Raw genomic sequence first — 72,089 nt, 5'->3', positions numbered from 1 at the left:
ATCAGAAACTATCTACACTCTATGGGTACTGATTTTAACATATTCTATAAATAATCTGTAATGATTTCTTTTTATTGGCACATATGTGAGAGATACACAGATTCACAAATTAAGAGACCAAGGCATAACTGTAAATGGAGAATTTTCCTTCTGATTTGACCATGTATTTGACCAATATTTTGGTTTTATGTAATATACACATCTAAAATTTAAATATATCCTATAATTTCAAAACATAATATAAAATCTATAGCAATTCATTTTTCATATAGTGCACTAATAATCACTTTGCTTATCAGCTTTTATACAGAGATGTTTTTTATTTTTAAAAATAGTTTTTTAAATCTAGCTTAAGTATTGTATATTGTTTTCATATATATCTTTATCTTATTAAGGAAGAAATAAAAGAAAAGCATTAATAAATGAATTTTCTTTTATAATTTAAGTTTCATGTATTACATCAGAAAGAATTTTGAGAGTGGCACTAAATAAAATAATATGATACTTGTCGAGGCTTTTAGAAAGAAATACATTTTAAAAAGCAATAGCAACATTTTTACTAATAATTTCACTTTCTTGTTATGAATAGTGCTTTAATGTGAATGTACACGATAAAGAGTATTTTCATTAATATTTGAAAAAATAACATAGTGCCTGAAAATTAAACATGAACATTTTTATTGGAAAATATCTTGTCCATGAAATTTCATGTCGATATTATATCATTGTATGAAAGTCTACCCTCTGTTTTTTTAAATTTAAATAATTTGATTTTTTTTTTTTTACTTTTTTAAAGCAGTATGCAATCACTTACTGCAAGACTACATTTCCTACTGAATAGATTTAAATATATGTTATAGCATTTTGGAAAACAAAATAATGAAATGAATGAGAAGAAATTGATTCTCAGTATTCACTAAAAACAATAATGCCCTCATCGAAATTTGTGTAGGAAGAGAGAATTACACATACCTATCTTTATAGATTGACTTCGCTTTTGCCAGTGTTGTTTCCAAAGTAGCACTAACTTTGCAATTATATTTTTCTTTTCATTTTTATTCTGTGCATTATTACAAATATTACATATATACATAATTATTGCCACTGTAGAAGAGAGCAATAGCCATCTGTTTATGATTATTTTGGATGATAGAGTTGCTCCTGAGACCCACCCCCCTTGAGAAATATATATATATATATATTTATGCAAAATCTCCTTTTACCACGGGGGAGAATTATCTCATACTATATTATATTCATTACTATACACTTTGCAGAACTGGAATTATTATATTAATGTAACCATGATGTCAGTTTCTATATTTTCCTAATTACATCAAATCCATTGGATATAACTGAAGTTTGTGTCTACAACAACCATGAGTAGAAGGAAGAACTACAGGACAGGTATATTCCACACTTTATAGAACATGAAAAGAGAGAGTAGTGATAGAAGAATTCTAGGGGGAGGGAATTCTGATTCAGTACTTGCAAAGAGAGGCTTAATGAACCTGCAACCAAGGACTATACTTTACAGAATCTACTACATTGTCATGTAGACAAGTCTTGAAGGATCAATTACTTCCAGAATAGTATTTGACTGTTTCAGGGAATATAGTCCCTTCAAAGTTCATATAGTACAAAAATATCTTTAAATCTATAATTCGAGAATGAGAGAATAACCATAATGGTTTTAGAAACATCAGACTAGGGTCTTGCCACAACTCTGTAATCATAAAATTGTAGTTTTTGTAATTTAAAATTTCTACAATTTAAAAACAAACCTAATTTAAAGCAACATCTTTATTATTTTCAAGTTTCCAGAACAAAAGTTTCCAGCCTCTTTCAGCCAGAGGGAATACTGGTGAGTTAGGTAAGGGAGTCAGAAGAAATGATATTTTATTCATCTGTTTTAACAAGGTTGCAAGACCTGCCTTTAGACTAACCCAGAAAAATGTTCTGAGCTCTGAATAAAAGCATGAGAATAGCAGCTGAGATCACAGTGTTTAATATAACGATGCTAGTAAAAAAAAATTAACTTTTTCTTTTTGAAGATCAACCTGAATTAGACTAATACTGATGAGACCAGAGGCTTGGAAGAAAGCCAAGGTAGCAGTTGGGGAGTGATTTTAACATTAGTGATCACTTAAGCTTTAACACAGTGTAATGTAATTCACATAAACAAAAGCTCTTTAGGGTCTGCAATAATTTTTTAGAGGATAAGAGAGTCCTAAGATCAACAAGACGGAAAACCACTGGCCTAAGTTCTTAAATTTTATAAATATTCAGCAGTCTCTGGAGCCCAAGCCTAAAGAAAAAAAATTACATAGAAAAACAGAGATCATGCCAATCATGAGGTTATCATTCCTCCACAGTCATATCATGTTAGATCTTAAATAAAAATTTGAGCTTATTCTTCTATAAACAAATCATTTTAAGTTTGAAGAAACCGAGACTCAGACTATAAACTACCTAGAATTTCACAATGGAAAAATAACCCGTAATTCTTAACCCAAAGGCAATACTCTTTCAGTTATTCTATATTTTCAGTTATTCTATATTGCTTTATTAGAAAGTATATACACACACATACATATATGTATGTGTGTGTGTGTGTATATATATGTATGTATATATATGTATGTGTGTGTATGTTGTGTGTGTGTGTGTATAGGCTTTAAATGGGCATTAGTACATTGTTTTAATCAACATAAGATTTCCTAAAGCAATAATTTACTTGTTCCGTTTGGGGGGGCATTTTATTAACATCATGGGCATATAATATGGGGCATTTCACCATTTAGTTCTTTCATATAGGTTCTGCTTTTTTCATTTAAAAAAAAAGTTAGAAAAGGCAAGATTGAACATATGGCTTACACCAGTTTCATTAAGTTTCCACTAGTTGTGCCTCTGCTAATATGAAAATATATGGACAGTTATAATGTCAGCTACCCAAACTGCTGTAAGAGTAAAATGCATAATCTAACTAATTTCAGTAAGGCTTGAAACACACCTGTTATTCTATTCAGGAATGTTCTCAAATGTCAAAACCCTTGGCAATGATTATCATGTTACTTGAAGGTGGACTTGACTGTGTGTTCGTTACTTCTGACCTCTTTTTGTTCTCTGAACTCTATTTTTCTAAAAAAGCAAAACCAAACAAAACAAGAAAAACTTATTGTCATGGAAGACCCCAATAAAATACTGCAAAGAATTAAATAATCATTTTTTTTTAAATTTGGATATGAAGGAAAGAGTAGCAATCTCTTCCCTCCTCTGTGTTTTTAAGTATTTTTGTCCGACTCGAGAGAGTCTCTATGTTTCAAAATCATTTAATAAAACTTTTATCCAGCTGAATTTCATTATATATCTAGGAAATAAGACATTTTCAATTTGATAAAAGGCGGTATGCAACAAGCCTCTTATTAGGATCTTCATATTGAAATCAAAATATACTATTTTCCCTCTTCTACTTCACCATAAACTTATTTTGCATGATAGATGGTTCCTTCTGTGTTATGGTGTGTGTTTTTAGGGAATGGATAATATGAAAAATTAAGCAGAATTTTTTATGTAGGTTATTTTGAAGTGTTAAAATTATTACTTCACATTGGTCACACAATAGATGTATGAAGACTTCCATTTCTTCTCTCACCATTTTTTAATCAAATTTTTCCCTTAACATAATGTATTGTTTCTATCATAAACATCTTCTATAGAATGGTTCATTTTTAAACATTTTTGCTAAGAAAGTAAATGATTATGTTGGTTCCAATACTATTTTATTATTTAAAAAAAAGTTTAAGTTAAATGAAACTTGTGTAATACTATTTTCGACAGAATTTTTACAAAATTCCAAAAAACTTTTACACTCAAATGAAAGAATTAAGTCTTAATGAGACCGACTTAACAACTGATGGACTTAACAACCAGCTATGAATTCAGCCTTGAACTTGCTATGGAAGTGAAGTAGCAATCACAGAAAAGAGGGCTACTTTTATTAAAGCTAAATATAATATTTACATTATCTCTAGCTTTTACAGGTTTATAAGAAATAAGATATTTAGGTAGAATTTGGGGAATAATTAACAAATTCAAATATTATATTCCTAATTCTCATGTTTGCAGAAATTAAAAAATACTGTCTTACTTGCTATGCCCAAATATTTTTATTAAGGCTCCTTCAGTTAACTCATGTTATGTGTTAGAAAGCCTAATTATTGTGAGATTTGACAAAAAGCAATTAATACACTTCTCCTATGTGGTCTGAGCAATATTAAATGGGTTTCCAGTTAATTATTAATCAGGAAACACAGAAATCATTGTAGGTCTGGTGTTTCAGAGCTTCCACGACACCAATACGGAAAATCAGCACTAACTTCATATGAGTTAGATAGGTAAATGGAGAAGACCAGGGATAAAATATAATTTTTAAAATTTTAAGCCAATCCTTTCAGGGGTGCCCGATTCAAATCAGTTGTGAGATGATGTGTTTAGAGGTGTATTACTAATTCATGTATCTTTAAGCATCTAATGTTTGATCATTTGACTTTAACTATATATAAGATTCTGTTAGCAAAAACATATCCTCCTTACTAGATTTCAGCCTCATAAATACTTTGGGAATGAAGAAAAGCAAGAGACAAAAGGGGCAAATCCCCACTTAGGTTCTCCTAAATTAGATCAGTTCAATAATAAAATAAAAATATTGAAATAGCTATGACATTCTCTACTTTATTTTAAAACATCTTAAAAGTTACATTAAGAAAAAATTAATTAGAAATTTAATTAAAAATTAGGAACAATTTATGACCAAAACCTTTGATCATTGTATTCTATACATATATATATATTTAATTCTCACTCAAAAAAAACTAAAGAAATTCCCTTATATTTATTATGTAAAGTGGTTTTAAATCAGGAAAACCTAAGAAGTTAACTTACTGTGAACTAATCCTGTGACAAGGCATTAACTCTCTATAAATCTATGAAAGATTTGTAATTATTAAATTTTATTGTGCTAACAATGACATGAGTTTTCGAATATGAATAACAAAACATACCATCAAAAGCACACTTATGCATGCTTCTCACTTTGACACAAGTTAGTATTAACTCAGTTTTATCATTAAGCTTGATCACATTTAGGATGCAGTTGGTTTTCAAACCAAATATCAAAAAGAAATGTTTAACTCTGTCACACTAAGTTTAATTCAGGATAAATGGATAATGGGTATTGAGTGGTATATTGTTTCTCCTAATGAAAATATCAATTTTAGAGTAAACTCACTGGCAGTGTGTTAAATGCAATACCCTATAAACAGAATTTTTATATTTTAGTTACATAGATGTTAAAACATAACTCAACTGAGTGTACTTTATTGGGGTGCCTTATGTATAATGTTTCAATTTTTACAGTAATCTGTGAGGTAATTATTTCTGTCTTAAAAAAGAAGGAATTGTGTGATTTGTCCAAGTTGTACTGTGAGTGAGTTGTTGGGGTGGTGATGAAAGGACCACATTTCCTGGTTTCAAAGCTAGTGGTTATTTCAAAATATTATAATATCTTGCATAGTGATAACACTAAGGCAAACCAGCATCCTGAAGCACCTTCTATGATGTCATATAGTGGTTTAGGTTACTATTTATTAGTTATTTTTATAGTATTAAGAAAATTCAGGTAGCAAGTATTGATATTAAAGTTTTATGTAGTTATACTTCATAGAATGGTTCACAAAAATCCAATATTCATAGATTACCTTTAACACTTCATAAATTATTACAATAGCATTGGCAGGGAATCCCAGCATGCCAAAGGCTTTACGTGATATGTATATCCTTTTTCTGAGCCAGGTTTAGAAATTATACCAACACATGAAAACTTGATGTTTATATATTTCTGAAACCACAAGAATTAAAAAAGATAGGGGGACATCATAAGGAAGATGAAGGAATTTTGTAATTGTGCTCTTCTGGACACAAGAATGCCTTGTTGACTCATCAAAGTTCACTACAAATCTCCTTTAGAGGGCACATCATTGAGTGTAAGCCTGTGGCTGTGTGACTATGAACATTCTTTGCTGTCATTTGTGGGTGAAAAAGCCTGAAGTATATCTTTGGTGTTGACCTAATGAATTTTTAAATGAATATGGATTTATTTACACCCAATATATTTCCAAAACCTATTTGAGGTGGATTATGGTAACTTTCAAAAGTTAATTAAACTGAAAGAGGATATAAAATCCATAAAACAGAAGAAGCATACATACCAACTATGAGAACCATATATAATTATTGTATAGCTCTCAATTTCCTGGTTTTCAAGAAAAGGAGGAAAATTTATGGGAATGTTAGTATCCAAAAGAGGAATCAATGGTAAAATATACCCCTATTCAACACTGTTCTTCATCTCTACTCCTTAGTCTTGCAGCAGCCTTATAAATGAGATTCGACTCAACAGATAGTAATTATGCACATGCTATTTGTCTGAATCTGTGCAAGTGCTAAGCATACAGGAGGCTTCAAAGCATGCAAAAAGCCTATTTCACCAAGAAATTCACAAACAGTTCATCTCATAAACCTGATTGTGTTCTTTCCCTACATTAAGTCTATTATGAACTCCTCTCGATCCAAGAGTGAAATCAAACTCCTTAGTTTAGCATCCTAAGTCCTTTACAACCTATTCCAATAGTGCCTTTTCGTCTAAACTCCTGCCAATCTTACTTATTAAAATACATGGAATTTCTCCCTCTTACCCACAACATACCTTTTTCAGACTACTTTTCACATCTGTACTTTTGCAAAAAAGTAAAATTTCTGTTTCTAACACCTTTTTCTTGTTCTTCTAACTATAAATTTGTATTCATAATTAAGTATCGTGTCAAATGTCACCTCTTCCTATGTAGACCTCATCCTACTTGTCCCAGGAAGCTAGTCTACACTCTGTCTAGTGCTCTCACAGTCTTCATAGTCTTAGCTTTCCTGTCTGACTTCCTGAGTTAACAGTGAGCTTTCTAAGAGTATTACTGAATATCTAACATCCAGCAGATACTCTGGTCCCCCAAAATGCAGTCAATGTTTCTTCAATAAATAAATGAACAAAAATATACAGCAATTTTTGAAGAAAACTTTTTCTCATGCTAAATTCTAGCAAAAAAAAAATGTTATTTGGGTCCTTACATTGGGGCCATTCAGCATCATAACAGAAGTGTCATCAATGGTTTTTCCTAAAATTTAAGAGTATTTTTCAAATACTCTAACTTTATAAAAGCCCTCTAAAATTTGAGAGAATAATTATTAAAGCAAGGAAGATGATCAAACTGAGAACTTAGATAATTTCAAGAATGTAGCATTTCAGATATCTAAGTTCTAATATGAATAGAACTTAGCTTATGTGCAGGAGGGGATTGATATGAACACCCTCGACTTTCCTAAATGTTATTAAGCTTTTGATAATTTAGAATCAAAGTCATTCTCTAGGTTGAGGGATGTTACGTCCTTAGTGTCCCACATTGCTGTTTTAGGACTAATGGTTATAGCCAAACAAATGGCTTGGACACTGCATTACAAGAGTTACAAAGCCGAATCTGTAGCCTTGGCCCCAAATATTTGACTGCAGAGGTGCAGGGGGGAGGTGGTTACCTGGAAACCCATTGAACCCTTTCTGAGAAACTCTTATTAATGTTCACTGAAACACTTAGGGTCAATGGAAATAGTTCTATAAAAGCTTAAAAACAAGATTTTTCTCAAGAAGCATCGTCAGATTTACCCAAGAATAAATAATCCTTGATTCAGGCCCCATAGAGTTTTATAACATAAAATTTTGAAAGGATGATTTGACCTGGATTTTTTTTTTTATTCAAACCAGTTTCCTCAGCCTAAGAAAATACATCCCAAGGACTGTCTGTCTTTGAACTGCTTAGTGTGCCTGCCAGGAGAATTTAACTGCCAAATGTTTCCACGGGCACCTGAAAAAATTGGCTCACTTTGTGCAATTATTTCATATTGACTACCGAATTAAGGAAAATGTCTAAAAAAGGAAAAATTCCAGTTTCACAGAACATATGTTTTTATTTTGACAGAGTAGAATATCTTTACTGAATTTTTAAGCTTATAATAATAAAATAGCAATCTAAAAGAGATATTTATGTTCTGACATATTATGGAGAGAAGAAAGTTAAGTTCATCTAAAAATAACAGATCATGAAAAAATCCTTATACTGCAGATAATGGGTTAAAACAGCTCAGATTTGTGCCATGAGAAATTATGTTTTGGTCTGCTCTAAGAATATTTCTGCCTGCCTTTATTCTTGCAATAATTTTAAATTCCTTTTGTGCAGAAATATCACAGGTCTATTTTAAGTTTATTTAGTTTTAACTAAATTGGATTTTTTTTTTTTTCATTTCAAAGAGTGTTGATAGATCAGTTAATGTTACAGTTTTCCCGCTAGAGTCCTTCACAGGATGAAAGAAAACTGTCAATAACAGGGAAATATTCGCCTGAAATTGATTTACTCCAAATATGAGACATTCACTAGCATTTTCTTTTTAGAAAAATATATCTATAAATAGAAAAAGAGTATTTTAAAATGACCAGATTGTTAATACAGAAGGAATTAAAGGTTAATCTTTAAAAAGGCCAGGCTGTGTCTGGTTCTGCCACTTGTTTTAAAACTTTAGTTCTACTGCTTATATTCGTATACCCACTCCTATCACATGAGCCATTAACATGAATATAAAATAATCATAGCAATAATAAATTTAGTACTTGTATAATACTGTTTTAAGCATTTAACACATATTAACTCATGTGATATTTATGACAACCCTATAAGATTGGTGCTATATTATCACCACTTTGCAAATGAGGAAATTGAGGTATAAAGATTAAGTAATTTGCCCAAGTTGCAGAGTTAATGCATTCAGGAGCCACTTAAGCACTTTAATATTCTGTCACCAGGATTTCCATAGTCACACATGGTAGAGGTACAGCATGGCAGATAAGGTCTCTGTTAGATGTTTGCCTTCTTATCTTTTTACACCAAGGATGCTTACTTGCATATTTATGATAATGTTGTCACTTCACACATATACCTTGAAAACCCAGGCCTTTGCATATACTCTTACTGTCTTCTCAGTAATGATCAATGATGTTTATTTAGAATTAATTCCTTAAAATGTATCTATTTCTTCCTTTTCAAAGTTTGGGTATATAAGAGTAGCACCTGGAAACCAAAGCCTGAGTCAAGGCCTATTCCTTCTTTCCTTAAATGGCATATTTAGTTCACTGTAATCTACCTTTCTCTAATCAATAGTTTCATTTTTTTCCCAGGAGGAAGTTTTTAAAACTCTTTTTAATTTCTTTTCATTACCTATGCATAATCACATCTCATAAAGAACATGAGATTGTAATACAAAAACCATGGACTTTTTGGGTTTTAGTTATAATCTTCCCTAATATTTTTGTTGCTGCTCTTTAAATTTTTCAGGTTTAATAACTTATTTCATTATTTAACAGTCCAAGACTCCACAAGGTAAATGGGATAAACACTTGTACCCATTTCACTAATATCGAATATTGTTTAGAAACAAAGAAATAAACACGCTATTATGCTATTTACTTTTTCCTTAGAAAATAATATATTCAATCATAAACTATACCTGGGTTTTTCTAAAATTTCAAGAATTAAATTAATAAAATATTAAAATCTAGAAGAATTAAATTAAGACTTTAAGATGGGGGAGAAAAAATTAAGTTTTGTTTTTAAGATTTTTTCCAAAATAATGATAAATAAGGTCTACTTAAGCAACCAAAATAAAAATAAATTCTGCCAAATATCAACCTGTTATTTTAGTAAACTTAATAAGCAAATAGGAGCTCTGCACAGTTAACATAATCAATATTACACAATCAATAATGAAAACAGCCAAAAACACTGACTAAACCTTGCCATGGCCAATTTAGTCTCATCATCTTGACATATCACATTGGTTTTCTAAAACAGTTTTCTTCCTGATGGATGCCCTGAGAACATAAAATAATCCATTTAAGGCTCTGCAGTAACAATTCACCTCACTCTGCCTTTGACTTAAAATTGTTTATGCATCTTCCATTAACTCACTCCTAGGAGCTCACTTCCTGCAACAACAGACTAATCAATATAATAAACTTAACATCACAGCTCCTTTTTGATATGCATGGTGAAGATATTTTAATACCATTGGTATTTGACACACTACAATTTTGCCGTATTTATGCAATCTCTTTTTAGAGAAATGCATATTATTTAAATATGTGAATTAGGGCTTTTGATTAGCAAGAAAAAATAAAATCATTCTAAAATAAATTCTAAACATATCTTTAAAGCTGTAAAAATTAACAAGTACATGAATGCTAGCTAAATGCAGCTTCAGATTTATATTATGGAGATTTTGTTGTACCTAGAGTAAATGTAAATTTGTTGCTGCTAGGTACTGATCAAAGAGCAAATAGGTAAGTACTATAAAGTAAAAAATTGTGGTCCTTCAAAATTAATCTTTTTTTAAATGCCTTATTAAATAAAAGAGACAGAGTATTTACTTTAATTATTTTGCATAAATTAAAGCACTTGAGATATTTAATTTAAAAATTATTGAGCTACTAGAATCATATGATATGAATGAAATATATATCATTTAAGTTACAAATAAAGTGGGCATTGAAATATATGTAACTTTGGACTGATTTTTATTACTGGCAACTTTAATAGTTACCATTTGTAATTTTGGAAGAACTAGTATGGTAGTCGTTGTGTGCTTCCCAGATTCTCCTTTAGGAATAAGAAGTCAGACTCCTGCAACTGCTGTAACTCCTGCAGGAAGACCTGCAAAAAGCCCTCAGCTGTCAGTTCCCTATGGACTACAGAGCTGCCTCAGACAAGGTCAAGCTTCAGTCCAGAGGCAACCCTCATTCACTGAATGATTCGGTTTGTCGACACTTCTTTCTTTTCAATGTTTTTTGTAAAGTTTATCCATGGATGTACTGACCTAGTCCTCTTGCCCAACTGGATACAATTTTAAGAGTTATTCCAGCTTCAACATTCCCCAAATTTTACATTCCCCATATTTTTGGAGGGGATTTCCATCGAGACCACTTCATGTTTTAGTTCTTTTCCTTTCTTTAGTCTCGCTTCCCTTCCACAGGTGTTCGTCCCACTATTATTCCCTAACAAACTTCCTGCACAGTAATGTCCATCTCAGAGTCTGCTTTCCAGTCAACCCAACCTATGAGAGGTAGATATTAAAGCCATTTAACAAATCATAAAATGAAGTTCTTTTCCAATTCCGTATCCACATAATATCTGTTGGTTCATAATAGTCTGTCTTAAAATATTAATAACATTGTTGGTTATATGATATATGAAATAATATAACAATAGTCCAAATAATAAGATTAACATATTCAATATAGCAATATGGTAAAAATAGTAGATAATATTTCTTTCTTTCTATATCTTTATCTCTACCCCTCTTCCATGTTCAAGCTCTGCTTATGTCATACATGACTTACACTATTCTACAACAATTCTAACAAGGCATCAATTTATTTTTCATCTGTAGATTGCAATTAATAGAATTCTGATACCTATAAATGGATAGGTAACCTATTGTACTCCTATTGACTGCTCATTGACTTTAAGGGCGGTGGATTTATTTTGATGTATATGCGTACATGTGTATACGTGTGTTTGTGTTTGTATGTGGATGTGTGTGTTCTGCATCTTATAACATTTCTTGGCAAATATTAAAAATAGAAATCTTAATGGTCTGTAACTTTATGAGTCAGTTGCTAAAGTACATGTAGATTGCATACATCCATAACTTGAAAGACATTTAAATAAAACTATAAAATATGTTGTAAAATAAAATTTTATAAAAAGGCTATTTAATGACAGTAACTATATGGCTGACATGTATATCCATATACTTTAATGTAAACCTTCTTCCTAAGAAAGCTGCTCTGACTCAGGGCCACTGCATAAACCAAATGATACTCTGAATTAAAAGCTAGCAATTTTCCTTTGTTGTTGTTGACCCATCAGAATTAAGAAAGATAGAGCCTGATTAATCAATGATGGAAGGTACTTGAACTAAACAATGATAGAAGGTACTTGAACTAAACAGCATTCTGGGTTGAAACTAGGGTTGGCTTCTATCTGAATAAGAGAGGCAGAAAGAAACCAAGGAGCAGAGGATGGCAGAAGAAAAGCCAGAAGAGTCACAGTCCAGTGTCTCTTCCTGTTAAGACTCTGAGACCACCCTTATTTTCCTCCTACCTTATGCCTGACTTATTCATCTTTTCCTGGGTTTCAATGGATCTATACTAAATTCTCTTTCACTTAATTTAACTTGCGTAGATTTCTCAACGACCAACCATGATCTGAAAAAGGCAAATATTATAAAATAAGATTTACTGATAATGATGGTAGGCCAAATATGAATGATAATTTAGAGTAATAGGCCAAAAAATATGTGTAATTCAGATTTCTTAATGTGACATACAGTTCCATTCCATGTTCATCCAAACTGTGCAAATTATACAGTTTTAAAGGTTTTGACAACTTTCCATATTCTATCCTCATCTGTGTCCTCCAAAGATTCAACTTTGAATCTGATTTTATATTCTGACTAATGTATCTTCTCACACCAAACTTCAAAGGAAACTGTTGGCTATGGTTATTTCACTTCATCTTCATTTATTTAAAACATTTTTTAAAAAATCAAAAATAGTAACATTTTATGTCAATTTATTCTAATATATATTTATATAAAAATTAAGAAAACTCATACTCTGTAAGTGCAACAAAATGTTCTGGGGGAAAAAAAGAAGAAAAAATAGGGCAAAATTTAGAAAAATAAGTTTATTTTATCATTTTACTGAATTTATTTTCATCATAACAATTTATTTCACTCCAGTGTGAACTTTTTCCTTTCATCTAACTTTTGAGTTTGCTTTATCGAAAAGCAGGGTATTACCTGTTGACTTACTGTCATTAAACCACATCAAAAGTTACCCTGCACAAAACCTCTGCTGCAGTAGAACAAAAAGAGTGTGTTTCCTGATAGTATCACAATTCCTGGAAGATCTATTCAAAGAGCTCTACATTTTAGATGAGTTAAACAGATATTCAAACTGTAAGAAATAGCACATTTTCTATATGCTCAGTGCTAGGATTAATTCATTTTATTAATGCAGCACTATGTATTGTTACATAGCAAAAGCAGTATTCTAAAGATTAGAGATGTGGGCATTTCAATTAGAGGCTAGAAAACTATAAAACTCTCTGAGGCCAGGGATTTTTAGGTACTATCAGGAGCTTATGCAAGAGTCATACATTTAAGTACAAAGACAAAAACCACAAAGATGACAAGAGCTGGAAACGTGAACAAATTATTTTACTTTGACTCAAAAAAAAAAAAAAATCAGTAAAGTTGTATAAAAGACTCACTCCTGAATTGGTGCAGTATAGTCAATTGCACAATTGCACAGGCATAGCATGGCAACCGAGAATACAAGTTTGTGTGAAAAACAAAATCAAAATCAGGCCCAGACAGTTATTGGCTCAATCACCATATTCTTTAAAAAGATGAAAGCAGATTAGGGGTTTTATAGTTAACCATGTACATTTTCTGTTCAGTCAAATTAGTATACACTAAGCCACGAGGTACGAATTATATGGCACAACTCAGAGAGGCAGTGAGTCTCTACTTAGCAGGTTTGTTGAGGAGAGTTTTGGGAAAAGAAGTTAGATGTATGTATAATCATCAGACTATAAATGACCTTACCTTCCATGTTATTTCACTGTGTGTTAAAGTTTATTGGATGTCTTTGTAAGTTTGTTAAATGTAATAGTGAAGCATGGCCAGTTTTCTAATATAGGGCATTCATTAAACTAGGAAGCATTTAGAGGCATAAGAGATCAGTTGTGAACTTGCTGTAGCAGGATGAGTGAAAGATGGAGTGTCTGAATGATGCAATGATAATACTTAAGGAAAAGTGGAGGATGTAAGAGCTAAAAGAGGTACAATAGATATGACATAGTTATATTAAACTATTTGTGATGATGAAAGCTGTACCTATCAAGAGATAAAAGCAGAAGCTACCTGTGTTAAAAATTGTCCCTAGAACTGGCATCTTTGTGGCCTTGTCCAAGTTTTCTTTTTTTGTCTAGGAGTTCAGTTTTCTCATCTGTAATGTTTTATAATAAAAATTTAGTAACTATCTTATAGAATGTTATGAAAATAAATCAAGTCAAAATATATGAATCACATAGAATAATACCTAAATTAATAAACATTAGAAATAGCTATTTCTATGAAAGATAGTGAATAATATTCTGCTTGGAAGACAAAGAAGGTAGAAAAACTGCCACAAATCAAGAGAGGGAGGCAGGAGGGAGAGAGAGAGAGAGAACGAAAGTGTCTAAAAAAAAAAAATGAACATGTAAGTGATTCACCTCCAACTATACCCAGACTCTAAATAAACTCATTTCCCAGTGTCCTTGTCTGCATGCATGTCATTACCATCCTTGTTTAAGCAGTATCAGAACTTTACAGTTGCTTTGACCCACCTCTCTTCTTCCTTTCTTCTGTCAAGACAGTTACTAAGATTTGTTATTTTTGGAAACAAACAAAGCACTCTCATCAGTTGCTCTTACATTGTCACCTACAAATCTCAGTCCATTCTGTCATTAGAACTTGTCTAGGATAAAGGTAATAATTCTAAGCCAGTTTGCCTGTCATTCCTACTCATTATGAGATTTGACAGATAGGTTCTTTTATTATGTCACCCCTCTGCTTAAACTTTCCAGGATTATTTCTCCTATAAAACTTACATTCCTATACTTCTATTTTGCTTATGAATCCTTTTCTATACCCTTCCTCTTACCCTATTCTTTCCTGTGGGTTTCTCTTTGTCTCACAATCACTCTGTGCTCATTCTGCTTGCCTGAAATATATTTATTAATTCCTCAACCATGTAAAATACCCAAATTACATTTATTCTTCCAGAGTCAGGCCATCAACTCAATTTAGAAAAGTGAAGAACAGATATGTATTTTGAATAAAGAATGCTCCTGTTTATTAAATTGGCTCAAACAAGGATTACGGTTAGAATTCCTTTGACTAGGTAAGGCCTTCTCAGCATCTGCAAAGCAATCGCAGGCCCCTATGACAAACTTTTGCAGTTCATTGTCTACCATGTATGAGTCAAATATCTTCTTATAATATCTCCCTCTAAATAAACAGTAAGACTTGAAGCTAGAGATTCTCATTGTGTCTATTGCTAATACTAATACAGCATCCAACAAATACTACTAATGCTTTAATATATATTTAATTAAACCAGGATTTGAGGCACCCCTCAGAATTTAGTGGAAGTGACAATGAATTATAAAGTTATAATTATCAGACATAATAAAATCACCCACTTTCAAAATTCATTATTTCTAACATGTTATAAATCCTTTAGAATGTGTAATAAACAGATTTCAAAATTTTATTGACAACTTTAAATTTATTCAATAGAAAATCTAATCCAAGACGAAAAACATAGACTTGTTGCTATTGGGAAATGACTAAAAATTTGAAACTAATAACTATGTGGCATAATTTTAAAAGGAAAGATTAGCTGCCACAAATATCTAAAAATGTGTTTGACTTTATAAAAGTATCTAATTATTACCCTGAATATTATAATTCCTCTGAAAATGACAACAAGGGAACAATAGACATCCAAAATGTTTTTGTATGATTTCTTAAAGAACAATGGCAAAAGAAAATATATAATAAATGGTAGAATAGGATGGAGAAACAAACAAGACTGAACTCTACCAAGATCTATTCAGAATTAACATCAGCTTTGTAATAGTGTGAGTTCACTACAATAAAAAAACATAAATGTCTTCTTTATACAGACATTCTTCATGTCATCAGTAGAATGAGGTAAAGGAAATTCAGAGCCTTTGTGCCTTAAGAATTAACTTTTGCAGTGTTCACTTCAGCAGCACATATACAAGAATTGGAATGATGCAGAGATTAGCATGGCCCCTGCACAAGGATGACACTCAAAAATTAACTTTTGCAATATAACCAACAAGCACCAACAGTATCCACTTGAGGAAAGAAATGAATAAAAGGCAAGAGAAACATGGTAGCTTTTTAAAATTTTCATAGCTAATACTAAAATTTTTAATTCAAAAGTTTTAATTTTTAATTTAAAAAAGATCATTGTTACCATTTTTTCCACATTATGAAATAAAAATTTCTTACTAAATGTTCAGTATTTATAAATATCCCATGGTATCAGTTTAAAAAAGCAAATGAGTAATCAGAAATTCAGGTTTTATATAAATAATATGTTTTTTCCTCTGCGGATATCTTATCCTCAGAGGACATATTTAATTTACCTTTGCGTTTCCCACTGTCTCAATTAAAATGTATGTTCACCAAATATACAAATGAATTCAGACAAAACAATGAAAGTAAATATTACCTCTTCTAGAAGAAAAAAATATTGATAAGAAAAGTAACTTTTTAAAATTTAATTTTATTATTAGTTTCAAGTATGTAGTACATTGATTGGTTAGATGTTTGTATAGTTTATGAAACGATCCACTTGATTACTCTATCTTCCCTCTGGCTCTGCTCACAGCCATGACATTACTGCTAACTGCATCCCCTGTGCTGTGCTCCCCATCCCCGTGACCATCTATCAACTATTAATTTGTACTTCTTTAACCTTTCACCTCTTTATAATAAGGTACTTTTTATATTTTTTATGTTTATATATTTTCAAAACAATGTTTGAAGGAAAAATAAAAATTTAATATCATCTAAGACTCAGAAAACATATTATTAAAACTTCCAGTGGAAATTAAATTATATGTATTGAAATGGCAAATATATTTAGAAGTGTTTACTATTAAAACTAGAAAATAATTAATGATTCATGGCATATAAAATTAAAGGAAAAATGTAAATAACAAAAATATATTCAAGGAAAAAAATGTTTAATGCCTGACTCTTATTTATACTTTGCCTGTGCTCATTTTAACTAGTGCAACTTAACTTGACACATTGTACTGTTTCTCTCCCCCAAAATTAGTCATCATACAGTTCTACACAGCAAAGAAAGGAGTATTAAATCTAGCAAGCATAGCAGGCATCTAATTTGCCTAATTTCCCATTAATGTTTTTTTCTAATTGTAAAATTATTTGAGTTTTTTCTGACCTGAAATACCCTTTAGCTTCCATTTCAATCTATCTGGATCATTCGTATTCTTTAAGGTTTCATTCAAGACCAAACTTTCTTGCTATTGAAGCATAGGTAGTTCTAAGCTATTGTAATCTTCCAAGCCCAAATTGAGATCCTCACTTAGGATGTGACTTTAGAATATGTGACTGCAAAGCCCATGTAGAAGAAGCTAGCATAGAGCTGGAATCTAAGAAAGTTGATGAAATGTTGTTTGATCTGGGACTCCTGGCTCCATGGGAATTACATTGTCACCTACACTCCTTATCACAGATGCCCATGTCTAGCCCACACCAGAGTGAAAAGAATTCCTGGGAAATCTGCTGTTCATTTTCTCAACACCAAAATGATATAAATATTTGCTCAGTCTGTTGAGAGAACTAAGCTGGCTATTTCTGCTATCTTACATGTGACAGTGATTTATGAGCGTGCCACATAAATCACATCAGGATCAACCAGTTTTAAAGTAGTAACAAGATAATCAACACTAGTGTCTTAGAAATTGACATATTTACCTATGTTATCAAGAGTTTCTGCCTACATTAACCATATTTGATGTTTATAACTCTTCTGTAAGGAAATGTTCATTTTGTAAGTTGGAAATAGCCCCAGAGAAGACAAAGAACATAACATTTAATAAAATGGAACCAGGGGATTCAAGGCCACATGTCCCAATTTTAAGAGTAGTAATTTTTCCAATCCAGTTATATTAACAGGAACTAGAGGTATGAACAAACTAAAGGATACATCCAGGCCCAAGCCACAGTCAGGGACAGGTTTGTACATCCATTCTGTCACTCATTCATTCACTCATTCAACTAACAACTAATTATTTGGATTCCATTTAGTGCTAAGTGTAAGTTAAAAGAGTGAGTAAAAGAAACGTGTAGTAGAATGTCAGAAACAATGAGCCGAGAGAGAAACAAGAAATTACACAACTCTGTGGTACACAGTACTACAGGGAAGAAGAATACAGTCTTTGAAGCAGTACATTTTGTCTGGGAAAGACAAACAAAAAATGTAAAATCTCTTTTATGCAGAGTAAGTTTCCTTTGTCAGAGAAGACATCTCAGACCAGATAGTAAAAGTCTGAGAATATATCTAAGGTATTTGAACTTTAGTCTATAGAAAATAATGAACTAACTCATGAGGCTTTTAAGGCTTTTAATCAGGTGAATGTGATGACAAGATTGCATTAAAAAAAAAAATGTTAACTTTAGCTCCTCTGTGGAGAATCGTTTGAGGAAACACAAGCCAGGAAATCAGTATCAAGATACCAAGTGAGAGGCAATTTCCTATTTCCACAAGGAGCGGGATGATGAGGATAGAATTCACAGAAATATACTCAATTCAGAAAGTGAATTTTATACATAGAATGCAGAAAGTTATCTTTGTTACATGTGAGTGCTTCTAGAACTACATGAGTAAGAAAAGTACTCTACGCCGCTATATTCTAGTGAAGATCCTCTTGGCCATGTGTCTCCCAGAATAAGCTGAAGCAGTACTTTCCTTCAGTAGCAGCTGTCTCCTCTGGCAACTATGGACTTCTCTGGTGTCCTGTTTCTTATTATAGATCCCTAGTGCTGTGGAGAAGATGGTTCTGGTAAGAAGAAAAAACACTCCTTTCTTCCAATTTTTCTTGGACAGTATTAATCAGAGAGAGATATAAAAGTTATGTGTAGGGAGAAGGGGAAATTTCACAGTTATGTCTGATGTGATACAACATTGACTCTGGTCAGACTGTTGAGATCTAATTCAGTGAGGATAAAATGCAATGGGATAAAGGAACTGGCCTCATAAATAATGTGGGATCATTGAAAGGGACTTATCGATATGGAAAAACTACAAAAGGAGAGATTCTCAAAAGTGATGACATAGACAAAGTACTTAATAAAATATCCTTTTAATGAAATATTATTCACTTAGCCAAATATTCTACATTTATGTCATAAAGTAGCTTTTTCTTTTTAATTTTGACCCTTTTTTCCTTACAAGTTAAGAATTAGGCTTTTGCTTGTTATTTATAACCTCACCTCCCTCTTTTAGCTGTGAGCTAATTTTCCCTTTTTATGGGCTAATGGAAAGTCCCTGTAAACTATTTCTTACATTTAATTATTTTGATTTTCAGCTCTTCTGTTTAGTTTGCATATTCCTTCTTGTTTAGAGTCATACCTGCTTTATTTTGCCACTTTATTAGCTATTTATTATTAAAGTGATAAAGGCTTCTGAATCAGATACAGAATTTTTTTAAAAAGGAGAAAAAAATGCCTCTCCTCCTTTTTGTGTTTAAATGCTCCTAGTAATCCTCTAAGCATAGATGAATTAGTGTGACAAAATATTTTCTTAATAGTAATTACAGCACAAGAATGCTCTAGGTGCTTTACTCCAGTCTATTAATATTTTCTAAATCTGCTTTCACTGCCTCTTTAATTTGCTTGCATTATGATATTACCAGACAAGAAAATAATTGTCTCTATTTTATCAAAATAGTCTCAGCTCCTAGAACTGTGCTGAAAGAGAAGAAAATACTCACTGAAAAATTTAACTGGACCCAAATCGGGTCTTCCATCTTGCTCTATCTTTGCTATACACCCACTGTACTGACTTATTTGCCTTTCTCTTCGTCACTTCTTTATGTCTATCATCACTCTAATCACCTGGTGAGTTCCCATTCCACCTGTAAGCCTCTATCTCTGCTATAGGTCTTTCAAGTAACTCACTGGGTACAGAGTTAAGGGCTCTTCTGCTCAGACTTGGCATGTTCTTCAGATAGTATTTAAGAAATTTAAGAGTCATTCCTCGTCTTTGTCAATATTAAATTCTTAGATCTATAAAGAGGTTGGCATAGAATTTATCAGCCCAACAGGACACTGTTGTTCAAGATAGATGCTGAACTGAAAGACGCACGAGGACAGGCATGAACGGGGGCTTCAGTTAACCCCATCTGTAAGCAAAGGGCCATATTTTTATCTTTGTATTTTAGGTGCCTAGCAAAGTTTCAGACATACAATAGGCTCTTTAAAAAGGCGATGAAAAGAAGTTTTGAACAGCAGCCATATATATGGGTATTTAACAACTCTTAGCAGAAAAACATGAGGATTTAGAGAACGCACAGATGGATTTTAGGCATTGGTCCTACTACTTATGGTATTTATGAAGTTTCAGCAATTCATCTTTTGCATCCTACATTTTCTCATCTCTGATATAAGGAAATCACACCCTGTATGTAACTAATATAATTGATAGACTATTTGAGTTTTATGTTCAGTAAATGATATAATATAAAAATGTTAGTATTCTACAAATATCAATGTTAGCATTTTACTGGGTGTTGCTTTTCTTCTGGATTCTTACCTATAGAATAAAGATGTTAGATATTCTGGGCCCGAAGTGCTGTGCTTTTAACTTCTTAGCATTCAATGGGTTAATACATGTACATTACATAGAATAGAAATTATGTGTTATATAAGTGCATGTTTAATGACTAAGTATTAATATTTAATTTTAGGTTTATTTTTACAAGAAATCTGCAGAAAGGTCACATTTCTATTATAGCTTATTAGAGTTTAAGAGTATAAGCTCTGATTATAAATTATGTCCTTGAAACGCTATATATGTCATCTCGAACAACATATTTAAACTCTCTTATGTCTCTTTTTATCTGTAAAGAGAGGATGATGGAGTAGTTTATGAATATTAAATTCTCCATTAAATGTGAATTTTGTCAAAAAAGTATTTAGAATAGTACTGGCATGTAGAGGTCTCAATAAATGTTTGCTATTAACTATTATTTGAACAAAAGTTTAAATAAAAAGTAAAATTACTCCATGGGATCATTCATAATATTTCTGAAAATTAAAAAAATATCTAATGGAGTTAAAATTTGTTTTATATTCAAGGAAATAATAATTGTAACAGATCTAATTTTTATCAAGTAAATATATTTTTTAGATAGCTGTGTTTTATTTTGTTACTTTTCATTTTATGAAAACAAAATTGTATGCGCAAGCATAATCTTTTCTCTGAAATTAAATACCTAAATTGCATTATGAGTTTGAGGATATAATTGTTTCTAAACAATGACACAGATCCACAGAAAGTATCTTCACATCAGATACTACTCTGATTGGCATTATTATGCATTTCACCTCCTCGTTTCAAACATCAGTTAAAATTTTGGTCATTTCAATCTAATATATAGTTCTGTAGGTGGGATAACAATTAGGTTTCTAAAGACTTTATAGAAATTTTTTAGATCAAATAATTTCGATTGGTTTTTGTATTTGTTTTGTTGAAACAGTTTAAAAGTGTTCTTTTTAAAAATAGTTCCACCTTGTATTATGCATAATTAAAACAAAAAGCGTAGGTTTGTATAAATAAAAAATGATGTTCTTTTTAAAAGTCTTTCAAAATATTTGCATTCTTCAAAGCACTGTCCAGTTGACTGTGGTTCTAAAATTAATGCTAATCTTAATTCCTGAGGAGTATCAGTGCTTTTACAGTATTTATAAATCTCTCATCTGTTTAGTGACTTCATTTCTAGTAACATATTTAATGGCATTGTGCTAAATTTTAAAAAGGTCTTGTATTAATATTCCTTATAATCTCATGACTTGAAGCATTCACATCTTGATTTGAATGCTAGAAAGACACATATACCACATAGCAAGTTTTTGTCAGCAGATAAAAGCATAAATATTTGGAGTTAGAATTATAGAAATTTACTTTGTTATGTATGAGAAAAATCTCTTCAATACATATTGTAAAATATTGATTTGTGAGGTAAAATTAAGCAGTTAGATATTACCTTCTATTCGTAAATCACCATGACATTTTTCACAGGTATTTAGTCTGAAAGAAAATATTTATTTGGCATATATTTTACTTGGGGAAAAATTTTTAAAGCACATAGTAGGTGCTCAATATATATTAATTTTCGACTATTCCTCCTCAGTTTCAATGTATTATATTTATAGAGAGAGTAATGGGTATTTGGTCCTGTCCAAAACATCCATGGATATATTTGATTCATACCAAAAGTTTCTGGAAATTTGGTCCCATTCAAACCATCCACACTTAAAAAATGTTCCTGGATTCAAAAACAAATACTTTTTTTTTTGAGGGGCGATTAATACATTAAAAAAAAATACTATCATGTTGTATTGGTCCAATAATTGTGTCATGGCTGTATTGTCAATAATAACCCTTCCTGCCTCGGTAGCCTAGCTGGTAAGGACGCATGGGGTTAGGTAGATGTGTTGGTGTGGATGAAATGTCTCCATAGATGTTTTGAGCAAGACCAAATATCAAGGACCTTTTGGCCTGGACCAAATGTCTCTGGGACATTCCAAACAAGACCAAATGTCCTGTAAGGGTTATTTATGGCATCAGTCTCCTTCTTCCCGACCTCCAGCTCTTCCTCCTCCTTTTTCTTTCTAACAAATAACTCCTCAGATATATGAAAGAATCAAATGTAATTTCCATATGCACTCAATCTCAATGCCTTCACTGTTTTGCCTCATCCACCATTGACAGTTAAGTACACTAGTTAAAAGAAATATATTTATACTGCCCTGTATCTTCCACCATCAAAAGTCTTCAAATCCTTTTCCTGATGCCTCATACTTGAATTCTTTTCTCTGCATTATTTTTTAGTTTGTTATGTATGACCATTTCATTTCTGTACCATCAATCCCTTTGTTTTTTTGAGTTACTGAGTACTTCAGCTCACTTATCTTAGTCAGGCTTACTAAATTGCAATTTAGCCTCGACCTCACTCAGATTCTTGCTTTTGTAGGAAGGAAGGATTATTATTGTTTACTTCTTAATTCATAATTTCAGTCCATGCTAAATAGGACAGATTTTTAATATGATAAACATTCTAATAATTAACCGAATTCTCTGAGAACTAAATTAGTTTTGACATTAATAGCTTTGCTGGAAGACTGCCTTTCTTGACTATGCCTAAGTGTGCTAGAGTCACTGTATGTTATTCATTACTGAGGCTTATTCATGAAGCTTGTGTACTCCAAAGGTTAATTATGAATCCATAAAGAAAACTACCTTTCTAAGAAGATATACAATATGTAACCAGTGGTATATAAATATATTGAAGGTTAGTAGCAAAATCCTAAAAATTCTAATAAGGAAATAAATGGCTCATATTATACCTTATTAATAATTTTTAAAAATACCAGAATGTCATTTGATTAAGTGCAAGTTACTAGTCTATTAATCCAAGATGATAAAAGAAACATTGCATTAACAAACACCTAAACAAAAAACAAGTTAATGAATTTTATATCTGATAATTTTTGTTAGAATTTTATATGAGATTTATATATTTTCAACATTTTGACTCTTTTTCTATTTTGGATGAATTATAAATAGGTTTATTTACATCTTAGAAAAACGAAAAATATTTATCTGTATAATGCACACATACAAATACATATATGTATAGAAAAAAGCCCACTTATCTGATCACCAGATACAAGGGTATATAAATTTGAATTTGAAAACCTTTAATCTGTTTAGAAAAAAAAAAAATCCATTTAGGAAAAAGCATTATAAAGTTCAGATTTTATATTTCCATGTTCCATAGACAATAATATATCATAAGTGTCAGTAAAAGGTGTGAACCTACTTTTTTACATTGCATATTCTCTAATCTCTATGTAAAACTCTTCATAAGCAAATAATATGTGAAAACTGAAAATTAAGGAACAGAAATATAGGTTCTTCATGATTCTTTTGTTTTCATACAAAATGGCTATTTTGCTATCATTATCCCTTTTCAATTAAAGCATTCAAAGCATTAGCAAAACATAATGAAAAATGTGTTCTACTAGGCTAAGAAACAAGTTAAAGCATCAGATCATATAGAAATGAATCTATTAATAGCAAGTAATTCCTAAGGGTTTACTTTGTGTTGGGCACCATGCAAATCGCTTTATGAGTATTAGCTCATTACTTCTCTTAACAACACTTGGGTTTTATCTTTCAATTACAAACAGGCAAAGAGAAGATAAAATTCGAAGCATGTTACCAAAACCTGCATATAGATATCATGGGCATAATGGCAAAAGGTTGTAGCTTTCTCAGAGTATCTATACATTTCCTCTACTAAGTTTACTTTCCCCCTCAAAGAATGTGCAAGCAGATGGCTTGGTTTCTATTTAAAGATTATTTTTGATTAAAAAAAATAATTATAATGAGATTAAAGGATTTTTATATAATCGTGCATAATGAAATAAGGAATATATTAAGTGATTGCAGTTCAATTCTAACAAATAGACATGGGCATTCTGTGACTTAATAAAGTCATAGCAAGTGCAAATATTATAAAAAGAGATCACTACTTTGGACAATATAATAGTTATTTCGAGAATCAATTCATGTGCACTCTATTTTACTTTTATTAGTAACATTATCATTATGCCTTGTACTAATGTAATTTATATATGGCAGTTTTCTCAAACTTGGAACTGAGATTATTTCTTCGTTAATTTTCTATTTACCAATTGCATAGAGCTTAGTGGATACATACTTGTTGAATATAATGATAGTCTGTTACAAAAAAGTAACTTGGGTGTCCCGTGGTGCTAACCACAATACAACTGTGCCTGTCAAAACTGACCTCTTTTTGACTTTAGAGTCATACCGGTTATATTCCCCTATTGACCCAGAGGACCCTAATAATAGGAGGGCTGTGAATTTAGCCTTTGTCAGTCAGTCAGCCCCAGATATTAGAAAGAAACTGCAGAGGATGCAAGGGTTTTAAGGAAAGAAACTATCTGAGCTAGTCTAGATAGCCCAACAAGTATTCAACAATAGAGATGAGGTAGATACAGCACAGACTAAGAGGATGACCAAGGTCCTGCTTGCAACCATGCAAGAAGCCCAGCCAAAGGGACCGCCAGGAAAAGGCAGGGGCCGAGAACAGGGACCCAGGGCAAACGATAGTCCCAGGAGAGTCAGGTTAGAAAAGGACCAGTGCACATATTGCAAGAAAAAGGGACATTGGAAGACTGAGTGCCCTGAAAAAGGACAAGCCCCCTTCTAGTCCTTTTCGAGGATGCAGAATGAGGAGGTCAGGGCTCTTACATTATGAGCCCCCCGGGAGCCCAGAGTAACCTTACAAGTCGGGGGCAAATCTGTAAACTTCTTAGTGGACACCAGCACACTCCAGGTAAAAGGAGAGAACTCACCTGTCAGCATAGAGTTGTGTGATATCTGCCTGGATTGTGAAGCCCAAGTTTGGCCAAGCTGAGCAATGACACTTGCTATTTGCTTGACTTCATATCCCAAGTTTGGGACTTGGCCGAATCATGACATTTAAAAATTCCTCTGAAGAACATATTAGTATTTAGAATTATTAGATCAAATCATTTGGGGAGAAAAAAAAATTATGTTATCTAAAAATCTCTCATTCTGTATTTTCTTTTTCAGAAGTAGAAACAACTACATAATTTTATAACTTTAAAACCAAATTTAATCAACTATGACCAAATTGATTTCATATTTTCTTTGTCATCATAAACAATTACTTTTTGTACAAATAATTTAGTTGAACATACAGATATCATGAGCAGTTAAATATTGAAAATCCCTTATGGCCATATGGTGATTTGAGCTATTTCACTCAATTAGTAACTAGATGTATATGGATAACAATAGATTTCTATTCTGCACAATTTATTCTAAGAAAACTGAGCCACAACTAAATCTCATGAGTGTCTTTATGTATCTCTTGGTTTTGACTTCCAGCATTTACACATGGTAGGTACTCAAGAATATTTACTCATGCTAATTAAAAAGTGTTATCATAGAGCTGAAACTTTACAATCTGGTGCAGACATATATTACATAGTTTTTAATAATAATGTATTTAACATATACATTCATTTTCTGGAGAGTGCAAGTAAGAATTACAAATTTTATATTTTTTTAATTTGATGTTCCAAAATATATGCTTATGATTCAACTGCTGTTATACTATGGAAATCATCCAATTATAATAGAAATAGTTGTAGTTTTCTCCAGCATAATATTTCCCAAAGATTTATGTACTTTACTCTTTTATGATTGATTTTTCTTTTATTCTCTATTTTGTTTTTTCTATTTCTACATAATTTCAGGTTAAAGATGAGCAGTTTATAGTAACATAGATTCTGAAAGTAATGAACTTATGTAAAGCGTTGTCTCTAATAAAATTCTGTCTCAAATTTTTTTTCCAAAAATTTTGTGTCTGATTAATATGAAAAGGATTTGTGACTACTTTTCCTCTCTGGATTAACTGTTAGTGAATCTCTGTAGACCAGTTCATATACAAATACAAAATAATATTTTTTAATGATTCAGAGTCAAAAAACCCTCATATTTGTATTACTTTATATTTGTATGATGTAAGGGTGAGAAAGAAAGCTTGAACCAAATGTTCTGAAATTCCTAACTAGAATGATTACCCCAGCTATGCAATTTGTTATCGTGACCTGTATTCTGTAGCCTATTAACTAGAAAAAAAGATAAATTAGGTTAAATTGCAGCCAAATAGTTGTAGACTCGATGTAAGAGAAGATTTCACCTCCTGAGAATGTGGTCAATTCCTTGCTTAGGTATCTCTCTTACAAGCTGCCCCACATTCACTGAGTCTGGATGATTTATGTGAAGGCAGCAAAGGATTGAATTAGACAACCCTTTAGGGTTCCTTGGAGACCCATGATTCTATATTATTCTAAGTTGACCTTTGGTTCATTCCAAAATTGATCACTTGGGGCACACAGATAGTTTTACTTAGAAATGTATCCATGGCCAGCTTCTGGTTGGAGTTCATTTTTTTTAACCTACAGACCATATGCCTGCTGCTCTGGTAGTGTGTATGCAATTAATCAAGTGTAATAATTGTGCCCAGATGCCTCTGTCCATTTACCAGTAGATATGTTTAATTAATAATTTTTGACAGGTATATAAGATATAAATATTTTAACTAAAAAAAATCTACTTAAAAATAACATTATTCAAAATCTCTTGAAATTTTTTAGAAATTAATGCATCAAGGCTATTGAGCTTTGTTACCTGACAAAAATGGTGTCAGGCAAGGTGTGAGACAACTCAAAGTACTATAACATATTTTGTTTTTCTGATAGTGGATACCTTTTAAAACTAAAATATGATATGACCTTTCACAAAGCCACAAAAATAACTTTATAATTCCTTTATCTCAAGTAAGCTAAAGTGTAACTTTCCATATCACAATGCAGTCTACCTATAAGGAATTAAGTACTTCATCTTTTTATTTCTAAAATTTCAAAACACTGTAAACACAGAATTTTGAGAACCTCTGTGACTATGTTTAACCATGTTTGATTCCAAAAAAGTTTATAATAAAAGACAATTCTTTAAAACCAGCATATAATTTCTTTTTGTCTACTTTCCCTCAAGGTCTTCCTGAATTTGCTATTATATTTAAAGATTAAGTCTGTAAAAATACTAGTCGCAATGCATAAATATAAGTATGTGTTACTGATGAATAAACAAATAATAGGCATTGGCAATAGTCTGCTTCAATAATATTTACACCAAATAAATTAATGTATATTTGCATTTGGATTCACTGTAAAAAGTTCAGTCTATCTGAATATCTGAAGTCATTCATTTTGAAGAAATTTACTAACTTCTCCTTGATTTAATATATAATGTATTATTACAGCAATTTGGGGGACTCAGAACTAATCTTTCATAATCAATGAAAGGGTTATAGAAAGCTAAGAAATAGTCCCTGGTTTTCTTTGGTAGCTGTTGAGGTTGGAAAGAAGAGTGAGCCAAATAAGGCTTTTTTTACACCACCTCGGTTTGGATCAATGAATAGTTATGCAATGTCCTCTAGTTGTCTAGTTACTAAATAGTAAAATAAATAATCAGTCTAATGCCATAGAGACTGATGTCAGTGACTCTTGCTGTGGAAATGCTTCTTATGAAATTTTCTTCAACATGGGCGATTTTTTCATCTGGAGAATTACCCTCAAAATAGTCATGAAGGAATCTGTTGTTTTTTCTGCTGTCGTGTCCCCTAGTGGCTGAGTGAAAACCAAGTCTTCCATCACGTGCTACTCAAGACATCCTTACTATACCATTTACCTCTGTTCTCACCCTCTTCTTCCTTACAGACCCTCTCAGGTGAGTGGGTAGCAATTTAAACTGCTTCTTAAGTAGGTCACTTATCTCTAACAGTAGAGGCAGCATTTTTTATTTTTTCTGTAACCTCACATGTCAGAAGGTGCTAGCAAGCTAGCTCTCTGAGGTTTCATAAGGGCATGAATCTCAAACATGAGGGCTCTACCCTAATGACATAATCATCTCCCAAAGACCTTCACAACGTTAGGTTTCAACCGATGAATTCTGAGGGGACACAACCTATAGCACCCAACATGCTGTGAATCCCATATAGTCATGGCTCAAGGTCTAAAGACATCTGCCCAAGTCACAAGAGTAAAAAGTCTATCTAAGAACACCTCATGGCTCATCTGAGCCTCTAGCAACCACTAAGGACCAAATAATTTTTTCACATGTTAAAATTCAATGCCTAGGAGCCCTCGGATGCTAGGTGAGGGGCAGGGAGACCGTCACCCACACCAGGGCAGGGATAGGTTCCTGTCTGGGTCTCAGAGGCGTCTGTCCTCACTGCATCCATAGATTGTGATGGCAAGTCCTCTCACATTTATTTGGCTTCAGTAAATGTTGCATTCTTTGTACCTTCACCTTCCCTTACTCCTACCCAAATGAGTGAGGAGGAGTCTACCCATGTTCCTGCGGCCCAGGCCCCAGTGTTCAGGACAATAAGATGCTTGAGTATGGGGGGAGTAAGAGGAGGGGAAGTTCTTATTTCTCACTGCCAACATGACGGTGCGGGAGAGGGTTATAACCAAAGGGCAAGCATGTGTACAGCGAGTCTAACCAGCTTGGAGTTATGACTAAGCCAGAAGGATTCAGGAATCTAGGGTTCATCTGCATCTCCAGGAACAGAAGTATTAGAAATATTGAAATAAATTTCTAGGCCCAAGACTGAGCAACCCCTGCCTGGTGGTTCCATCAGAAACCAAACTTTTTTTGTTTCTGTAAATGCTCCTCTTAGCTGGAGCGGTCCCCAAAGGCCAAGAACTCTGGGCTCTGTATTTATTTCCCGATTCCTTGCTCTTGCTATATACTGTCAGATAAGTAACCCTAGCCAGTCATGTCCTATTTCTAAGTTGCTGCTTCTAAAGTCCTGTAAAAGTCACGCTTGGCCAGAATCCCTCGTGATAAATGCTCCTCTGCTCATAAGACTAGTACTCCCCCAGCGCATGGATTACTTTCCTTTCAATAAAGGGACATTGAATTCATTAAAATTAATAAATTAATGCCCAAAGCTATAGGCACTGATGACTCCAAGAGTCTCTATAAAATTATAATCCCTTCCTATGTCGGGAACAATGCAATAAACGTTAGGGTTTGAGAAAAACATTCAATAAACAGCACCTCCTTTCCCATGTCAGTTTGAAATAAAATAAGAAATATGCATGATAAAAATATCACCTTTATGACTAGAAAGTGAGCTAATACGAGACTGTACCTTGAATCTGATGGCAATTGTTACCAAATAATCCAGAGAATTATGCAGATTTACTCGTCTGGTTACTGGCCATGTCGGACCAGGACGAGGTCGCCTACACAGGAGCAGAGCTCATCCCTTCAGAACTGTGGAAGAGCAGAGGAGAAATTTATCCCTGGGGGGGCACCAAAGAGAAAGGGGAAGGAGAGAGAAGGACTCTGCCTGCCTTGTTTCTCATTCCAAGCTCACAAATTACATCAGTCGTCTTGCCCTTCCCTGTGAGAAGTGAAAGAGAAGCTGGAGAGATGGAAGGTGTTAATTCTAAGGTTATTCCTTCCATATGAAAGAAACCACCAAAGTTGGGAAGTGACATTCTACAGCACCCCAACATTTTCAGTTTTTTAAATGTTTTTGACCTATTGTTCTTAGCCTCATTCTGGATTAACCCGTAAAGTGTAAATGTTTTCCCTCTCGAGAGAAAATCAAGCCAGTTCTCTCATGATATAGAGCTTTACACATACTTTTTGGTAAATAAAGTTTTATTGGATCATAGCCATGCCAATTCATTTACATATTCTCGATTCTTTTTCATATAATAATGATACAGTTTAATAACTGCAACAGAGATCTTGTGGCTCACAAAGCCTCAAATATTTGCTATTTGGCCCTTTATAAAAAAAAAAAAAACTTGGCAACCCCTATGCTAGACAATAGGAAATATGTCTTGTTCATGTGAAGTAAGTTCCAGTGGTACAAATAGTAAGTCTTTTGCATGTTTTTTCTTTAATGAATTGGGTTTTATTTTATTTATTTTTAATTTAAGTATTGTTGGTATACAATATTATTTTAGTTATATTAGTTACATTTGTTTTAGGTGTATAATGTAGCGATTTGACATTTTTATACCTTAAGATGGGATCACCCCAGTAATTTTAGTAATCATCTGTCACCCTGCAAACATCGCAGTATTAGTGACTATAGTCTCCACTTATTTTACCCATCCCCCACCTCCCACCCCTTTGGCAACCATCCCTTTGGTCTCTGTTTCTATGTTTCTTTTTGTTGTTTTGTTTGTTTTAGAGTCCGCATATAAATGAAACCTTATGGTATTTGTCTTTCTCTGACTTATTTCACTTAGCATAATACCCTCTAGGTCCACCCATGTTGTCACAAATGTTAAGATTTCATTCTCTTTATGGCTGAGTAATATTCCATTGTATAGATGTACCACATCTTCTTTAGCCACTCATTTATCAGTGGACACCTAGGCTGCTTCCATATCTTGGCTGTTGTAAATAATGCTGCAATGAAGATAAGGGTGCATATATCTTTTCAAAATAATGTTTTTGTTTTCTTCAGATAACAAAATAGTATTGCTAGGTCATACCATAGATCAATTTATAGATTTTATATCTATATTTAGATTTGTAGTCCCACAAAGAGTACACAAGGATTCTCTTTTCTCCACATCTTTGCTAACACATGTTATCTGTTGACTTTTTGATAATACCCATTCTGACAGGCTTGAGATGATAGTTCATTGTGGTTTTTTGATTTGCATTTTTTGGATGACTGTGATATTGCGCATCTTTTCATGTCTGTTGGCCATATGTTTGCCTTCTTTGGAGAAATGTCATTATGTCCTCTGCCCATTTTTTAATCAGATTTTATTGTTGTTGTTGTTATTCAGTCGTACGAGTTTCTTAAGTATTTTAGATATCAAGCCCTTATCAGATATGTCATTTGCAAATGTATGCTCCAATTCAGTAGGGTAGTATTTTTTGTTGTTAATGATTTTCTTCACTGTTCATTAGCTTTTTAGTGTAAGGAAGTCTCATTTATTTTTTGCTTCTTTTTCCTTTGCTCTAGGGGAACATATCCAAAAAAAATATTACTCAGACTGATGTGAAGTAGTTTACTACCTTTATTTTCTTCTAGGAGTTTTGTGGTTTCAGGCCTTACATTTAAGTCTTTAATCCATTTTGAGTTTATTTTTGTATATGGTATAAGAAATGCTCCAGTTCTTTTTTTTTTTTTTCTTTTGTATGTACCTGTCCAGGTTTCTCAACTGGAAAACTTTTTGTTGAAGAGACTGTCATTTCTCCATTGTATAATATCACCACCACATTGTAAATCTTGATAAATATGTAGACAGAATTGTTCTGTAACCCTGTTTGTTTAAAGAGGGAGGTGGTTTGATGTTGCCATCACTATAAGTCTAATTTCCTACTTGGAAGATGTCAAAGCACATTATAGACAAATTAGGGAGAAATTCATTGAGCAGATAACGTATGAGAGGAAAATATAGTTAGGAATCTGCAGGTACAAAGGTTCTTAGCTTCGTTTATAACAATCATTTTCCATCAAATGTCAGCTCCCGCTAGATGCAATTTGTAAAAAAACAATTCATAAATCTTTGTGCCAAATGTAACATGTCTTTTTGTCTTATTAATAAAACATTAATAGCAATATCAATAACCATAATCATAGTTGTACATAATACTTATAAAGTATTTATTACATGTCATGTATAATTATAAGCACTTTACTGTATTAGTTCAAAAACACAAGAGATAGCTACTATTGTCTCTTTTAAACAGAGAGGTAAGCTGAGGCACAAAGAAGTCATTTATTCGCCCAGAGTCATACAGGTAAAAATGGCAGTGCCATAACTGAAAAATGATAAACGATCATCTGAAAAATTAAATCGTTGGCTAACTTAGATATATATAGGCAAAGCATTTTGAAGCGAATCATATATTGTGAGCAATACTAATTAACAAAGATGTATTGATAATGGATAGTTGGGTCTCCAATAACCACTTTCCATTGGCAACCTAAGCCAAAATATTTACTCTCTCTTCCTTCTATGTGACTGGTTCAGGAATGGGCAAGCTAAGCCACCTTAGACTGATGAGGTAAGAGAAGTACCTTGCTAGTCTTTTGTTTTTTCATCTTACCTCCCCTGTCCTTTCTATATAGAAACATATGCATTAATTTATTTTTAAAATGCAGTTTGAGTTGGATTTGGGGGGAGGAGAGGAGAGATACTAACTGGTGATATTATCTTAGCTTATAAAAAAATGAAATTAGACTATAAATTCCTGAGTATAGAGACCAGATGTTAAGCTCTTTGACTAACTTATATTTAGTACTTTGCATGATGTAAATGTCCCATAATAGCTTAGAGAGTTGAACTGAATCACTTAAGATATAATGGTCATGAGTAGATCCAGGTTCTTACTTTGTCTTTGTATCTAACACTGTAAAATTCTTTGAGCAAATTAATTTAGGTCTCTCTATCTGTTTCCTCACTTGAAGAAGAGTGTTTTAAAGATATTCTCTTTTAGGTTTAACATTCTTTGAAATGTGATTAAGCTGAATTTATAATTCCATACTGATCTCTAAAACAGATGTCTTTTTATTTAAATTTTGAATCAGTACATTTATTTATAGTTATCTTTGCTCATCATAAAAATAATATGTAAAATTAATACTGACACTTGAGTTTTGGGTTATTTGACTTCTGATTGAAGAGAAAGTTGTTTTCAAAGGGTTATTTCAATAATTAAAAACATAGCATTAAATATATTCAGAACCAAAAAATACCATATTTAAGGAAAATCATTCACCCGAAGTATTAGACTTTCTCAAGAGTTATCATTATGTAAACAATAAAGAAGAATAGACATGAAGATTATTAGTGGAAATGCAATATAGTCTAATTTTAATTTGAATCAAAACTTGAAAAAAAACAATCTAGTGGAAAATCTGCTAGTAATAATCAATGTAACTACAATACGACTTAGATAAATAAATGTCTTTTGCTTAATCTGTTGACCAGCAAATTAAAATGTATGTTGTGGCTTATAGTTGAGGATTTATGCAGCAGCAGTAGAATAAGTGCCAACTGAATTAACAAGTTGATTGTGTAAGCAACAAACCTCGTTTTAGCTAAACTGGATTTGACAAATTGCATGACATTCTGCCGGGTAAATTTGAGATTTATAATATTTGCTGCTATCAACAATAATGAAACAGCAGAGAACTTCAATATCTGACATTTTAATCTATATTTTACTTTTATACTTGTTAATCAATGCTTAATTCTGGAATATATTTTTCGTTTTGTTATTCTTTTAGCTACCAAGTTTGAGGTAGTCTTATCAACATTTATTGAACAAAAACACTGCATAAAGAATAAATTTTACTGTGTTCTTCCCATTTTTAAGGATTAGAATTATTGTAGAAAAAGTATTTTTTTTAAGTCCAAAAGAAAGCCCACAATTAAATTGTCTACAAGTTGAAATAAAATTTGCCAGAGCATCCTTTAAGTCAGAAAAGCTATCCATCAGCATGCTAGATGTATAATGACAGATTTATTTAATGACAGATTCAAAGATAAAGAATTGATATTTACTATTGCACTGGGTGGTACAGTTATGAGTGGTAGAAAGCCATAGGAAAGTTCGCAGATTTCAAGTACAAAGCAACAGACATTTTTTTAATACTCAAATGAGTACGTTATGAGTTATTAATGGTACTTAGTAGGCATCCAAGAAGGTGAATGAAATAATATTATTATTTAGAGTTAGCACAATTACTGCTAATTTGGAAAAGCTTGCCCATTTTTATGCAAATGCATTCGTAAGGCATGACAATGGATTCATGAGACTGATTTCTACACCAATCTGAATGTTCACTTAGAATGCTGCATTTTAAATTCCCATTTTGGCGGCAATACACGTCCTGTATTTTAACTGCTGCTGATCAAAATATTTTCATGATCTCAGTAGTCAATTCATTTTCTTGGTGCAATGCAAGAAAATGCAAAAAATAAAGCTTTGTTTTATTATACTACTGAGATTTGGGTAGTGCTTATTACTGAGCCATAATTTAGTCTATCCTAATACATTCAATATCTAAGGCAGGATAGATATTTCAAACAGTGTCAATACAACTGTTTTAAATGTTAGAAACTAATTTAATTAATCTGACTTAAAACTAATTAAAATTCTCTCTAAAAATGGGTTGGTACTGTAGACTGAGGCAAGGTTAAACTTCAAGAACACAGCAAGCAGCTTCAAATTTGAAGAAAGCCAGAATTTGAAGAGAGCCATGCATTTGGATATTCAGGGAATGATGCTTGGCCTAGTGTGACAGGACAGTGAATTGTCCAATGCACCTAGCATTCACAAGAAGAAATTGGTGGGAGTTGGTAATAATGGACAATAATGTAAAATAAATAGTAAAATAAGAAAGTGATGATTTTTTGAAAGGTATTGAATGTAATATTAAGTAGTTTGGATCTTATCGTGGGCAATATCATGAAATAGAACAGTGACATAATCACAACTGTTTCAGGAAAGTAATTCTGCAGCAGTGAGAAGAATGCTAGAAGCGGTTTGGGTCTTGAGGCCAGGTTAGGAGATTATTGCAGTAGTCCAGACATGAGAGCCATAATATTATTAGAAACATAAAGAACTACGAGACTAATGTCTTAATCATTAATTTAAAGCACTTTATACTATACCAAATTACCTAAAGACTCATTTTTCACTGTATTGATTTATTATTTTGATTATTTGATAGTATAAGAAAAATATTAAACATTATTTTGGTAAGCGATATATCACATGATAAACTTCTGGGAATATCTTATCTAGTATAATTGCATTACTCTATAATACTACCTTCAACTAGTTTATATATAAAAAATGTAAACAACATACTCTTCAGTTATAAAACCTTGAAAAATGGAATAGTTTTATGAAATTACATTATTAACTTTGTGTCTTACAAATTCATAAGAAAATTAATTTTTAAATTAAGATAAAATCAATTACTCTCATTGCAATGGGTGTGTGGATATCAAGTAAAATTTGAGTTATGTTCCTGTGCTTATGTAGCATATTCTCAAACAGATTAGATAGTACATATGTACTGGCATAAAAACTAAGGATGTAAGTGCAGCATTAAATACTTGGGATATGAGAAAATAAGGAAACATCGCTTTTAATTGGAAAACCAAGAACCAAGCTACAGAAGAGGTGTAATAAGTAGAGCCCTTGAAGGTGGGAAAGTACCATTTATTTTGGAAAACCATTAGGAGCTGGTATGAGAGGCTCCATGAGCCATTGATAGGGGACTCTCTCAAAAAAGGGTAGGGCATGACAGCCAGGAGAGAGAGCCTTCCTTTTTGTTATATTGGAGAATTTTATTCCTTTATTCCACTGAATGGATTGTTACTCCTTTTATAATACTGAATCCTCACTACCTGGTAGATTTAATATATGCATTTCATAGAACTATACCTTCCCTAAACCACTCCAAGTCAGTGACAAATTGAATGGTCTCATTTGCTTAGTCCTGTGTAAGCTATTTGGTCTAAATATTAATTTTTAGCATACAATATGCTTCTTAATGGCAAATCAGAAAACCTATATGAGTTGGAAAATGTGTGTATTCCCATATGACCCACTTAAATACCATTGAGGCAAAGAAATTATTTTAACCTGATATTGTCTCATATCTCTTTGACAATAATAATGACTGTAGAGCCAAATGACTAGCATAATTGGCTCTTTTGAGATGACAAGAGCAGTGGGGAACCAAAGAAACTCAAAATGAACAATTTCTTCAATTAATAGAGGCTTTTTAAAAAAGAAAAAATAGATTCCCTAAACTTTTCGCTCTCTGTGAGTTAACTACATCACATTGGATACACCCAAATATCTGGGGAGGTTTTGTACTATTCCATCACTCTGACAGGGCTCTCCAAATCTAGAAGCAGAGAGACAGTCATCTTACTATAAACAATAACATTAATTTATCAGATCTCCTGTTATTTTTTTACATATTAATGTAGCAAACCTTTATAGAGCATCTGGAATGTAATACATTAAGGCATCTTGCAATTGAATATTAAAAAAAAGAGACGTGCAAGTTAAGGCAGCAGGATAACATGCACAGAACACAATGAGGAGTCATTAACTTTGTGTTCAAGGGAGCTGATTGAAGGCTTCCTGGGCTGACTGTCATAGTGAGTTTCATTTAAGAAAATTCAGAACAGTAATGTAAATACAAGAGTCTTACAAAATAAGTGAATGTTGCTATAACTATTCTCATTTTAGAGAAGGATTAAGGCTTGATGGTTTAGGTGACTTGTTTGATATGACATGACTAGAAAAAGAGTGGGCCTAGGATCCAGTCAAGATGATAATATATGCCTGGTTTTGACTCCATGTTTAGTATGAGCCTAGAGACTATGCTAAATACTCAGTATTTTTTTCTCATTTAATATTCACAGCAACTTATAAAGTAAACCCTATTTGTGAATGTATTAAGGAGCAGAAAAACAATGAATTGGAGGAGTATAATATATTAAGTTTGTATAATAATTACAAGAAAAGTTGACAAATTAAAGGGAGACATTGAGAAAGAGTTGTACTAATTGTGAATGTAAGAATGTCTTTGGTAATTCAAACCCAATAATACACTACTGATTCAATCATAGTGTAAAAGAAAAAAGATATTTGTAAATCCATGTTTTCTTACCTGTTTTTCCTGTTAGTGATTGCCTCGTGGCAGACCAGAGGAGAAACAACTCAGTCTGAAAGCAGCTGTGGCCATCCATTGTCCTGAATACTTCCCCTGCATTTTACTATGATCAAAGAGAGCCGAGTCTAAAAGAGTTAGGAGTACAATTGGGACAACACAAATGCTATGTTATTTTGTAGTTGAGGAAAATCAAAGTTTCAGTAAATTACCTAAAGTCTCACAGTTATTAAATTGAGCCTAGATTTTCTGACTACGAAACTCATATTGTTAGTCAGGCATACCTCAGAGATACTGTGGATTGTGGTCCAGACCACACCAATAAAGCAAGTATCACAATTAAATGAGCCATAATCTTTTCGCTGGTAGAGGGTCTTACCTCAATTTGTAAGTAACACAATATCTGTAAAGTACAATAAAGCAAAGTGCAATAAAACAAGGTATGCATGTACTTACTTCTCCTCTTGAAGACTTATTATGCTACATCGCACAAAGATTTTCTGCTTCCAAAGCAGGTTTTCAAAAGTCTATACATGAAAATGTACCACATCAAATTGATTCTGATGAAACTGATAATTAACTATGACCATCAATATTAATAGCAGAAAGTGAAAATAGTTATGATCTGTGGTCCCTGTCTGTCATCATAGAGTGTGCAAATATATAATTAACTTGATAAGCTTCTAGAATGCCAATATGACTTATGAATCATTTTAAAGTGTTCTCTTGTATTCATTCTATGATTCTAAGCAATAATCTTCATGAGCAAAGAAAAACAACTGGAGGTTGAATGACTGAGATTAGGAAATACTTGTGCTGTTTCCTAGTTACCTTTTTTTCCTAAAACAGGAAAGCAACCTTCCGTGATATCACACGAGTATATTTTTATTATACTTTAACAATAGGAAAACATTAGCATTTATGCCAGCCTTCATTAAACAAATTATGAATTTATATGTAGAAATCACCAAAACATCAGCAATTAGTCTGTGAATAAGCATAAATAAGTTTATAACACTGCAGTGGGAGAGAATACTACATTGACAGAATTTTAGAAGTACTCAAAAGTGAAAGTTAGAAGGAGGATAATTACAGAGCTACAGGGAAGGAGTGAGTTTAAAATGATTAAAGAAAAGATCTTTTAAGTTGGGAAGCTGAAAGTGGACAAAAATGAGAATATAATAGTTTAGAACTAATGGCACAGTTAAGCTAAGGTTTTGAAGCAACTTCTGATAAATAAACTGTTGCTTGGTAAATGAGCTATTTTGACCAGATGGTCAGATAGTTGGTTTTAATAAATTGATCTGTAGGGATATCTCGAAGCAAAAAGTGAAGTTATTAATTGGTTTATAGTCTTATCTTTAAAGCACAATGTTTTTTCTGATATCAACAGCTAAGTCATGTTAGCAAAGGTGGGCTCTATAGTCCTCTCTAAATGATTGATGTTGACACAGATGGCTCCATGCAATGCAGGACCCATTCTGGCTAGTGATCACCAGTCTCAAAGTGGGAGTCCCAGAGATCCTTTTATTCCACTAGGGCCCATTTTTGCATTGGTTACATAATCAGTAGCTTACCATAATTCATACATCTATCAAAAGGAATGCAAATAATTTTAATGTGAAAAATAAACACATGGTCATATTTACTGTTTATTTTTGTTAAAATGTAATCGATATAATTATATTAGTGACTTCCTAATATTTACTTGTAAGTTACATTAAGATTTCTATGTTGTCTTGGTAATTATGAATTCTAAAAAGGTCATATTAGCAAATTTTGTATTCATTAGTGTTTTAGTGTGTCATTTGAGAAACAATTACTAATAACAGACTGACTTATGTATACAAATTACTATTATTTCTATTTATTTATATTAAAGTATCTACCAATAATAGTGTTTTATGTGCTCTGGCATTGGGTAAATATTTCACATTCAAATATGCTATAAAATAAATATGCCACTAAATTTGATAACACTTGAACTTTTTAAACTTCAACCTTTAATTCCCGAAACTACATAAAGTTATGATAAGGTAAATATACCTAGAATTTTATTAAATTACAGTTGTATCCTTCTCTTATTTTAGAAACTTGTAATTTTCTTCTAAATCTTCTTGTGCCTAACAGCTATCACCTTAATAAAATTTAAGCTCAATAGTAACTACCACCATGGTTTTCTCTCATCAAAGAAAAATCAAGGCTTAAAATTAATTATTTCTTATGGCCAAATTGTGAGCTACATATTACTTTTACTGAAGTTAATTCACAAAAATATACTCTTTCATCTTGTGTAGGATATCAAAGTGTTTTTAGTTGAATTCCTTAACAAAGAAAAGTGCTGGATCAAGCTTTACAACTAAGGGATAGTATGTGTGTGATTTCAGGATGTCATTATGACACATTAAAGTTAAATAAAACCAATGATGACAAAATTGCTGCATTGAAATTACAGTGATTTTTAAGCTATTTCTTCCTTTAACTCCTTTGTACTATGTCTCATTTAAACTTACCAAAGTACTATTTATTTAAAATAGATATCAGTGTATAGATTAATATTAGAGAAGTATTTTATCTCTATTTTTGATGTGTCTATATTTAAATGTCTCCTAATTCAGCTAACACACATTTTTGTCTTCATTTTTGGAGATGAAATATCTACATGGTTTATCAAATTCTCCATTAAATTGACCAGTAAGCATATTTTAATTTATATTTGGCATTTCTTAGAAATAAACAAAATTGAGTTTGATGTATTCTGATGATTGCTAAACATACTATACTCCTTTCAAATCAAGATGAAGGAAACATTTGCTTTTATAAGCATCCTATATTTATTGATCCAAATATGAATCTGTGTGTTTTTCTGATCGTTTTCCTTCTCATCATTATACATTCCCCATTTTGACTTCTGAAATAAATTAATCTGTAATGGTCTGAGTCAAAATAATACCAGGAGCCAACTCTCATAGGCTCCTCGCTTCTTTCAAACAGACTTATAATAATGTCAGTGACAGCAGCAGGACCATTTTTACTTGGCCTCTGTTAGCAGAATTACCAGAAGTGAAGGCTTGTGGGCACTTAGAATTTTGTCTGAAGCTATATATGACTGGTATTTCTTTCAGTCTTTCCATTTTCTTCTACAGTGAATTCTAGTATTCTAATCTAATCTAACTCCAAAATATATTATATAGGGCACACAGTCTGAGAAAACAAAGGAAACCATTAAAGATTTCATCAAGAAAGAGAAACAATTCCCTTTCCAAATGATAAAAGTTAGTCTTTGAAAAGAAATATCAAAATAGTAACTATGTGAAACAATTCTTAATTCATAGTGGGCACTCAATCTGTCACAGCTGAACAATTGAATAGAAGAACAAATGCAGTTAATTTACCAAAATGAGTTAAAATTCTCCTTTTCTAGCAAAACTGGGGAAGAATTCTCCAATTCTTCTGCTTCTAAATATTACTTCTTTTAGAGATTAGAGTTAGAAGAACAGCTATTAATTTTATTTGTTAATTTCTTAAGGCAGAAAGGGAAGAGATCTTACTGAAGGTAGAGAGGCAGAATCCTTGCTAATGGGAAAGCTGTATTGCAGTAGAGATAAAAAGGACTTCATGTCCCCTTCTAAGATTCCCTGTATTCTCAGGAGCTTGAAAAAGTGCTAAGAGAATGGACGTGGAACATATTATATGTGAATATGTTTAAGAAAAGGAGCAATTCATCAATTATGCACAGGAAGCTAATGAGTTTTAAAACTGCTAATGAAAATTCTTAGTCAATAAGAAAACTTCAACATATGAAGTTTTTTTTTTGTTAATTTTGTTTTTTAAACTTCTTTATCAATAATTACCTATTTTTAGGAAAACTTAAAAAAAAATTGAAAGGAAACTATGGCAGTGGAAAGGCCTGGATGAGAAGATATGCTAGGGAGAAATAACTAAGAAAAGTGAAGAGCTGAGTGATTTCATATAAGAGGTCAAAAGTGTGTGTGAAAATTTGGATGGTACAAACCAAAGGAACGAGGAGAATGTTTCCATTTACCCCAAACTGGCACTCGTGTACTCCAAGGCCAGAGCTCTGCTTCCCAAAATAGACACTGAGATATCCGGGACTTACATCAGTACAATATCTGACAGATAAAGGAGTCCTCATTTAAATGTATCATTTAAAATTGAGACATTTCCTTAGAGTAAAATTGTATAGAGAAATCCAGGGTTACTAAGGTGACTAACTGGAAGCTGGCATAGCCACCATCTCCTATCCGATTATTAAGTTTTATTTTTTTTTATTACATAGCAAATAAATACAACAAAGACTTATACCCTACATAAGTAAAGAATTACATTTTTAATTCTATCTTATTTTTTAAACATATCGACAGAACTAATCCTACCAGCCACACGATTTAAAAAGTAGAATATTATCAGCAACTTTTAAACATCCACATCCCATGGCTTTCTTTTTAGTTATTATTCTTTAGTTTTTCTTTACAATTCTATACCACTAAACAATATTACAACTGAATAGAATAGAATAGATAATATAATAAATCGTAATAATATTTATTATATTACATTTGTTACATTTTGGGCCTTGACTGACCTCATGTCATAATCACTGAGTCAAGAATTGAATTCCCTGATCTACTCTCAGGACACTTTATTTTATATAAATTAGAAGACAAAGAAAAAGAGAAAAAGAAAAGAAAAAGAAAAAACTAAGAATAGGTCTTGCTATGAAAGGAGTGGCACTCAGTGCCAGGCCTTGAACAAAGTGTTCTATACACAGATGTGGGTGCCCTGTGCATCCCAGAGGGTGTAAGGAGTTTCCAACCTTTATAAATAACATTATTAATTATAATATATGTTATATATTATAAAAATATAGTATATGTAATGTAATGTATAATAATAACTAACCCTAAACATTGTTTTGTTTCATCGGAAGTTTCGAAATTTATATAAATTTAAAAATACTATATGCATTCTTTGCTATTTCCTCTTTTTGATGAACATTTTGCTTATTAGAATATTCTGTGCTGCTGCACATTGCAAATATCCCTGTACATGTTAACTAAGAGCTTTAGAGTATCGGCAGGAATGTGGACTTAAAGCACCATAGAGAGTAAAACATTCAGCTTTTCTTGATTATTTCACAACATTTTCCAAAATGACTTCTACGATGAATCCCAATCAAATTCTGTAACAGTTCTGGTTATTTTATAGCTTTGGGAACACACAGTATTTTCAGACTGTAAAATTTTTGGCATTTATGTAGCTGAAAAAAATATTGAAATAATTTGTATCACTGAATTCTAATGAAGATTAACATTTTTTCCTACGTAACCGATAATTTGTATTTTCTCTTTTGAGCAGGGTCTTTCTAAGACTTCTATGCCTTTCTTGACTGGATTATAGGAAGATTCTAATAAGCTTTCCCTTATTAAATTAATTGAGTCAACTACAGTGCTTTTAAACTTATTGTGATTTCATATATATTGAGAAATATTACACCATATTTATTATGATGTACTATTACATCTTATTTATATCCTGCATTTAATTTTTTTCTTTTTGTCTTTTTTTATTGCCAATTTTCTGATTTCTGGAGTTGTCTTTTTATTGAGTTTTTCCTCTAAAATTATGTTACCCATTATTTTTCTTTTAATGTTAATCTTTAAAATTGTCATGCATACTCACATTGTAAATTTTTATCAATATTTAGCTTATACTCTTAAATACAAGGATCTTTGAACACTGTCTCTCATACTTGCTCTTATATTTATCTAATATTGTTTTCCATTTTAAATTCCATCTTTTTTACGCCACAAATCACTCATTGTGTGTTTAGTCTTATCTACAAATTTTGCACTCCTTTGTTCAGGTTACTTAATGTATTTTGCAAAATTCTTAACCATTAATTCTTCAGCATTATTTTTGCCTATCTTTTTACTTCTCTCATTTCAAACTCTAACTGGATAACATGTATTCAATTTTCTCTTTCTTTCCAGCATTTTCTTATTAGGTTGTTTTTATACTTTCTATCTAGTATTCTCTGTGTTGCATTCTGAATAATTTATTCAAATCTACCTATCAGTACATTAATGATCTTTTTCACTGCATCTTCCACTGATTTTTTTTTCACTTCAAACATTTTATTTTTATTTCTACAAGTATTCTTTGATTTTTTTTTCAAATCTTCTTGGTCTTATAGTCTCTCATTTTTTACATTTTTAATTCTATCTTATTTTTTAAACATATCGAACAAACTTTTATATTTTTCATCAGATTATTTCACTGAAGTCTGAAGTCTATGTGTGTTCCTCATCTTTTTGTTGATAGTTTTGTTGGCAGGTTTTTTTGTTGTTTCGTTTTTTTATGGTGTTTTGTTTCTTTTGGATTTTTTGATAATTATTTAAAAGTACCTTGCTTTGGAGTTTTATTTATAGGATAAATTCTATGAACTCTGATCTTAAAATGTATTCTCCTAGGTAGGCTTTGTGATTTTTTTCTGCCTGCTAAATGCTTGAGTACTACAAACTGCACCACTTCAAAGTAAATTCTGTTTGAAATTTCTTCCTGAATACACACACACACACACACACACACACACACACACACACACACACACATTTATGTTAAATTAATTCACTATTTATAGTGAATTCAGTCTACAAACATACATGATGGCTGGATTTTGGCTATAAACCCTCAGAATATGTCTTCTCTTTTTCTTTAGCACTATAGGCAAACGGTCACTTCTTTGCCAATTTCTGTATGGCAGGTTTATTTGTATCTCCCTCTTGGAGTTCAGTTATGTGAGGATTTTTGATCCCTGTTCTTGAATGGGACCGAAATTTTACTTTTGTATCTTGTTCTCCATTTAACTCTCAGAACAAGAGTTTTATATCTCTAGAGTTCCACAGAGAAAGTAAGATTTTAGGAAAATATCTGTCTTCTTTGCACTTATGTTCATATGGTTCCGACTTCTGTATCAAGGTTGGCTTTTTAAGATATTTTCAGCTCAACAGTGTTTTAAAGTGTTTATTAAAATATTTTAGCCAACATATTTCTTTTCTCAGTAGCATATCTAGCCCTGTTTAGCATATCTAGCCTTGTATTATCCCATAATATTTCAAGAAAATAGAATGATTATTCAATTATGACACTTTCTTATTAGAATTAGAAACTATCCAGTAACTCTGAAAAATCTTTATCTGATTTTGTGCTATACCATAGTGACACCACTTTTATAATGAACCAACATAGTTTTGATTTGTACTTTTATACTTTATGTATTTAAACCAAATTATGTATTTAATTACATAATTCCTACCTTTCTATATAACTATCAAAAATTTAAAACCTTAAATTACCAGGTATATCCAAGGTCTCCAACTGGCTTCATAATATTATATGAAGCCTTTGATTAAAATATGGTATTTCAAGACAGTAGATTCTAGAATGTAAGGATCAATTTGTAGGCAGCAATAGTTTAAAGAATATTTGTAGATGTAGATAGAAAGTAGTAAAATGTGTAATGATTAGAATGTTTCTCTGTAAGGAGGGCAGATTTGATAGGCCTAGAATCTATTGACAAACTCGTAATTTCTACAAACCAAAGATCAGAACTGTAATATAGTCCTGATAGTGTGAGGCAGAGTCCACACATATTTTGGATATACCTTTAAGACTAAATTGAAAATTAACTATACTTAGAAGAAATTCTGTAGGAATGTAAAGAAGACTTCTCTAGCTTTTTTAACTGAAAGATGTAGATAACAAAAATTAGTGCTCTAGTTAAAGATGGTGAATTAATCATATAAATTTACCTGCACTTCCTCCTGAAATCTCACAAATCATGAACAAAATCTTTCATTAAGGTTGAAATCTGCTAGGACAAAGATAATGGTAGAGGAGAAAACAGACATAAAACTTTGGAAGCTGAAAAACAGTTGGACGAGTGGAAACAGTCTAAACAGACCTGAGAATTTGGGCACTAAAATTGGTAGTGTGAAAATAGAGAAGCATGGTGATTTAAAGCACAAAATCTACAAAAGCCTCATGAAATAGCAATACTAGATAACTGGAAGTGTGAGTAAAAGTGGAGTAAAAATTCCACGGGTTAAATATTTTAGAATTGATACATTTTTCAGCAAGCCATCTATGTGCTGACATATCCAGCAGTCCTTGAATGAAATCAGACTAATTTTTAACCTTAATATGTCAGGATATCCTACATGGCCCACTGGGCCCACTGAGATATACAAGGACATCCAGATGGCAAGAAATTTCAAGTATTTACAAGACATTTTCTCAATTCATGTATTTTAATCTCACTTTTATTGTAATTTATTCTTTAAACTTTATATCACTAAATTAATACATCTGTATTTTTAACAACTTTGGGATTAAAAGAATGTATTTTAAGTTGCAGTATAAAATTCATCTTCAAAATTGTGAGTAGTTTATTAATACTAGAAAAAATAGAAAAATTAAGCAATTATTACAGTTTTAAAACATTTTAATAATTAATACACTTCAAGGCTTATTATAAGCAAATAGTTACTTTTTAAATGTTTGATTGTTCATCTATTCATTTACACATATAATGTAGATAAATGATATAAAATATCAGTATTTTTCCAGAATGAAAATTTAATTGTTTTGCCTAATAAAGCTAAAAAAACTTAGCTCTTTTATTCAATAATAGTATGAGTTCCAAATCATTTCTTCAAAATCAAAATAGAGTCAACTTTCAAAGTATATACTCTGAAAAATCTAAAATATGCCAAAGATGTCATATTGTGCCCCAAATCTGAACAATGAGATAACAAATCCCCATTTAAGTTCTCTGAGTCTAAATTCAATATTCCTTCTATTAGAATTATTGTTCTTAATCAAGTTATCTTTCAGTAACATATGTTTTTTCCCCCATTGGATTTTCCATAGTTCCTGAAATATAAAGAAAATAAATCATAACCTTTACAAAATGTGTTTAAGGAAATAAACTCAATTTCACGTGCTTGTTCCTCACGTTTCATTAATGCCATCCCTGAGAATGTTGCTATATATCAGTCTCCACTGCTCTTCTTTCCTAATCCTGACTTCCCTGGCCACTCACCTCCATGCCGGAGATGTCACTTTTTTGGCTTGTAAACCTCTACCCTGCAATCCCACAGTGGAAAATATATCATCTTTCTTTTTTCTATACTCCATTCTACAAGAACTAGTAGTGGCTTTAAAGTACCGCACAATAAACATAAGTGAGGAAAGTTGACATACATATGTGGTTTATGACTTGACTTTTTTTTAATGATGAACTTTCATATCAATAAGAGGGCGTACTAAAATAATAGTGGCCAGTTGGCCTTCCTAGAGTTTCCTAAAAGTAGCTATTCTCAAAATAAATCTCCTCACTGGTTATACCTGAGGGAAAATATTCATGTACAAGAACCACTCCCATTAGTGAATAAATTAAAGACTGTGTGTATATGTATATTTGTATATAATTATATGTACATGTATATGTGGGATGTGTGTGTATGTGTGTTTAGTTAACCTAAATCATCTGGAGGCAATAAACAAGCAAAGAAAAAAGAAGTGTTGATTATGGATTAAAAGAATTGCAATCCAGAAGGCACAGTTCTGGTAGAAGCCCAGTGTCCTGCTGGGAAACAGAAGCCAGGGGGTTTTTAAGGAGGAAAGGGAGCATTTGCATAAGTCATTCACAAACAATCTTAATTGGTGTTGATAGCAGAAGGCAAATTTTGGCTAAACATAATTGACTGCTAAAACTATCTCTAAGTAAAAGTCTGTTTTTGTGAGGAGTAGCAGATGTTTTTGAAGCATTCTGGAGGACTTACGGTTTTGTCTAGTTCAGGAGTTCTGTTCAGTGAGGAATTGCATAAAACTCATATCCATAATGGCCTCCTGGCTTCATTGTAAAGCCTCTTGACAGAAGTGACTCCATTTTATTTTACATTTCACAATATAAAATCATATTATCTATAAATTTTAACTTGCATATACTCCCTTTTATCTATGTATCTGTGTCTGACAATTTTGGGAAGCATGAGTCTGCTTTTCTCTTGTACTCTTCTCTCTGGCCAGCTGCTGGTTAATAGCAAAAAATCAACCTTGAAGCTCTAACAATTTTGAAAGATCAGATGAAGAGTTGAAAATTGCATTTAATTAAAAACCGATTGCTAAGAATAAGGTGAGATATGGATAATCACTCTTAATACCTCTCTCTTCTTATCTATCATTAAAATCTGAACATTGAAAAGAATTAAAACTGATAATTGCCAATACAGCTTGAGGTGACAATTAGACTATAGGCGTCATTGAAGTAATATGGTATATTATAAAATAAAGTATCTGAAAAAGGAATATTGGATGAGTAAATATAAAGTATTTATGGTTATATTTAATGACATAAGCATAGAAAAAATATTTTACTTTTGAAATGCTGCCCCCCAAAAGCAGCTGTGTAGCTAGAAAATTAGAAAAAAAGTTTCAAGTTTTATTAATTATAAGTCATTGATACAAATCATTTCATTATGTTGCATAGAAGATGGTACTGACAGCATTTGTATTTTATTTTACTTGAAATTAGCAAATATGTACACAATAGCAATTAGTCTTTAGAACTTGTTAAATTGCTACTTTATTCTCAAATATAGGCAACCACTATAGTCTAAATCGGATTTCTGATGAATATACAATATAACATGACTACTTAATTTTTATCAATGCTCTCTATGTCTCCTAAATTTTATTTTAATGATATGCATTGACAGATAAAGTTACTCATTCAATATAAATATAAATGTTTGCATGTTTAATTATAACTAATCTTATAAGTAGTAAATGTAATTTGTGGACTCATAAGAAAAAATAAATGCAAGGACTTCTCAGCATTGAAATAATCCTAAATTTGCATATGAGAGTCTGTCAGGAGACATCTAGAGCTCTGGAGCAAAGGAAAACTCCTGAACAATTCATTTTGTTTGCCCTGTAAACTAGTTGGTCAAGGGGATGAGAAGTTTAAGAAGGTGACAAAGTTTTCCCCTGTGCGGCCACATTCTCATACCTTTGTGGAAATGTATTTTCCTCATCAAATTATGTCTTTATGTAGTGGGTAGATTTCCAGCCAACCTATAAAAGGCTGTGTAGTGTATAACATTCCTTCAACATTAAACAGCATTAAGAGAAGGAAAAATCACATGTCATCTCAAATATTAAAAATAATTAATTTCAGAGTATCTTTACTAATTAAATATTTATTGCAAACTAGCTGAGAGCTCAATAATCATTTAAAAATTATTTTAAGAAGTAATACTCAGAAACTGGTTATAAGCACTTTGGAACTCATTGGAAAGTTGGGCACTATTTGTACATTAGGTGACATTTGTTACACTACTCTCTTACATTACAGAGAACGTAAAACTTAAAACTAACACTAAATCTCCTTGTAGGTCACTATTTTGTCTACTATAATGACTATAATATATTCTTGTTCCTAATCAGAAAATTAAATGAAACATTTTGTAGTTTTTTTCTTATGTTATACAATTCACAATTTTATACTTCGATACAGAATTTGGATGGTACATAAAGTACCATACTTCCAGAAATTAGGCATAGAAATTCATGTTGCCCAATCTACTGAAGCCAAATAAAACTTTCATATGAAAATCGAAAGGGCACAATGAAAAATGAAAATTCAAAGGCCATCCTAATCAGCATAGACACAAATATCCTAAACATGAATTCTTGCAAATAAAATTCATGTATGTACAAATATCAGAAGCGAATGGAATTTATTTCTGAAGTAAAATAAAGATTTAATATTAAAATATCAAAGTTATTCACAATATAAATATAAGCGAAATCATAAAATTCAACATCAAGTTCTGCTAAAAATTTTATAAAATTAGAGAATAGAAGGAACTTTTTTTAATCTTTTCTTTTTTCTATAACCCTTGGCATCTTTTCTCTGTGTCTCTAACAGCTTTCCATCATCCTTTCCAGCTGGCATTTCATTGTTGTTGCTGTTGTTGTCATTATTATTGTTAGATTGGGCTATATTTGGCATATAACACATTAGTTTCAGGTGTACAACATAATGACTCATTGTTTGTGTAAAATGCCAAATGATCACAACAAAAAATCTAGTCACCACCTGTCATTATACATACTTAATTTTTTTTTGTAATGAGGACATTTAAGATTTACTGTCTTAGCAACTTGCAAATATACAATACAGTAATACTAGCTATAGTCACCATATTGTACATTATATCCCCAGGACTTATTTTCTAGCTGGAAATTTGTACTCTTGGACCCCCTTCACCCATTTCATCCACTCTCTACCCTCTCCCCTCTGGTAACCACCACTATGTTTCTGTACCTATGAGCTTCCTTAATGAGTTAAAAAGTACCATTTATAAATGAAGAGCAAAACATTATACTCAAAGGTGAAAGCTTAAAAGCCTTCCCTGCAAAATCAAATATATATATATATATATATCTTGTTATCATTTTTTCAGTTCAATGTTTTTTCTGATGATCCAAAACAATGTAAGAAGCCAATAAGAGAGTTTAAGAATTAGAAACATAATAAAAATCTCATTACTCACAGATGATATAGAATTATTAAAAATAGAGTTCAAAAATGTTGCTCAATATACAACTGTCAATTGTATTTCAATATACCTACATAAGGAATTAAAAATATAATGTTACCAAAAGAAAACTATTTAAGGTAACAATTTCCTAAGGTGTCTAGATGTTAACCTAAGAAAATATGCATAGAACCTTTATGAACAAAAGTTATAAAACTATATTAAAAATATTTTAGAAGCCCTAGTCAAATAGAAACATATACCATGTCCGTATATAAAAAATGAAAGTATCACAAAGATACCAATTACTTTCTATTTTTTTATATAGAATAAATAGAATTCAAATCAATTTTAATAAGTGTGAATATAATTTAATAAGATATTTGTACATGCTACTGATTCCAGGATTTATTTCAAAAAGGCACGAGGCAATAACAAGCAACACAATCCTAAGGAAGGAGAGTATGCAGTACTTGCCCTATCCAATATCAAGACTTATAAAGCTATTCTATTTAAGTTATTTGATTGGCTCAGGTTGACGGTCTATCCAATGGAATAGGATAATGATCTTGGAAACAGACCCCGTGTACTGGAAGGATAATGCATGACAGAACTGGTAATGCAGATGTGTATAGGAACAATGACTACCCTGTACCTATCCTGTAAGTTATCCTACAATAATTGGTACTCCACATTAAAAGGCAAAAGGACAAAGGATTGGAAAGACTCTATTCAGAGTATATGCTAATAAATTCTGTCATAGGCAAATGGCAACAACAAATGTTTTTAAGCAGGAGAATGGCATGATTTGATTTGTATTTTAAAAGCATTACTATCTATTCTGTTGGGTGGCTACTAAAGGAATTTTCCCTCATAGTCTATTTTCATTTGCTGGTGTAAGGAAAATATTGTGATCATAGGTGTTGTGCTTCCTTTCAGAAAGATTAATTGTTTTCAGGGGAAAAAAAATTCAAGTGTTTGATTAGTTCTCTCTCAGCTTTCCTTGAAGTCTATTTTCTTAAAATCTGCCTCTATATCTCAAAATTATTTTACATTTCCTTTGGCTACACCAACGAGACTCTACCAATCATAAAATGCATACTCTGGCTTTTCATTTCAGTATTGTTCATTTTATAAACTTTTTTGTGCATTGTACAATTAATACTTGCTCTATGAATTGTCATTAACTTACAGTTGGTGGACTAATCGATCTGGGAAAATCTATTAAACAAACAAATATTGCATAATTCATTTTGAAATATGCTTACTTCCTACAAAAACACTTTCAAATATCATAACTCTTTAAGTTGCTAGGAAAAAAATCAACATTTTAAGGAACATAAGTAAAATATTTAATAAAACCTAGCACATAGTAAATAGTGAGTTAATGTTAATTTTCTGCCTTTCTTCTGCTTTACTAGTAACAATTAAGCAAATTGAGATGAATTTAAATGGATTACGTCAAGTTGGATTTATAGATGAATTAAATATAATTTGTAAAACATAGAAGTATAAAGTATTAAACATGGAGAATATTTTATAATAACAAAACCTAAGCTCTTCTTTTTAGAAATAATACAAATTAAGAGAATCAAGTTACAGAGAGTTTCTGTAGCTAATACGTGGTAGAATTAAGAATCAGGACTCATCTTTGGTTATTTAATAAACAGTCGAGTAAACTTTTCTGTATGAATTACATATAGTCTTTTATAGTACATTAGTGTTATATATATAGTCTTTTCTCAAATAAATACTTCATTTAACATAAAATTGTATGTATACACACATCACAAATGTCCACTATTATTCCTAGATATTACTTCTAAAACACGCTAAAGAAATTAAGGTTCATTTTACATTTTAGTTGGGAATTATTTCTTAATATTTAGCTAGTGATCATACTCCAAAAGCAATACATAATCACTCTTCTTACAATGATTATTCATAGATTACACTCACATGGCAATCATACTAGAAAGAGGGCTAAATGATATATGTCTCTTATTTAAACTATCCAGTCATTATAAAGTCATTATCAAACTACCAATCTTGTAGAAAACCTTAGTTCAATTATTCTCTCATAAGATTCCAACTTTCACATTTAATCTCATGCATAGAACACTAACTGTGAGAAAGACTGTTCTTTAAAACCTATCTAGTATTTTCTGATCTGCTAAGAAACAAACAAAAAAAGGGTCAAGACTTTTCATAAGCTAAGAATTATTTACTTTTTCTATGTATTTTTATTAAAAATAAAATGTGATTTTGGCATAATTGTTCATAACTTGTCAAATAATTGAATATTATACTATTAGTTTTATTTTGTTCTAATTTAAATATTTATTTATGTCTAAAAGTCTGCCTTATTAATTTCTTCTAAAATACATTTATTTCCTTATTCTTATAATTTATTTAAAACTTTCTTTGTGCAGTAGGGAAGAACAGAGTTATTAACTACTGATTTTTAACTAATACAGCTTTGAATTTTTTTTTTATTCCCATATAGTGGGAATGGCTATGGATCTGTATATACTGGAAATTCGAATCATTTGGCGACTGCCAACCTAGCAACACCCAAATTTCAAATGAAATTTTTTGTGGTTAGACTCATCCTTATATTTAATGCACACAATTAAAAATAAAGGCAAGAGCCAGCTCTCAGAAGGAGAAGCAGATGCAGGAAGCTGGAGATGACAGTTAAAGTCTCTAGCATGGACATGTAATTGAGCACTTTGAGTCTTTGAATCTGACAGTCAGAAACTAACTAGTAAATAAATCATAACTCTGGGGATATACTGGGATTAGATTTTGAAGTACTGAAGTATTCTTCTTAACAGAACACCAATTTTGTTCACTATGAACCCATCCCCACAAGTCTCAGTGGGCACGGACCCCATCCTCATCTTTAGTGAAAGGCTTCATTGATGATCCAGTTAACTGTTAGCAAAGGTTCATTCTACACTTAGGGAGGTTCTTCCTTCCTCTTTTGAAAGTATATGAAACTGAGTGACTGGACACTAATGAAGAAGTATGTCACTTAAACTGTCACGGACCACCATAGTAAATCAAGAAAAATGCGCGTGTCAGATTAAAGCTTACCATGTGTACAGCAGAATGGAGAGACAAGAAATCCAAGGGTTTTATGAGGAGCCACCTGGTTTTTATATACACAAACATCCATTTGGAAGTCCTTGAACTGCCTTCTACCTAAGCCGTTAAATTTCTTTTTTGCTGAAGCTACTTGGAATTGGGTTTTCTGGTTATTTATAGGAAAAGCATACAGACTCATTCAGAAGCCTAATTATAATATGAGTGCATACATTCAGATAAATATTCTTCTACTTGGAAAAATGAAAGCAGAAAGGCAGAAAGTTATGATTGAATTCTAGATGAAGAAAAATATATGGAATTATTTTATTCTAGCCTGTTATTACTAAGAAATATTCTCTATATCTATATTTTCTTCACCAAACACTCTGTACTTCCCATTGTCATTCTTTTGATTTGAGTAAGGTTTTTGCTGAGAAATGTAAAATAGAATTCATGCATTTGAATAGGAAAAAACTACAAATGTGGTCTAATACTCTAAACAAAATATTTTCTGATTTTTTTATGCAAACATAACAGAACACAATTTACCAAGAACATTTAAACCAAAGCAATTATATTTCATAAGAGATAGTAAGTGGTTTTACATGCTTAAGAAAATCAGGTACTTAGGGTAAAGTAATGAACCAAACATATATGGCTCTTGACCTCATGCAGCTTATAATTGAAAATGAATGGAGATACTCAAATCCATTGTTACAGGAATATCATTAACCAATAATAATTAATCGAGTATTTATCAAACAAAAGTAATATTTAATAACAGAAAATAATTAAACATGTGGTTTATGTGGAGCATTAGTCATATAATGACAGAGCCACTTAATTTTTAAAAATTTAGTCCATAAAAATACATTATCTTAAAATAATGAAATTAAAAGAGTATTTGAGTTGGCTATTGCCAAATTAACAATATATTTCTTTCTAAAACTTTAAAAAATAAATAGTAGTTTCTTTATTTTACTAATGTTGGGTATATTCATGTTGTAATGTTAGTCTTTGTTGGAAAATATTTTACGTTTGTTCACATTTTGAGCTTTAAGTCAAATGGATATTTGACTCCAGTCCCAATTCATTCAAATAAACAGCTGAAACCTTTCCAAATCATTTAATGTGTGAAATTCTATTGTAACATGCCTTTAACATCATCATTAAAACTGTACAAGGAAGAAATATCTGTCTATGTCACAGATACACAACTAAAACAATTAGAATGTCAAAATTAAAAGCGCATTGTTAATATTTTTAATCTTTGGGCCACTTTCACTAATAAAGTTCTTGATTTAAAATACACACTCACACACACATCATTTTTTGTCTACATAGCACAAATATTTTCTGGCAGTATTTTGAGCCTTTTTATTTCTAGTTAAAGGGAAAAAAATGAGATTTAGCTGATTATTAGAGTTTTTTTACAAGTTTAAAAATTTAGCACAATGAGTATTCCCAAAGCTTTATTGAAATAAAAAATAAGATTACTGCATATAGAATATGAACTCTGTAGAGGTTTTAAAGATTTTAAAAACTGTTAACCTATGATGGACAGAAAACTAAAATTCACAATTTCATGAATGGCTACTATTAATTGTAAAAGAATAGATAGTTTGAAAGTTTTGAAGGGGAGAGAGAATTGGTATGTGTGTCACAGAGGTGGAGCAGAAAGGAGAAAGTGAATGGAGATTCTCAAATCCATTATTACAGTAATATCATTAACCAGTGATGTTTATTCAAGTACTTATCAAACAAAAGTAACTTTTATTAATAATACAAAGTAATTAACAACTTATTCAGAGAAATAAGCTAACTAGTTTTTATTAAATCATATATTTATAAATTTAAGAAATTGCCAAAATAATTTGCTGAAAATATCTCCCTATTTAACTTGAAAGATTAAAGATAAGTTGAATATAATCATTCAGAAGGCAGAAGAAGAGAGATTTATTTAATGTTCTGTAAACAAACTAGTTGACCTTTTTCCTATGTTTTTTTAAGAAGCTCATAACATAGCATTGCTACAAATGGGTGACAGTTCCTTTACTCCCCAATAATCTCTATCAGCCCCAAAAGGCTCCCAATCAAATTAACATCAATGACATTAATAATAATTTTCTAACCACATCTAATATATAAGTGAATAATGTCTTTAAAAGATGTTCCTATTTCTGTTGACCAGTAACATAAAATCTAAGTAAAAGCGCTGTTGAAGATTACTCATCTAGATATCCCTGCCTTCTAATGAGATTTGATCACAAAGCCCTTGATACACAGAAATTATCACAAAACACTATGACTACAGCAAAAGATAATAATAATAATAATAATAATAATAATAATAATAAAAGTACCCAAGCTTGTAACAGGCAGGAGTCATGTATGAGCTATTTCAGAAAAGCTAATGTTAATTATGTGACAGCCAACTATTGAACATTCTATTTCAACCTATTTTTTTTTTTCTGACTCCACAGATTTCAGTTGTGTTTGTTATTATGGAGATTCCTACCTTGAATTTCAGAATGTGTTTTTAAACACACAAAATAATATCTCCCTAGAATTTCAGACCTCCAGCTCTTCTGGACTCCTACTGTATATCAAGCAAAACTCAAATTCGGTAGATGGATTTTTTATTCAATTATTTATTGAAAATGGTACTTTAAAGGTAAGTCAGTAAATTAATTTAAATTTTAGGATTTTGTTCTGATTTTTTTAAATGTTCATCTTTTTAAAGTAATATAACATGTACATGTATATGTAATATATATATACATAAAGTATATATAACATGTTAAAGTAATATAGCATATATATACACACACACATATATATATACATATGTATATATATATAATTTAGTACAATGTCTGATACCATAAATGTAAATGTCAAACAGATGTAGCAGGTTAATAGTATTAGCAGTATTTTTGTTCATTCATCTATTCATTCATTCGTTACACACTATCTATCATCATTCACTTTGCCAGGTTCTGAGGATTCAATAGTAAATAAAAACACTTTATTCTCTTTCTATTGCTTTCAATTGATTACAGGTAATAATGATAACAGGTGAAACCAGAGCAAGAAAATAGCATTATGTAATGAATAGAACACTATAATAAATCAGCAAACATCAGTCTGATCCTTTAAGATAACATTCGTTGATTTCTGTTCTATAGCCTTTTCCTCAACTATGACCAGACATTTCCATTAGTCTTATAATAAGCAGAAAAAAAATAGAGATAAATGTAAGAAATTATAAAGCACACATAATATTGAGCGTTGGTCATGTTCAGAATGTTTTCTCTCAGTACATTTTCCTACTGCTAACTGCTCTGATTGTCTAACTCAGCTACTTCCTCTCACCCCTGTGGACAACTCCAACCAGAGATGTTGTGGGCAAAGGTAGCGCAAACTTAATTTTATGAAATAATGGATTAGGAGACTCTTTTTACTTTGAAATAGATAAAAATAAATTTATGATAGGTTAAACCAAGACATTTAGAAATATAAAACTATAATGGACAAAGAGAGGTGCAGAATTTCTTTCCTTTAGATTCTGTGATATAGAAAGGATATATATTAACGTGTCCGTAATAACAATTACTATTGTTTATGAATTGCAATTAATATGTCGGTCTCCATCTTAAAGAAAATTATAAAGATCATGGACTCTGGAGCTAGACAATCAGAGTTTGAACCCCCACTCTTCCATTTAGGAGCTTTGAGACTTTTCAATTCACTTAAGTACTTTGTACTTAAATTTACTCACATGTACAATCAGAGAAATAAAAGTTGTGAGGTTTAAATTTGTAAATTAATAAACACTATGAAGTAAATACAATATAATGAATAAAGACATAAGGCACTTAAACACATAGAAGAATGCCTGAGACATTAATTAAATGTGAGAGTTAGGTATTTTTTTCCTTTCGTCGCACAAAGATTCTGTGGACAAACTGAGATCCTCAGAGAGTTTGACATTACACATGCTCTTCAAACTCTTTTATGAGTGGTAGATCAAGAATTTTTACTGTCGTGTCAATCCAAAATCCATGTTCTTTCTGCTCTCATCACTGTTTCCTTTTAATGGTGTGCAGAAATTTCATCATTTATTCTATTTTTATGATTTGAAGATTTTTCCTTCTTCCCTATGATATGAGAGACTATGTTTCAATTTTCTAATCTATTTTAAAAGTTTAATCACATGGTACTCACTTCAGCAGCACATATACTAAAATTGGAGTGATACAGGGAAGATTAGCATGGCCCTTGTGCAAGAATGACATGCAAATTTGTGAAGAGTTCCATATTTTTTTTTTTAAAAGAAGTATAATCATACAGGGAATGTTTTTAAATTACAATTTTAATGAAAAATCATTTCGTGATTAAACTTTTGCAGTGATTATATTTTAAGAACCATTCAAATTTTCGAAATGCAGAATTGTTAGTGGAATTTTTTTTAGAAAATTTAAGTTTTAAAGTTTTATATATCAAACTCAATTTTAAAAATATGTTTTATTGGTTCTTTCTAATACCAAGGAGGTAAGTAAATACATCCACAGTCGAGACCCAAATATCAGCCCCCCACACACACACACACACATTAGCCTTGTCACAAATCATTGTGCCTTCACAAATCATTGTGCCTCTGGCTGGGGGCAATCACTTCACCTCAATTTCCACCTCTCTATAGTGGAGATAATAAAAGCACAGATTCTACTTCATGGATTTTCGTTTGTTTGTTATTTTATTTTGTGAAGAAGTAATCAAATAACACTTGTAAAGTGTTTTAACAATCCATGATACAGACTATTCTGTCAGCAGTACATATTGTAAAGGAGCTATTTATCATAAGAGAAAGATTTAAGTAAAATTAATAGAATTGTCCATTAAATAATTTACATATGTTTAACCTTGACATCCCTGAATAATAGAAATTAATAAGACTCAGTAGTACCTGAAAAATAATTTTCTTATGTTAAAATACATAAGAAGACTACCCTTCCCCCCACCCCACATTGTTGGTCAGACATTATCATTTAAGCCAAATAACTGACTTAACTAACGACATAGACTTCTGAGTGTTATGCATAAGAAACAGCAAAATTATTAACCATGCTGTCAAAAAAATATTAAATGTGGTCTTTAGTCACCTTGGTTGTATACTTGACATAGTGTAAAAATTCAGTAAACAAACACTGACTTTTACTTACTTACACATGACTTGAGAAGAATGTATAGCCAAATTTATGAAACTGATTATCCAGCAAAGTGTATGTAGGTATATTTGTTTTTGAAAATCTCAGTACTGTTTAAAATAATTTTAAAGTGAAACCGAGCAGATAATTTTAGAAAAGAAAGGAATGTTTTGTAAATGGCCAAATATCATTAAAAAATTAAAATAGCGTTTATTTACCTTTGAACTATATATGGAAAGATTTAGATATATTAGCTTAATATAGCTGGATAAATATGAATTATGAAACATTATGCAACTGTTTTTCTTTAACTTATGTGTGTTACAGATGTCTTATATATTAATAATAAAGACTTTAAAGCCTTTTTCTGTAATATAACCAATATACATTGTAATATAACCAATAGACATTCAAGCACATGCTGTTAAGAAAATATATAAGCCAGTACAGCCCACACATGTAATTTCCAAGGGCATATGGTAAAGCATACCTGCTATAGATGTGACTTGCCCCTTTTAAGCCATAACTCAGTTGGCCCGATTAGCGGTAATCCTACAAATGGCCATTTCCCTCCTTTAAGCCTTAGAAAGCTTCGAATGAATGGTTAGCTTTCATAATCTTCGTTTCCTGTGACATTAACATTGCCCTCTACATTGTATTCACTGGTCTTAGGAAAATTGCCAATAATACTTGCTCCCTGCTAGCAAAAGAAGTTGCCTTTCTCAACTAGATTCCCCAGAATATTGGAAAAGAAACCAGAAGTGTGTGTATGCGTGTACAAGTGCAAGGTGTATATATGTATATGATGTTTATAAAAGTATTTGGTTTAACTCTAGTACTTGTTTAACTTGAGCTGTCACTTCTCTTTAAGTTTCAAACTTCTTATCTCTCCAACACAATAAAAAATTATTGGTAAATTGTAATGTCTTATGTAAATATAAGATGTTAGTTTCATACTAAAAAACAGGAAAAACTTTTTTTTTCCCCCCATAGTACCATTTTTCTTGTGCTGGTGAAGCAAAATTGAAAAGCATTAACACTACTTTTAAAGTGGATGATGGACAGAAGTATGCACTGCTTATCAAGTAAGATTTTTCTTTTTCACTTAATCTTATAAGTAGCAAAGACTATTCCTCTGGGTATTGTTCTTGCTATTTAAAAGTAGAAGTTATCCTGATTAGTATTCACATGGAATTGTGTGTGAATTAATATTTATCAAACCATTCTGTCTTTTCTATATATCTTAAAAATAGTACTGAGGAAAAAATGTTATAACAGTTATATAATCAACAAACTTACATAAGTAGATTTACAAAAAAAAAAAAAAAGTGTATTATTTTCCACTTAGAGGAGTCATTTAAAAAAAAACTGGTATTTTTCTCTCTTTTTTTTTTTTTGGTAAATTATTTACTGGAGAAAATTTGTAACATTCAGAGATGAAGATTTATCTTCATCATAATGAAGATGAGAATAATCCATTATACCATAATCAAGGTAGAATAGTTAACATATATTATTATATGCTTCACATCTATGTTTGAAGATGACTCTATCCCCAAACTCACACTAACATCAGGTTTAATTTTGTCTATCTAATAAGTGAAAATGACATTTCCCTAACTTGCCTAGTTTGATTTTTAGTAAGCTTTAAATTTTAATACAAATTTAGTACCTTTATGTGTTTTTCCTCTTCTACCTTTTCTTTAAATTAAATAATGCTCTAAAAACACATGCCACCACCCTTATCTAGTATGTAGACTAAAGTAAATTATTTGGTTATGGCAATACATTATTATTTAGTAGAAATAATTACCTTACTTAAAGGCAATCGAGAAGAAAGCAAAGAGACCAAAACAGAAACTGGGAAAAAAGTTAAAGGAGAGGTTTTATAAAAGTTTTGCCCTCCTTAGGCCAGAACTACCTAAATTTTGTTGTCTCGAATACAGATTCTTACAGAAAATCAACCAAAAAATAATCTAATAGCAACTAAATTAAGGAAAAGCTACATCACGTATACATCTCCTGACCACTCAGAATGCACATTAGCATTTTAAGGCAGCTGAGATCCTGTTTAATAAAGTCTTACTTTCTTTGCTAAACTCAAGATATGAGTTAAGATATAGAAACCTTTAATATTTTTCTTTAACATTTTAATATCTTAAATAACCAATGTCATGGGCAATGCACTTTGGGAAATGCCATCCTAGGGCCAAGGTAATAATTTCCCTGGGCAGAAATTGCCATTATCTGGAGAAAAAGCAGATGTATGAACATTGAGGCAGTGGCAAGAATTATATCCTGACAGACATATTTTGACACCTCCAGAAAACAAAAAGACAAATAAATGGTGATGGGAGAGACAGAGATATGCACCAAAAGAAGCTATTCTTGCCCGGGACATGTTGAAAAAGGGTTATAAAAAAAGAGAACATAGCAATCATAGTTTTAGTTTATTAAACACCAATTATGTGTCAAGTAGCAATTCTATTGCAAATATGAATTTTTTTTTGTTTTTAAGAACAATTGTAATTAGTATTCACTTTCCCTAAATGCATAACTGAAAGATAAAAAGAATAAGTACAGAAAATAACAATTAGAAAACAGCAGAGTTCCAAGGCTACAGATGAGACCTATGACCCATGCTGTAGAAAATATAATTCGATCTCCCTTTTTCTCCTACTTTAAAAGAACTGCTATATAATCAAGATAAACAGAAGAATTAAAAATTGCTTGCCTAGTAAAAAAGAAAACTGACAGCAGTAAGAACAATATTAATTAGCACACATTATATAACTACCATATGCCAGGTGCTTTACAGACACAACTGTATCTAATCATCATAAAACTCTTGTTCCCCGTTGTATTGGTTAGATTGGGCTGCTGTAGTAAGCTACCACAAAGTAGGTGGCTTAAACAACAGAAATTTATTTTCTCACAATTCCGGAGGCTGTAACTCTAAGATCAAAGTATTCACAGGATTGATTTCTTCCTAAGCCTCTCTACTTGGCTTGTAGATGGCTGTCTTTTCTCTGTGTCTTTACATCCTATCCCTCCATATGCATCTGTGTCCTAATTTCCTCTTATAAGGACTTCAGTCATGTTGGATTAGAGTCCACCTAATGACCTCATTTTAAAATTTTTTTGATGACCCTGTGTTCAAACATGGTCACATTATGAAGTGTTGAATGTTTGGACTTCAATATATGATTTTGGGAGGACATAATTCAGTCTGTAACACTCATTTTACACATTTGAAAGCCAAGGTTCAGAGAAGGTAGGCATCTTTCTCAAGATTACATTGTTTGTCTGTGGGAGGGCAAGATTAGAACCTAGATCTCCTACTTCCTGATTTAATAATTTTTTCTACTATAACATGTCTAGTCTGTGTTTTAAAAGTAACATACTGTTTAAAGTATTCTTAAAAGAAACATTGAATATAAAACATTTTAAAATCCCAAACATATCTATTTTTCACTATTCTTATCACATATCACTTTTAAAGATATTTAACAACAAAAAGTATCACTTTCTATTGTATGACTTTTTTTTTCAAATTCTTGAACGTCTAGCCTGCAAAATTGAGGCAATCAGTTTCATTTATTTAAGCCACCCAATTTGTGGGACTTTGTTTAGGCAGCCCTAGCAAACTTATACAAGATCCCTTGTCCTCTGGCTTCCTGTCGTATTCAGTCAGTAGGGAGCACTGGCAGGAAATTCAAAAGTGATGTCAGGATAATATTGCCTTGGCCATGTATAATATCTCAGGGGCTGGCTCAGTCCCTCTAGTGAAGGCCTTGGCTCCCGACCCACAGCTCTCTCCTCCGAGTTCTGATAACTCTTTCCTTCCTGGTAGCCATTAGATATAGAAGTGATATCAGAGTAACTACGTTATAGTCCTGGAATGCTATACTATCTCATGTGGCTTTTCTACCCCCTGACTACATCTTTGTAAACAGTTCATTTATTCAATCTTATTCAAGTTATGTTAGTTTAAATGTGTTTTCAGCTGAAAACATGAGTCTCCTCCACTCAACATGGCAGAGAATGGGTGGATGGTTTAATGCTGGCAGGCCCAGAAGTGGCACATTTTATTTTTGTCGACATTCTGTTGGCTATAACTTAGTCATGTGGACGCACCTAATGGAAAAGGGAGCTGAGAAAGGTTTTTTTAACTTTGTACCTAGAAAGAAAAAAATCAGCTATACCAATATGGAGTAGACAAGATGAGAAATAGTTCAAGAAAAAATACGATAACTGTCTACCTTTAAAGATAAAGACAAAAAATAACCAGTAAACAAAGTTTATAACACTTAGTAGTTCAATTTGAACCACAGTATTTATATTTATTTTAATCTTGGTTCTGAGTGAGTTACTGAACTGCTTCTAAGAATAAACTAGAAATCAATATATCAATGTATACTGTTTACTTATTAAGTATTTATAACTGCTCAAAATGCATACAATATCAAATAATGTATTATAAATAATTACTTCGATCCATTGTCTTATTATGACTCAAATTATTTCAATAGATAAATATCTAAAGTATGGGTGCACAATGCTTAGGGATGAAAAATTATTTCATCTTCACAACATAAACTTTGAACTTCTTTTCTTTTTGAGTGGTAGAAAACATTAAAATACAGCAGATTGTACATTCACAACACAGAGTAGTCTGAAAGAAATAGCATATATCTTGTTTTATATGTATACACACACACACATACAAAGACATTGTTTTATATATATGCAGTTCTAATTGTTCTAATCGTCACCGATCATATATATAAAAGTACAAGAACAAAGACTATTAGAACATTGTTACCAAAGTAACAAAGTTTTGTACTTCTTTTGAAGACACTAATGATCTGGTCTAAGACTTGACATATGTCAACCAGAGCAGTGGTGCTTTGGCTCAAAGTGCTAGAAATCCAGTGAAGTGGAAAAGGAAAGAAATAAACCGTTTAACCACTTTTCAAAAAATAAAGATTGTTTTCTCTAATGAAATGTGTACATTATTTCATTAATCTTTTCATTAACTACTGTCAGTCATATCAAGAAAAACATGCCAATGGAATAATGATTTTATTTCAAGTTGAATAAAATAAAAAATGAGCAATTGATTTTGATTCTAAAGTGGTATTTATAGGTCCAGTAAAATGTTCCTCAAACATAAACTTACTTTTCTTTTCTTTCCCAATGGTATATACTCATTCAATACAAATTAGTGGATAGGAGTGAAATTTTGTAATTTAACTTTGGGAAAGATAATTTTAAAGTGTAATCTATATAGACTAGTTAATCAAATTAGGAATTAAGCATTTTTCAAGTTATAATTTTAAATTCAGTTAATACAAATACTCCAATAAATTGATTACTAATTACCTTTTAGAAACTTTTTTTAAAAACAAGTTAAAATATAATTAAAAGGATATTTCCCATCATTTTACTTGAACATCTAAAAATGTGTTACCTATTATAAAATTACTGAAATTTATCTCAGAAAAACTTACTTCTAATATTCACACTTTTAGTCAAAGCAGTGGAACACAGAACTAGTTTTAGTTGTACTGAATATGTGCAAGAGCTAGTTTTACTTGTATTTAATGTGCGCATTAAACATCAGAAATGTTTTTGTTTTTCCCTTAAACAAGGCATAAGTCATTGCTTTATATAAAGTAAGACTAAAATGCTGCAGCTGATGCTCATCCTGGAGGCCAGCTGAACTTTCAGAGTTTGGGGACATTTTTAGGTGGGATCGTCAGCAGGAGGTTCAGACTTTACCACAAACAGTATTTAGCACTACGTGCACATGGATTTATGAGGAAACTGTTACATCCAGGTATTTTACTACACATCCAGGTTATAAAAACAAAGTGCAAAAAAGACAAAACCTAAGTCCTTCTCTTTCAAAAAAAAAAAGTAATCATTTCAATATATACATTTTCTGAGTACATTTTTAAACAAGATAATATAGTCTAGAAATAGACATGATCATAAAGTAGAGTTGGCTTTATTCTTCTAAATACATGCTGTTAGTGAGTAGCAATAAATGCATCATAACAACTCAGTAACAACTTCTGAGCCATCCAGATGTGTGTCCTTTAGAGGCTCAACTACCTTTGGAAATAAAGGCTAGCACAGCATAAATACAGATTTCGACAGGTAACTACTGATTACCTGTGTTCTTTAATTTGACCTGAACTCTGCCTTGTTTTAGATGCTGACTCTCCCCTGATAAGAGAAATATTCTGACATACATGATGTAGAGTTAAAAATTCGGATTATTTAAATCTTTCTACTGCTTAATATGCAGCTTGACATACAGCCTGTCTTTCTGATTTGCCTCATTTTCCTCTTAACTTTGCCAAGAGGTGAACTGCATCACCTATGCTAATAAAAACATACTAAAAAGAAACTGGAAGTGGATAGTTCATAATTTTAATATTACATATAAGAAAATAGATTAAAGAAATGTCATGTTAAAATAGATAAAACAAGATTATACCAGGCACGGTTTGTAAAAATATTCTGTTAAATATTTTAGCGTAAATGTAAAAGTAATCAAAGGTTTGTGTTATTTTAGTAAAAGAAACTTGCAATGTTGAAGACAGTTGTTGAATGATCAATTTTAATTCTCATGAACTTGAAATCCTAAGATTCAGTTAATGAATTTTGAAACACTAGATATGTGATACTCTGAATTTAAATCTTTATTACTGCCACAGTGTAATTAACTTACCAAATCAATAAATCTCAGGAAAGTCAAATGTCAGGAGTCAATTCTGTGGTAGGAAGTGAACTTGTTTTTGAGAAATATTTGAAATAATCATTGCTATTATTTCTGAAAATTAACACAATTCAACTTCACAATTCTCTCACAAAATTTTGTGAATTGAAATAAATTGAAAATGACTTACCTCATTTCATATAATTTTTTTTTATTAATGAAAAGCGATTTTGTGGAAAGGAATTTCAAAGCATAACTAATGCATTGCTTTAATGTGGATTCTCATTGTATGTTCTTTGGAATGAATTCAGAATCAAAAGCCAAATTTATATTTAGTTGTGTATTATCAATTTTAAAATATGTAGGTTTTCTGTTGACAGTAAACTTTTTCAAAAAGGATAGCCAGGTATCTTTTTCTAGTATGGTCTTCTTTTTATAACCAGAATATATTAAAGATACAATGCTTTAAGTTAAATTGGTATAACAATAGTGAAGTTAAGTTTCAAAGTATTCTAACTGGTAAGTGTGGCGCACCTCTAAAAAGGTCTTCACAGTTCATTTACTAGAGCACACATGGCATGATGTGGTATGTATGTCATTTAGATTGTACCCAGGAATTTCTACCTAAGTCGACATTCTCTAAATCTGCCAGTTATCTGCTACTTTGGCTTTCATTCCGTATGACCTTGTAGGTTGCTTTAATTGTTAAAGCTTCATTGATTACCACATGTCATTAGAAATGAATACATTAAGGCTGCATGCATAGATTCAGTAGCAACAGAAAAATTCTAAAAACCATTGAAATGTTAATTCCTCGATAATCCTATAAGAGGTGTTTATTTCTTTGGGAGCAAATCATTAATGACTAATTATCATGCTTCTGTGAAGAACCACTATGCAAATAAATTGGTCCAAGTTTAAGGTAAAAAAAAAAAAAGACTTTTCTTTAAAAAAGGTTAAACTTTTGCAAGATTTTAGTATATGATGTTTGAAATAGTGCAATGAAATTGCGTAAAATGTTTCATTTATATAATTGAACAAATTAGGGATAGGGGTTCTCTAATTGTCAAAAACAAAATAATTAAATCCCAGAAAGTCCCAAGAGTTAAGTATAGCTAGAGACTTCCATTTGTTTATTATAGATAGCCATGTCATGATAAGTTGCTTATTGGGGAAGTAGGGAAATTTTATTAAAGAATTAAAAGGAACGATTCAAGAAAAATAGGGTATCCTTCTTACTCCTTAAAGCACTTGACATGCTTTTGTCCAAGACCAATTCCTCTATTTGTACCCTTCTCTACTTTGCCTTTTTTCTTCCGTCATCCATCCTTCCCTCTCTGCTGGATCATTTCCCCCAAAATAAAAACAAGCTACAATAACTCTGCTGAAACACAACATCATTCCAGATCTTGTATTGCTTTTATTCTGCTCTACAGAGCCTAAAGTTTGCTGCATATGGAGATTTCAGTTTTGTTACCTGTTATTTACTCTTCAATCCAATCCAATGTGGCTTCCATGGTGCCACAGACAACACAGCTTTTGTTGATATCATCTGTATCTAGGGAGTTGTAGCATGCAAACTGAAAATTTTTTTAGAGTGAAAAAGGGGCACTGGTACTTATTACTTCAGGACAACCTATATAAACAAGTACTATTCATGAAAAGCAAGATAATGATCACCCTTTATGATATATTGAGAAAGTCATTAGACACTTTTTTTCTGTCTTCATTGTATTAAGCATTACAGTGAAAGCGCTACATCTTCTTAAAACCATTTTGTCTTTCCATTTTGAAAAAAGTAAATTTTGATATTCCTCCTATTCAGTGGCCAATTTTCTTTCTTTTCACCTTAAAACTTTATTCTGAATTCCAGGCTCATATTTTTCAGTCTCATATAATCTAATATCTTCTCTTGAAAGCTTCAAACCATATCTTAAACTCTGGCCTTTAATGTTACTTATCCTTCTAATTGGAACAGTGTGTCTTCTCCTTTAGTCTTTTTCTCCCTCCCCGGTCCTCATGCTGTTCTTCCCAACTGTTCTTCGTGGTACCTAACATAGTAACTGGAACATAAGTAGTAAATAAATAACTATTAAATAGTGAACGAAAGGCAAAAATTAAGCTTTATTTCATATCTCAAAGTTTGCCAAGTATTGAAGAGCAGAGAAAATTTCAAGGGGAGGAAAAAATTATAGAGTGAGTTGTGTCCGGTGTCTTAGGAAGAAGCAGAGCTTACAGTGAAATTAAACTGCAATAGTTTTGAGCTGCCATAGACATCAGAAGTCATAGATGGGTAGGGTCTCAGGGCTTTCCAACCACCTAGACTCAGTCTCAAATTTTTTCTCTAGAGTTACATGAATGACATTGTTTGAATGTTTACACTAATCTAGATGACAATCTGATACATCTTAGGCATTTAGTACAATATCAATAATTATATCATCAATATTTCAAATAAGTCCTATTTTCCCCCAAATATCTTAAAATATATCCTGTTTTTAAACTTTGCAACAGATGCCTATGAAGTTTACTAGATGATCTTGACCCGTGTGCATATTTGATTTAGCCTGTAAACTACCAACAATGTGGAAATGGAAACTAACTTAGCTGAGTTATCACTACTGTGGTTAGTTTTAAAAAAAATGAAGTCATTAACTTGTCTTAACTTTGAATCAAACTTTATCTTGTAATTTACAATTGAAGTGTGTGTTAATTATCGAAGAACTCTCTCACTAAAATAGAAACTTAATTTTATTCAAATGGTTGAAAAATTTTAGGATAGAATTTAAAAGGAATGCAGAATGAAAAACCAAGTACTAAAATACATGTTTTCTTTCATATAATATGGCACTTAAAATAATCAAAAGTGATTATGTTCATGTTAAATATATTTGAAAGTAAATTAAGTAACACAACCCATTCAGAACAATACAAAGCTTGTTATTAGCGATCTCACTGGTGGCTCCAGAGAATTTGGTTTCTTAGCATATCTATTAAAGGCAGCTTGTTCCTATGTTGGGATTATCATATCATGCCGATTCTATTACATGAGGAAATACCACCCAATAAAGTTTATTTTTATTTCTGTCAATAAATAAAATTAATTAGATATATTGTGATATATATGTGGATAGATAGATAGATAGACATAAACCTAAACTTACAGTTAAAATGTTTAGATATCTGAATTTGGAATGGACATTGATTTTACAACTAGTGAATGAAATTGTTTAATGTTCTAGATTTGATAGCTACTCGAAATTAAAGTGCTTATACAAATGGATTGGCTTCCTTTTCAATCAGCTTTCATATCAATAATAATGCATGCAGAGAAAATTTTCTAAAATTAAAAGCTCATCATTGAGAGTGGGAACTTTCCTTACTAAGTTTTATATTCTCAGGACCTAACAGTTTGCTTTGCAAAATAATTAATAAATACTTAGTGAATTGTTCATTAAATGAATGAATAAATAAAATATTTTCAAAATAGACATTTGACATTGTCAGAATGAAATTATTTAGAAAAAAAAAAGAAAGAAGAAAAAAAAGTGCTTATATGCCTACAGTTCTAGGAGCAAAGTATTACTTTTTAGATTATAGTTATAAAATGTTATCTAGTCTATCCAAATGTAAAATGAACTGTTTATTAGACACATTACTATTCTGGAGGAAAAAGCTACGCTACAGATGAAAGTAATGGGTGCTCTCAGATCTGCTTGTGAGGTGACAGGAAAATTAAACCAAGTAGTAACACAAGGCAAATATGTTCGTAATATGTTCATAATATGAAGATATTATGTTGATAATAATTACCTCTTACTCCTTCATTTTTACAACAATTAAGAATAAATTTACTAATCATTAGGTTTCATTGAACTAATATGATGATGATCACCATATATTAGCTTCTGAGACAATTTTTTTTAAAAATAAAAGGCAAAGCAGAGATCAAAGTCACCACTAAGAAAATATTTTGTACTCAGTCAGTTGAGCCTTCACATAGCAGAAAGTGTAGTATTTCCTTCTCTAGGCTTCCCAAGGGATCCAATTGATTAAATATCCTGAGGTCATAAGAGACAATGTAATCAGCTTCCCAGGCAGATAGAGAACAGAAATAGATCCCTTTACCATACCCTATTTCTTGCTACCAAACAAAGAATAAATGTTTATCTACCCTCTGAGAAGGCGAGGCCCTTGGCTTGTCCAAAACTGTCAGCACTGCACAATGTCCCACTCTATATTTGTCTAACTGAATGAAGCTATTTGAGTGCCTGTTGCCAAAAAAAAAAGAAAGAAAGAAAGAAAGAAAGAAAGAAAGAAAGAAAGAAAGAAAGAAAGAAAGAAAGAAAGAAAGAAAGAAAGAAAGAAAGAAAGAAAGAAAGAAAGAGAGAGAAAGTTAGTTTCAGGTAACATTAAGTATTTCCTTCAGTGGGTACCTTAATTAATCATGTTATTGGAAAAATGTCAATAGTACTGAGATTGACTTTTTCAATCTCAGTACTATTGACATTTTGGATTCTATACTTCTTTGTTATGAGGTGCTGTCTTGTGCATTGCGGAATGCACAGGACAAAAATGTTTCCAGATGTTGTCAGTTGTTTCTGGGGAGCAGGGAGGGTAAAATCACACACCTTTATTGAGAACTACTTATCTACACACACACACACACCCTCACTCCTTCTTCTCTTCTTCCCTGAACTATTTCAAAACTGTGAGGTTTCCAAATTATTATTACAAAGAATTTTTATTTTTAATTTTTTATTATAGTTTTGCAGAAGGAAGGAGAGCAAACTATGCATTCGCAATTATTTTTGAGAGTAAATAGCACATTGATTATGTTTAGTACTTAGAACATGGATTATCATTAAATGCCTCATGAATCAAAGATAAAGTTTTACTGTTAGCATGACCTAACTAGAGTAATGATCATAATTTTAAAAAAAATCCATAGATAAGTCAAAATAATAGCTACATATTTCTGCTTGTCTTTAAAATTATTAAACTTATGATAAATAATAACATTCCCAATTATCCTTTCCCTTAGGCATAGTCCTTTATGATATAATAACCTAGAGAAAGAAGGACTTGTGAAGAACTAATAGAATAATATTTTTAAGAACTGGAATGGGAAAAGTTTCAAATTATACTTACAGATTGGGCTGTTCCGATTGATTTTGATTTTGCATTTTCGTAGTTCAGGTAACATCCTAGGACCCTCACACTATTTCTCCAGTCCTCTCTGAAATAGGAATGCTGGTAGTCATGGAATTGAACTACGCTCCATGGATCATTATTAACACCCCTGCATTCCTCCCCTTTCTCAGGGACGGCATAATCAAACCACAAAATATATCTAACTTGGGAGCAGAGAAGGAAGACTGTGATGGTAAAACTTCCTTCTTTTTCTGGTTATAAAGAACCTCCCTTCCTCCACCACCACTACCACTAGGCATCTTTTCCAAGCATAGCATATAAAATCTTAGCCAATAACTTATATGCGAGACATATAATTTCATTTTCTACAACTTAATTTCTATTTTTATTCTATATTTTAATGAAATAGCAAGAAACCAGTTCTAGTCGATGAGGGTTTCTGTGTCTGTCCCTGTGATTTTATCACAGTGCCAAGGCACAGGCAGTGTAGGTGATCATGTACACTGATGTCATTAGTTCAATAGACCTCATGTGAAATAGTCCTGTTTTACCTGGTTTTGCTCATTACATCACACAGAGGGTGGAATCTAAGAGTTCTTTAGACTCAAAGACAAGAAGAAACTCACTTATGCTTTTTGGCCTATAAAAAAGGTAGCATGGGACGGTTATTAGAAAATAAAGAGGTTATGATTGACCCAACTTCACCATGAGGCTTCTTAAGGAATATGCCTTAATATATACTCAACTGTACTGTGTACTCAGTTATGAAGAATTTGAATGACTATTCTACAACTCAATAGAATTATATATATACATATGTATATGTATATATATACAAAAAAGGATCTTCTGTGGGTATATATATACTATAATGTGAAATAAGTTAAGGTAGGGCTCCTCAACTGAGACTTCAATTGTTTGCAATGGGAAGGGATGGGTAGGGGTGACTATGCCCGTCCTGTGGTTTCCCTGTCTCTTCTGGAACTGCTCCTAAGTCATAACTCTTGAATCCAAATAACCACAGGAAAAGATTTTGAAAAACTCTGTATGTAATAAATGCTTTAATTGGAATAGCATCAACAGAAAAATAGTTACGAGTAAGAATATATGCTTTTTTGCTAGAGTTGGAAACTAGAATTATGTTTTTATTTTCCTCAAATTATAGTTAAGATAATTAAATGCATGTCATAAAACATATTGCATGTCCCTTACATGTAGAAAGTCCTCAAGAAATGTTTGCAATTATTTTTATTACTGACCGCTTTAAAATATCAAGTATATATACAAGTAGTGGATCAAGTTCAAATCATAATTCAATTGTATCCAGGAACATGAAGTAGCAAGACTGTTTGGTCAGCACTATGTCATTATTATTAATTTACATACAATGTGGTCTTGAAAAGCATGAGTTCTTGAATTGGGCAGCCAGAGATCTACTATCATCATCACTTTATATGCAGTATGGAGCATGTCCTATAACTTCTAATCTTTTACTAGGTTATTAAGCATTAAAAAAACTTAAACAGGTAAAACCATTTAGTAATTACTTAATAAATTTTAGCAGCTGCTGCTGCTGCTCCTCTTCCCTCCTCTTCTTCCTTCTTCCTCCTCTTCTTCCTTCTTCCTCCTCCTCCTCCTCCCTCTTGCTCCTCCTCCTCCTCCTCTTCCTCCTCCTCCTCCGCCTCCTCCTCCTCTTCCTCATTCTCCTTCTTCTCCTCCTTCTTCTTCTCCTTTTCTCCTTTTCTCCTTCTCCTTCTTCTTTTTCTGGTATTATCAACGTTACTATTTTTTTTCTTATTTACCACTATCTTTTACTTAGTAGTAGCTATTTGGGGCT

At 31.7% G+C, this 72,089-nt stretch overlaps 1 non-coding gene and 1 pseudogene across 1 annotated transcript; both read left to right on the top strand.

Moving 5' to 3' along the window:
• The first annotated feature begins 16,027 nt into the window (after positions 1-16,027).
• Positions 16,028-16,119, top strand: LOC118606439 (annotated as a pseudogene).
• A 41,258-nt stretch (positions 16,120-57,377) lies between these two features.
• Positions 57,378-57,484, top strand: LOC118606403. Its single transcript, XR_004952359.1, has one exon. It is a non-coding gene; the product is annotated as a U6 spliceosomal RNA (small nuclear RNA).
• The last annotated feature ends 14,605 nt before the right edge of the window (positions 57,485-72,089 follow it).

This window comes from Rousettus aegyptiacus, unplaced genomic scaffold, assembly GCF_014176215.1.
Source record: "Rousettus aegyptiacus isolate mRouAeg1 unplaced genomic scaffold, mRouAeg1.p scaffold_m13_p_1, whole genome shotgun sequence".
NCBI classification, from domain to species: Eukaryota; Metazoa; Chordata; class Mammalia; order Chiroptera; family Pteropodidae; genus Rousettus; species Rousettus aegyptiacus.
Note: the sequence above shows the minus strand (reverse complement) of the source record. Positions and strands in the feature narration are given on the sequence as shown.